The following is a 72,089-nucleotide window of genomic DNA, read 5'->3' on the forward strand; positions in this document are numbered from 1 at the left end:
ATTATGGATTTTAAATGTTAGTTCTTTTCTAATACATGCATTCAATGTCATAAATTTTATTTTCAGTACTGTTCTTCCTTCATCTCATATATTTGATAAGTTGTATTTTAAATTCAGTTTAGTTGAATGTATTTCAAATACTCTTTTGAAATTTCTTCTTCCAGCCATTTATTTAAGAGGTATGGTATTTGATTTCTACTTTTTTTCTAGGAAAATAAAATTAGCAATATTTACCTATCAAAAATAAAATACTTGGACAAAATTGAGCAAATTTATAAAGGACTCCACAAAGAATGTCAGGTCCAAATGAAGTAATCAGCTAAATCTTTGAAAACATCAAGAAACTGGGAAGTTTAATAATTTTGTTTCCAGAGCACAGAGTGAAAATCTTAAAAATTATAATTATGGGATAATTTTAACGTTAATATTTGAAGCAGAAAAAGATAAGAAAAATTGATAAAATTTCAAAAATAGTCATAAACCAAATTGTAATGTGACATTAGCATATTAAAAAGTAAAATGCCATCATCAAACTTGTTGCCTATTAAATTCTTTATTAGAATATCTATTATTGGAATTCATCAAATTACATAGGAAAAAGGGATAAAATAATATCATCAGCACTATGAATTACAAAATGGTACTTGAAAAAGACATCCATTCCTGACAAACCTCTTAATAAAAAGGAATAGATGCCCCCTTAACATTGTTAAGAAGAGAAAATGCACATTTCAAATAGTCAACATGGTACTTAAGAACATGATAAAACATGGAAGTTCTCATGTGTGTCTCCTAGACCAGAGCCATCAAAGTCACCTGGGAACTTCATAGAAATGCAAGTTCTTATGCCCACACCTGCATTAGTAAGACTAGGTGGGGCCAAGAAATCTGTGTTTTAACAAGCCCTCCATCTGAAATACTACATGAAAAAGTCAAAAGAAAATTTATGCGAGCTAATGGGATTAAAATCAGAAACACAACAAAGTAACCTTTAGGATTAATACTATTTAACAGCATAATAAAAGCATTAGACAATTTTGCTGAAGAGCAGAATGAAATATGAGTGTTCAGCTGGAAAATAAGGAGCATTGCCATTTTTAAAGATTATATATCTCTGCTAGGCTTGGATGAATGTCCCCAGTGGTCCATATGTAAAGGCTTTAGTCCCCAAAGTGGTGGGATTGGGAGGTGCAATGGACCTTTAAGAGGCGAGGTCTAGTGAGACAGCCTTAGGTCATTAGGGGTGGGCTCTCAAAAGGACTGTAGGACCCAATCCCCCTCTGGCTTACTATGGAAACAAATGATCCAACACAAGTTCCTGCATTGTGTGCCCAAACCAACAGAAGTCTGTTCTTGGATTTGAATTTATAGAACCATGAACCAAAATAAACTCTTTATAAGTAGCCTCTGTCAAGTATTTTATTATAATGGAATGAAACTAACTAACAAAATATCTGAAAACTGTTTTCAAATTAACTTTAAAAAGCTATAGACATCACAGTAAGACTAATTTGATGGCTTATTATGAAATTAATATATAAAATAAATAGCTATTTTATGTAGAAACTAAAAACATATTATTCATTATGCCTCTTATTTATTAGACAAAAACATCTTACTAAAAATAAAATATATACTTTTATAAAATCTCAATTAAAAAATCACTAGCATTTGTTTTGAAAAGGTGAGAGAAGCTAATACTATGTTTGTAGGAGAATAATTAGGAAAATTATAAAAATGGTTATATTGTAAATGGAACTCTCTCAATTGCTCACTAAAATATAAAGAGTTACAGCAGTTGAAAAACTGTGAAACTGCTACAAGAACAGATTGCTTGAGCAGAATACAGAGAATCATAAATATTTAAATATTTAGTTCAATAAATATTCAGTATAATAAAAATAATATTTTAAACCATGGAGTTAATTTAATAAACTATTTTGGGACCACAGAGCTTTTTATTTAGCAAATAAAGGCTTGACTCATGCAATTTAAAATAAAATAATTTTCTGAAGAATAAAAGATTTAAATGTAAAACATAGTTAGAAAAGCATGAACAATTTAAAAATATCCATATCACACAACTAGGATCCATAAAAAGACACATTTGAGTACATAAAATTTAGCAGCTTTTCAACAACAAAGTATTATAACAAAATTGTTCTATATAAGTCCAAAGCTGAGGGAAATAATTGTGATATAAATATATTGTCAAAGGGAATTCCTAAATGTATTTACTTTCTAAATGGTGAATAATGTCCAAAATAGCAGGTGGTTATGCCAAACAAGTTGTGAGATATGTCTGTCAATTCACAGATACAGAACAATTGTGTTGATGTCACATATCAATACTGCAAATGTGTACTGGCACAACTAGTATGGGAAGCAGAGTATCAATAGCTATAAAACATTCAAAAGACACTCCTCATTGAACTAGAAAGTCTAATTGCAAGAATTTTTTCAATATATTTTCTCATTCAAAGACACAGACACACACCGTGTATGTGAATGCATAATGTGTATATTTGAGTATGTTTATGTGAATAAATAATACATGTATGCGAACCTGTATGTATTTACACTCAAATATATACTCATTATATATAAGATCATATGCACATTGATTCATCTTGATAAAATTGATTGTGATTTAAAAAGGAAAGGAAAAACAACTAAGAATCTGATGATAAGTGACTGGTTACATTTGCATAAGACTGCTGTCAAAAAGAATGAGCTTCTCCTATATTTAGTGAAACACAAAACTGTCAAGACATATTAAGTAAGTGAGATAAGAGAAAGTTATAACCAGTTTCTATCAATATCCTCTAAATTGTCCTAGAAGGAGGAGAGGAAATATATGCATGCATGAGCATGAAAAAGTGTGAGACTGAGCCCAAGACACTGCAGATGGCCATGATCTCTGTAGGGTTAGGACTGTGGGCATCAGACAAGAATCTCCCCCTCATTGCATTCCTTATTATATTATTCTTGGATCATATACAAGACATAAAATAATTTTAAACTGATAAATCTCATAATATCTAATTATTAAAATACCCCTGTAAATTAAGTAAGCATGAAATATTCACAGCTAGTATTTTCTGAGGTTAATTGATACTATTCTAATGGTTTAGGTATAGTATTTCATTTAATTCTAAAAACAATCTCAAAAGTGCCTTTTTGAAATGAGCAGTTAAATGTTTCACTTTGGGTATAAGCAAAAAACAGAAAAGTTAAATAATGGCCAAGCCTAAATAGCTGGAGATTAAAAAATAAAGAATTTCAATCCAGAAAGGAAAATCCAACATAGAAGCCCTTCGCTCCTAAGTAAATCATCTAGCAAGTCCCCTGGCATATGTTACACTGTCAATAGATGTTTGTTTGTTTATTTGTTCTGTCTTTATTTTGTGATTGAATTGATTCAGGGATCAATGTCAATCCAGAAGGAGAAATCTATCAGCAAACCACAGTACCACCCAATTTAACATTTGTATCAACTACCTGCTCAAGAGCACAGAGGGCAAGGCAGTTAATTTACTGAACAATATTAAAGACATGAAATGAAAGTTCATTAAAATGATACAAAGATAAAATATTTCTAAGATAGTCAATGTTATGAATGGAATAGATCCAAAATTATGATAAGAAGGCTTAGGTTAAGTTTGAATGCATATTCAAGGTCTCTCAAAACAGATATTAAGTTTATTTACAAACCATTGTCAGAAGAATTAAACAAAAGCACAAAAGGGTAGGTAGTTAAGTCATCTGCACTAATTACTGTCTACATTATTCTTTTGAAGGAAATATTTTTCCAATTTTTGAAGATTTTATGTGATTCACAATATTGCATATGATATAGACTTAATTTCACTTCTATTGAACTATTTGACAAATTTAAATTGAATTAATATTATTAAATGATTCTGAATGAAAATTTTATGTAAAGAATAAGCAAATTTCATTTGAGAGAATTGACATAATTATTTCAGACATAATTAGAAAATGCTGATAATTTAAAGAAATCATCAAGTTCATGTTATTCTAACATTCTATCAATTTTTACCAAGTAAACTACTGGGGTCAGTTAGCAGTATGAAAAATCAGCTTAGTGTACAAAGTTGTAACTAAAAACAAAATCCTACATTCCTATGAATAATTTTTAAATAGTTAAATTTATGAGTGGTGCCTAGTTCTTTCCCATTGTGTATAACAGAAGTTAAAATTAATAATCTTACTATCCCTCTATAAAGGATATTTGAAAATAATAAAAAACTACAGGTTAATAATCCTGTATAGGGAAGGTCAGATGCCAGAAACTTTTTATAGCACCTTCTAAAAACAACCATATATTACATCAAAACACAGTCAATGAAGCAAGCCCATAAATTTGCAAGGTGCCTAGGTTCAACAGACCTAAAATCAATAAAGGCACTGAAATCAATACACCTTGCTCATGAATACAGTCTGTTAACTAATCAAGGTTTAAATGACCCTGCCTACTAGAATATGAATGTCTCACTGCTTAGGATGTGATATTTGGATCAAGTCATTATTCATTAACATGCCAGATTTGTTAGAAATAGCTTATTGATTCCATAATCAATGAAACCTATTCACAAATTCCTGAAAGCATTACTTACTAAAATTCTTTATTATAGATAAATTAAATGACATCTATTTGGGGAATGGATATACTGAAGATTTTTTTCATTTAAAGTCCCTATATATTGGAGAAATAAAATTTGTTACCAGGCTTTATGTGTCTTCATAATAAATGATAATTTTTTGGCACTAAATTTCATAATATTGACTGTAGATTTTTTTGAATAAGAGAATTCACTAAAAAAGATCAACTTTATGAACAATCCCATCATATTCCAAGTAAACAAACACATTTATATTCAAACACATATGTGTATATATGCATATATCATAAAAATAAACCAAAACAAGGACTTCTTTATTTTTCCGAATATTAAAACATAAGTCTATAATCTCAGCTGTAATTATTTCAGAATTTAAGGCTTCTTCACACTTAACTTTTTATTATGTAAATTTATTTAAAAGCATACAAAAAAGAAGGGTAGTATTGTCATCATTTTTGTTCACATTACTCAGTTCCAACAATTATAACTTTTTCCAGTATTTACTTATTTATCCCCACCCTTTCTATTTTTAGTAGTATATATTAAAGCAGACTCCAGCTTTCATATCACTTAACATATTTTTTTATGGAATCAGATTTTTATGTTGAATGTATTTTTCTATCAAAAGGAATACTTCCCTCCAATATTTGATCCCATGATATTTGCAGAGTATTTAAACTTGTGACTCATGTGATTTATTTAACCCTTCTCTTTTTGTCAAACATTTCTTTTGTTTATTTTTCACTATTCGAAATTAGGTTATTATCTACGTTCTTGTCCTTAGACCTTCTCATATATTCCTTTTGATTTCCTTAGAATAAATTCCTAGATGCTGAATTTCTGGTCACGGGGCACACTAATTCTAAGGGCTGTGTGTGTGTATGTGTGTGTGTATTTGACATCAGGCTATATTTAAAATGAAAAGGTTAATATTAATGGATTAAATGTTGAATTATTCATTAAAGAAAAATCTTGAGAGATAGCATTCAGATTTAATATCATTTGGTATCTGTCAAGGGCATGTGGGTTGTAGGAATGTTTGAGTTTCCTTTATGATGTGTATATTTATATGAAAAATGGTCAATTTAAATTGTCTTTATACATAGTAACTAATTAGTTTTCTCTATAAATCTATTAGCTGGGCAATATTATTACTACTCTCTCATCCTGAAGCTGTGTTAATGAAATGGCATGTTGATATCCTGGGGCCATGTCCTATTGATCCTTTAATGCAAATGATCAGGGTACAGAGATTGGCCACTTATGAATAAAGACTTCAGAACTGATTTTTAGATAGGCTTCACAGAAGAGAATAATGAAAGAATAGCCTGAGCAAGGAGTTGAATTAAAATTGGTTATCAGATGATGATGAATCAATAACTAATAAATACTCAACGTGACTAGATTCCTATCAAGCCACAAACCTTGAGAAAGCATAACAAATTTCTTGAGTCCTCTTAAAACATAAGTACATAAAAGTAAATAAAATAAAGCAAAGCAACATGACTTTGAACAGCATTAGGTTCTACTGTGTTTTTCTAGACAATTGGCAAATTAAAGTAATTTTCAATAAAAGTATTGCTGGTTTTTAATCCCCATAATTTATGTAAATGTAAAAGATAACCAGTAAATAATTTTCTTCTACAATTTGCCCACTTTTCAAGAAAACATTTTTTTTTGCTTAAAATTTTAGGTTTGCTTTTTTTTGGTATTTATTAGTCAGTATTTGGCAACATGTTTCAGAACAATAACAGAATGGTTTGTTCCATTCTCTGTTCTTTGCTAAACTTCTCCACAGATTTCTTGTAGTACTGCAAATATATCTCCCTAAAAAGTGATTTAAAACAAAACAAAACATTACAGAGACAGAATGTTCTTTGCAAATTTGGTGTAGGAGTCATAAGGAGCAGGTGGTTGATTCAAAGAGCCTTACTCTTGAGTAATAAACTGTGCAATACTGAAGTCAGAAATAAGCAAGGGGGAGCGGGACAGGGTAGAGTGTCTCCTAAAAGCCAAAGGATAGAATTTACAAGAGGTAGGTAAAGTTCTCTTAAGCAGGTAACTTTGAACATTTCTATTACTGCCTTCTCCTGCCCCCAGGAAAAGAATGCAGAACAGCCATTTATGAATAGTGATTATCATAATTTTTCAACCTTTCAGTGTGAAGAACTGAAAAATCAGACTCATCCATTTTCTATAGCCTCTCTGAGAAAAATGCAACAAGAGGGAAATACCTACCCAACTTGACAGGAGAGAGCCAGGGTTTGTACATAACTGATTCCTGGAAGGACACTAGTACTTAAGGACAATTTCTTATACAATGCCGATAGACCATTATAAGTACATTTCAGAAATGAATAAATTCTCATGAGAATATTTTAAAGGGGATGAAAGTACATTACTATATAGCACATTCAAATTATTTTGATCATACTTTTTGGCACATAGTATGGGTCTCCACAATAGAAAAGACTGACAGTTCTTATTTTGTTCAACAGAGATAGCTACAACCTCAAATAGATGTCTTTTAAGTACTTTTAGATATCAATCAGAAACACCAGCTTGAATTTTGGGTATGACATTGTAGGGCCTTAACTCCATTTGATTTGTATGGAATTAATGTAAGTGGGTCAAAAAGGTACAATAAATTATGAAATCTTAAACAACAAAATAGGATGGTAGTGAGTTTGCTGAATCCTCTATGTTATAACTGAGTTGTAAGCATCTCACAAATCTGTATTTTAAAGCTACTGATATATAGAGCTCTGCTAGAGTATTTATCATAGACCTAGCACAAGCTGGAGTTTCCATTACATCTTATAGAGACTATTCCAGTAGCTACTAATTTAGACTAAGCCCATTGTACATGTGTGTGAGAATGAACTTTTAAAACTGTAAATTTCTTTTATTTCATGTTAGGTACTTAACAAGGTTGTGGTTAGGATCAATTGGAATAATATATAATGACTGCTGAACAGGTGAATAGCACGTGAACATGGTCATGGTTATATTTTCATCCTCACCATCATTGCTACATCATCATCCTCATTACTAATATTCACTAGTTACTGATCATTTAAGGCTGACAGTCAGTACTCCAGTCTCAAGCACTGTGTAGGATCTAGCCGTTAGCCCTTGGTGTAAGCTAATAAATTAGACACACTAGGCTATAAGCACAAGACAAGAGAATTCTTGGCAAGAAACAAAAGACTATTAAACAGCAAAAGCAGCAGTCAGGGTTTTATTTTGTTCCTCACATTTTTTGCTCCAATTTATAGGAATATATCAAAGGGCCTGTATTAGTCAGATCTGGCTTCTATAACAAAATACCACAAACTGGAGTGACTTACACAACAGAAATTTGTTTTCTCACAGTTTGGGAGGAAAGGAAGACCAGAATCAAGGTGTCAACAGGATTGTTGGCTGAAGAGAGTTATCTACCTCTCTTACAGGTAACTGCCTTATTCACTATGACTTCACCCACTTGAGGAGAGAGAAGGAGAAATAGGCAGGGCTTAGGGAGAGATAGGTGAGGGGAGAGGTTCTGACCAGGGCCTCACCTTTTTTATGTAATGTACCTTCATTGAGATATAAAGACCATATGTCCTTAAGTCACATTGGGGGTAAGGGGTTCAACACAGGAATTTTGGATGTCACAGTTCTGTTCATAGCAAGACCGATAAAATATTCTTCTCATAGTAGGTTACATTATTAGAGAAAATTCATGATTATAGAGATTTGTTGATTTTATCATAAGAAGAAAGTCTGTTCTGTTCTTGAAGACAGTCATCCCATCTCACAAGGGTGCTTACTGCAAGCAAAACTCTGAGAAACTCCTATCCAGGTAAAGCATAGACAAGGTTTAACAGACCCAGTAAGAATAAGCAGGGGAAGTCAGGACCCATGGCCAATTGCCTCTTCTCATATCAAGGGAGAACTGAATTTTAGTACACACATTCTTATATACCTACAATTGTCTTTAGAGGCCTGGCTTCACCTGTAACCATTCTGTCAACAATGTACATCTTCACTGTTTTATGGAGGGAGGAGGAAGAACAGGATTCCCAAATCGCTAATACTGGTGCCAAGGTGTTAGCTGTGATTCAGGGAACAGGGGTGATTCAGACAGAACAAGGAACACTAGGAGAAAGAAGTGTACTCATTAGTCTCTGTCAGTTTGTCCTTAAACAGAGACTTCTTTTCAAAGTAAAACTGTTAAAAAGGAAAAGGAAAGATATGGAGCCTACAATGGTAATTTATTTGTTTATTAGATTATTTCTTTTTTGGTGTTTATGTGAACCATAATGTTCTGTTCTCAGAAACACAAGTGGTCATTCCAATCAAGAGCTGACATGATCTTGAAAGTAAAAATCACAGATACACCGAAACTAAACAGATTGATTGAAAGAACCAATTTCCTTTAGGATATTGCAGGTTTATTCTTAGCAATACATTAAAGAGCAATAAGCCTTACCACAGTTATACACCTAGTTTGAGTGCATTGGAAAACATTTTTAAAACTAAAAATCATTTTTAAAACAATTTTTAAGAAACACAAGGCCTTGGGTTCAATCCATAGTTCAACCAAAATTTTAAAATATATTTTCTAGATAAGAGCTAATTGGTATATCTTTAATAACTGTGTTTTGTTATTATTATCAAAATTGTATTATATCTGTAAAATTAATATAATAATTGTACTTAGATATTTAATCTTTCCTGTTATAATTACTTTTTTTGATTGAGTATTAGTGCTGTAGAATTCCTGGACTTAGTAATCATAAACAATCAATATTTAGCTTGGATACTTATTTGTCTACCCATAAATCACTGAAATGTTGCTTCTGTTAGACTGAAAACTCTGTGACCTTTCTATGTATTAGTGTAATATAATTATGTGTGAACCATAACATGGTTTTGTTTTTTAGCCAATATGTTCCTAAAATTATTGTTTTCTCTTTTTTTTTCCACAGGTATTTTTCTGTTTCTAGAATGGCTTTTGTAAGAAATAAAATTGATGTTCCTATTCCTCAGTAATTTAATCAAACTTGCTAAGAACCAGAGATATGTTGAAATATAGAAATAGTGCCAATCAAGTAAAAAGCATATTTATAGGTAAGGAATGAGCATGTGATAACAAAATCATTTAGTTATTTAAGTTAGAAGAATGTTGGGATTTTAAATATTATAAATAAAATGAGATAAATTGATTTCACAAAGTTTTGGTCAACTGAATTAAAGTACTTGAGACACAATATTTATGTCCATTTATATTTTATGCAGAAACTATGTTTAAAGTAGTAGTACTGATATTTAAAAATTACTTTTAAAGATTCTTTGGTACCAAAGTGTAATATTTGGTACCAAACCATAAATATTGTGTTTCAATTTATGATGTGTTTAACTATCGTAAGAGAAGTTTCAAATGACGTTTTTAATTGTGTTATATAAAAACTTTTCATAGAATAGTATACTTATTTTCTCTCTGCACATTACAATCTTACAAATTATGCTTTATATTATCCAGAACATGAACACACAAAACTACACATAGAGAAATATAGTCCAATGCTCAGCAAATTATTTAAATTTTGAAATCATGTAATTTAAAATAAGTCATGAAAATAAAAGAATATGAACAAAAACCAGTGAAGGACAAGCAGAAAACTAACAAAAGTGGTAGATATAAATCTAACAATATAAATAATTACACTAAATATAAATAGTGTAAATATAAATAGTTACACCTGGTTGAAAAACAAAAACACAAATCCAACAATATGCTCCCTAAAGAAACTCAGGAGAATCATAATGATGAACAAAGGCTTAAAATTTAAAGTAAAAAATATGTAAAGACCAAGTTTGATCCTAGCACTCCAAATAAGTAAATAAATAAATTAAATATACAGCCTGCAAACACAATTTAATTTTTTTAAGGTGAAGACAAAACATACTTCAGAAAAAAATCAATTGACTGGGAATAAAGAAAAATGTTACATAAGGATAAAAGATACATAATTTAAAAAAAAACACATAGCAATCCTATGTGTGTAGGCACCTAATGGAAGAGCCTCTAAACATGTTTTACATAAAAGGATTGAAGGAATAGAAACAGTTGGATTTATACTTAGAGACTTTAGTATAACATTCTCAGTAACTGGTAAAGGAAGTAGGAAGAAATCATAAGGATACAGGAAACTCAAATGATAGAACATTGTACCTAACAGCACAATATTTATGCTTTAAGGACATATGAACCATTTATTAAATTAGTCATAAAGCAAGAAGTTCTAACTTAAATAATTGTATTATTCAAAGTAAGTTTTGACTCTAAATAATCAAACTAGAAATCAAACCCATAGCAAAATTAAACAAAAAATCAATTCCCAAAATATATGAAAATTAAATTTCACATGATTGAATAATTTATAGGTAAAGATATCTGGGGAAGTTTGAAAATGTTTTTTCAGTAAATATTAAAATACAACATATCCAAATATAAAGGATCTAAGAATGTTACTGAGAGTTGCACCTGAAGAAGATCCTATAGGGAAATGTATAGCCCTAAATGTTTTTATTGAAAAGGAAAATCACCCATCAATAAGTAAAGTTACCACTTTAAGAACAGAGAAAGAAAAAAACATATAAAAACGAGAGTAAATTAACCCCAAATAAGCATAATAGAGAAAATAATTAATCCAAAAGTAACTTTTTAAAGATTAGTGAAATTGATAAACTTCTATTGATAAAAAATTACAAATTGACCACAAAATTTTAAAAATGTGATTTATCTATTAAAATAATAGAAAGAGGGGATAACAGTACTGACCCAAAGAACATTCAAAGGATAATAAGAGGATATTGATAATTCTTTCCATATAAATTGAACAAATTAGATGAAGATGACCAATTCACTGACATAAACAAAGCATCAAAGAACACGTTAAAAGAATCAGAGAAGATGGTAGGTAGATGGTAGATGGATAGATAGATAGATAGATAGATAGATAGACAGATAGATAGATAGATAGATGATAGATTAAAAAATAGAAACCACAGTTGAAAATCTCCCTAAAACAAAAACTGCAGACTTAGATTATGCTATTGGAAAATTGTGTCAAACATTTAGTTAGAAGCACCAATGTTAAATCTTTCCAGAAAGAAAAAGTAAAAGTTTTCTAACTAGTAAGACTAAAATTACCCTGATAAAAAAATCAGAAAATATAACCATGTAGACAAAACGTGTACAAAAAAATATTAGAAAATTAAACCCAGTAGTATATAAAAAGAAATAAGCATTATGAGTGACCAAGCTTTGTCCAAGTAATATAAAGCTAGTTCACCACTTGAAAAATGTAATTAAACCATACCAACAGACCAAATAAAGAACATTTCATAATGTTAATACATGCAGGGAATGCATTTGACAAAAATCAATATATATTTTAGATTAAAAAAAAGAAAATTTCCAATTTCAGAAAAAATATCTACAAATAACTTCAATCCAGTAAGACTTCTAGTTAAAGCCAAATAGGCATCAGATTAGGAACTATGCATAGATGTTTGATCTTGTGACTATAATGATCCTGACTCAATAATGTTCTGGAAGTTGTAAGTAGCTCCATAAGACAAGGAAATGAAAGACATTCCATTGAAACAACAGAAATAAAACCATCCTTATTGCTAGTGACATGTTTGTAGAAAATTCTAAAACATTTTCCAAAAATTTCTTAAAAGAATCAACTTAGTAATGAACTAGACATAGAATCAACATATAAATGCAGTCATGTTTTTTTTAACTAATATTGAATAACTGGAAACTTTTTCAATACTGAGTCTATAATACTTTCAAAAAGCAGAAATACTTACATGCTATTCTAAAACCATATGTTCAGGAACTGCATCTGAAAACTGTAGAACAAACACTGAAGGAAGAAATCAGCAATCTAAATAAACAGAGGAAGATAAACTATTTATGGACTGGAAAAACCTAATATAGTTAAAATGCCAGTTTTCCCCCAAATTGATCTACAGATTTTATATAAAGTAATCAAAATCATACCAGAGTAGTTTAAAGGTATAGAAAAGCTGTGTATAAAATTATCCATGAAGGCAAAGCAACTGGAACAAATAAAAAAAATTCAAAGAAAACCCACAAGGTTGGAAGACACCTAATGCCCTATTTAAAACATACCAGAAAGATGCATTACTCAAGATGGTGTAGTGTTAGTAAAGGAACAGACAATAAATGGATGAGACAGAATTGAGATTCCAGACAAACTACTCAAAAATATAGTTGATTGATTTTTTACAAAAGTACAAAGCAGTTCAAGTAAAAATCTTTTTCCAAAATGGTACTTGATCAACTGATATCCACAGGCCAAACACACACATAAATAATCAATAAGCAAGTAAATAAACAAAAAAAAATCAAAGCTGTAAAAAAGCCATTATGCTGTATATCATGTCTTATTTTTAAAAAAGCCACAAACCCAAAAGAATGGTACACCAATAGGTAAAATGTACAATTGAAACTGGTGGAAGACAACAGAATACCTTCATCACTATCTGATTTTAGTATGTGTCGTAGTGTTGATCTTTCTACTATTTCTTTTATTGTGCAGAAGCTTCTTAGCTTGATATAATCTCATTTGTCTATTGCTTTTGTTACCTGCAATTTTGGAGTCTTATCTGAATATTCTTATCTAAATATTCTATACCAATGTCTTGAAATGAATCCTTTATAGTTTCTTCTTGTAGCTCCATATATTAAGGTATTTTACTCACTTTGAGTTATTTTGAAAATGTGATAAAGGATTACAAATAGTCAAAGCAACTCTGGATCATCACAATACGAGAGTTCAAAATATATCATAAAGCTATAGCAACCTAAACAGCATGGTACAGGAACAAAAACTAAAATATAGACCAATGGAAAAGATTAGTGAACCCAGGAGTTTACCCATGTACTTACAGTCAACTGATTTTCAACAAGGCATCAAGAATGCAACTGAGGCCAATAGGAGAAGGGGACCAGGAACTAGGGAAAAGGTTAGATCAAAAAGAATTAACCTAGAAGGTAACACACATGCACAGGAAATCAATGTGAGTCAACTCCCTGTATAGCTATCCTTATCTCAACTAGCAAAAACCCCTGGTCCTTCCTATTATTGCTTATATTCTCTCTTCAACAAAATTAGAGATAAAGGCAAAATAGTATCTGCTGGGTATCGAGGGGGAGGGGGAGAGAGGGAGGGGGTGGGGTGGGTGGTAAGGGGGGGGCAAAGGGGAGAAATGACCCAAGCATTGTATACACATATGAATAATAAAAAAATAAAAAATAAAAAAAAAATACACATTGGAAAAAGGATAGTCTCTACAATTGTACAGGAAAACAATATACATGTGCAGAAGAATAATAATTCTCTTTTTTAAAAAGTATTTTCAATTATGAATTCAATTAAAAATATACACACCTCACCTTCACATCTTATGCTTTAGCTCATTCCTCAAATTTTGAAGAAGCAGAGGCCAAGAAAGAAGCTAAGAGCCAGCAGGGCATAGAAATAAGCCTGGAATATTCATCAAAACACAACCAAGGAAATTGACCCACATGGTGGGAAGAGACATTGTTAAGAATCAGTGAAAGAAAAGTAGCCATATTTGGAAGATTCTTTATACTAATGGTAATGGGGGTCATTGCACCAGTTTTGAGCAGAAAAGTGGCATGATAAAATACATCCTGAAAGAAGAAAATCTTCTAGTGTACAAACTGAAATATAAGGAGAGAATGCAGTGAGGAAAGAGGCTCAAAGAATTTGCCAGAGGTCCACACGCGTTAAAAGGGCATAGACTAAGGTAGAGGAAGCAGGAATAATAATGAAGGTTAGTATGTCCTGTGAGCTATCATCTTCTTGTCCCACTACAATTATTAAACTACCTTTGGTGGTTTTTCTGCTGAGTTCTTTACCTGGTTTTTCTTCTTAATCCTTGAATAATCATCTGAGGAAATCTGGGTGTACGGAGAAGTTGCATAACTTCCTTAAAGATACTCAGGCATTAAGTGGTGAAGCAGTGATTGGAATTAAATTCTGTCTACAAAATTGCTTCTCCAGGAATGATAATGCAGACATGTAAATGAGTAATTTATAACCAAAATTGTCAGGACTTTTGAATGACTACATAAGCTCAACAGGATGGAAAGGAGGTCAAATGACTTCAAATCAAATGAATGTAAATTTGTAAAGTTGTGAGTTTAAGGATGTTTTTCTTTTAAAAATAGGAACATTAGGAGGAAGGATTGTTATTGTTGGCAGAGACAAAGGAAATGAGTAGTTTACTTTTGGAGGTGGAATTTAAATTAAAACAAGATATGCAGATGAAAATGTGTAATACATAATTGTATGCAATTGGAGTTTTGAATCTGAAATTTAGTAAAAACCTGTATTACATGGTTTGAATCATGTAAGAGTTTCCATGGCAAAAAAACCAGATATACATTTTCTTTACCTTTGTATCCCCATTAACAGCTCTTAGCAGATGCTCAGTGAATATTTTTTGAAATAAATTACTAATTTTTTTTAAATTCTGTACAGAATTTGATCTCTGTAAATATTAAGAGATATTTCCTTTGCAAATAACCTAATTGGAGATTTTTAGCAGAAATTCTTCACATATTCAAGGGAAAAAGCAACTAGAGTAGTATTTGTATATTCTTGAAAATAAGTGTCTAAATTAGAATGTAAGAAGATATTTGCAAGAAGAGCTATCTTTATGCCCAACTATGACTATTAAAACTTTGGAAGATTAAATATATTTCCTAAACAAACACATTTAATTCATAAAATGTGTATACAATACACTTTCCTTATTTATTCTCAAAACTTCTGACTAATTCTTTATAACACCTGCTTACGAAAAAAATATTAATAATAGAGTAGGCATTTAACTTTTTATTTACACCACAGCATTTTTAATGTAGCATATTAACACTGACTGGTTTCCTTAAATTATATTGCAGAACAAGTACATATTATGCTGCATGATGTTTCTTAGTGCTTTTCTTTTCACGATATTGCACATTGTAAAAGGGTGCTTTATTTATTCAGCTTTCTTCTCTAAGTATGTTTATTGGTTTAAGCATTGTACCACATTATATTGAGAAGAAAATGTCTGCTGAGTTTATATCCTGGCATCACTTGGACATTAGGAGGATCCAGATCATTTTATGAAGGTTAACAATACCCAAAGGGCATGCAGGTAAATTCCCATCATGCTATATTTCTGAAGAGTTTCCAGAAACATCAGGAAACCGATCTTCCTTCCTCCACTTTTCTTCCCACATCCCCACAGAAGGGTCAATTAACTAACTAGTACCTGGAAAATTTCCAGTTTTTCTCTGTGTGACTATAGCCCTGCTTGTGTTGTAAATGGTGAGGTTATGCCAAATAAAGGTCTCATGTTCTGGGGACACATATGACCATACTTAAAGAATGTTTATGTCCCTTTACTTCATTTTCTTCTGTTTGTGGGAAACTGGTATTATTTTTTTATGAAAACCAAACTAATCCTCTACCCCCAACACCATGGCCCCCACCTAAAAAAATATGCTAGACTTGCCATATCCCAGAAGTTACCTAATGAAAAATTATTACAGATTCCTGTATCTGAATGTAACTTACAGTTTTGTGCTTGGAGGCTTGCTTGTGGTTTTGATCTAGGCTACAAATTTTTCTTTCCTATTTAAATTGACCTTCTCAAGATTACATTCCATGATGATATATTACATTGCACAGAAATATTTCTACTGACCTTAACTTGATGAAAAATAAACATGTTGATGTTTTTCTTCTGGCTTAAGTACTGCATATCTGTCAAATACGTTAGGTTATTGGCACATCTCTCTTTTGCATGACATTGAGCCACATCAAACTGAATTCCATCTTTTTATATGAGCAGATGAAAAGGATAAGTCACATTTTCGATGAATCCAAGCGATAAAAATAGCCAAGATAATTTTATTTTGTTTTATATGTAGGGTTTTATTTGCTGTTTTTTGTCAGCCTTTTATTTTTTTTTGATGGATAATTTTAAAGCACATAAAAAGTTATGCTTTCTTTGCTTACCAAATCATTTTTCCTAAGAGAATTCTGCTAGTTTTAGTTGTTCTGTTCTTTGCATATCATTAGTTACAATCTTTGGTTATATTTAAAATTATTCATGAATATCGAACTTTGATTTAAATAATCTTTTAATGGGATAACTGGAAATGAGTTACTCTAAAGTCAAGTACTATTAGGACATGTAAGCTGACTACTGGTTACTGATCAATATAAGTATTTAATCACAAATTCATCAACAGGCATATAAAAATGTTATTGTTTATGAATGCATACCAAGATCATGATAATAAATACAGTTCTTATTTCCCCAGGACAATTAAACAGAGTTCCAAAACCATGATGGGGGAAAAAAAAGGATAATAATCTAGCATTAGAAATGTGAGAACAGCACAAAAAATAACAGTAACTATTAGCCAATTCAGTTAGGGTTTCAACATAAGTTGGGATACGAAATACAAATAGAGGAGTAGGAGGAAAGGGTGAAGGAGAAAGGAGAAAAGGACTACAGAAAGAAAGAAAATACATCCAAGATGCTCACAAAAGATTCATCACCATATACACTGCACAAATAAAAAATAGTATTACCATTGCATTTCTTAATTTTTGCTGTCTCAGGGAGGAAGGTGGAAAAAGTGCTAAGGGCTTTACACCAATGTGTTTTCGGGGAAGCAAAACTGGCCATTATTCCTCATGTCGATGCACAGTTTATTTTGCTATATATATAGTGTGTATAAAGGACAGATGAGTCCTAATTTCCAACATCTAGTCTTTCTAGATGTTAAAGAGGTTGCCAGTGTACGACAAAGAAGGGTTAATAAACTAACACATTGAGTTCACATCAAATAGTATTAATAACAATACCATTATTATCTTCAATACTCATATATACAACCTATTTCTGTCTTCAAATCCCAGAATTAACTAACTGAAAATCTTGTTAGTTTCTTCCATCTTTAAAAAAATTTTCTCTTAGTTTATACTTTCATAATTTGTCATTGCATATTCAAGAGTGAATTCTTCTGCCCTTTTCTCTTCCATTTTAAGATGAACTCCATCCTGTCATCACAGGTTCCTCTCAAAAATATGCAATTGATCATTGTATTTCTCAAATCAAAATATGAAGACAAGCTACAATCACCCTGCTCACCATTTCCATTTTAAATCCTGAATTGTCTTTGTCTCATACACTTTTATACCAAACCACAGTGACTGTACCTCTCACTGGTATCCTTGACCATATTCTTCACTGGACAATTTTCTAGTTGTCCTTCAACACTGAATTCTCTTGTCAACCATTTGCTGAGCATCTTTATTGACTCATCTAGGAAAGTCAAATCCATTTATATCTCAAATTGCTTTGGTTATCCTATTATTGTATTTTTTCCCACCATTCATCAAGAGTAATTAAGTTGTTGAACAGTGTGAATGGGACATGGCTATAAACACAAAACACTTTTTCTCTATTGGCTTTCAATTGTTCCATGTCACATCTTACTTTACCTGTCTCTTCATAAGATTTCAGATGCATTAAATTCTTCATGTCATATGTGATTTTTGCAGCCATCTGCACCCCTATGTCCAGTGCTAACCAGACTTTGGCCAAGGGAACTGGAACAAATACAGAGCATTCTTTGTTCTTTCTACCTTGTCCTTTCCTTCCATGGGTTCTAGCTCTTTCATGCTTTAGAACTTGTCAGAGGGATAAGAGGAAAAGGCCACACTTCTATTTATTTGACAAAGGAAGGCAACTGCAGCATTTGTTGGCTCTTCCTGCTTCTCAGCTATAATAACTTTATCCTACTTTAGCAGACTTGACAGATGACATTCTCCCTTCTGACTCAATTTTGCATGTTTTTGCCTCTGAACCTATATTGAGTGGGGACATAGACAGCCTAGAGAAAGACTTTCTGTATGGAAATATGTCACATGATGGAGTGAAAGTGGAGACAGCTTTCTGTTTCTCTTCGAACCTGCCGCTCTTTCCTTCTCTCCAGTTTTCCTCCAGTTCTTTAAAAGGCTGTCGAGAATTAGAGAATTTTCATTCAGTCTGCTGAATGTCACATAGGGCCTAAAGCCCCAATGTGCATCTTTACAAATCACTCTCCTGCGTATTCATTATTGGTTTTTGCACAAAAGGCTAGAATCTCTCTTCAAAGTATTATTAACCCTGACTCCAGTTCAACAACTCAGGATTCTGATGCTGTCTTTTGGTCTTTATTCTCCTTAGTTTTCTAGGACAGGGAAGATCAAAGAGTAAGGGCGGGGGAAATAATGATTTAAAGATCAGATTAATTTTTTGGATAACGCCTTCTTGCTATGGAGAGTACTCTTTGCCTTTTGCTTCTACAAATTTAAGTATTATTTTCCATTTCTGGGGAAAAAAGAAATTTTCCACTCAAAAGCCTCATTGTAGCTAATAAATATTTGTCCTATGCATCAGTGAATGAATGATCAATCACCCTTCTGAGTTTCCATCCTTAGAATTTACGTTAGCAGGATGGACTGTATTATAGAGAATTAGATAACTCACTGAATTACTGGAATGACCAGGGAGATGGATTTGGAGGCTACATATCAGGAAAAAACAGCCATTAAATAAATACAACTTTCCTGGAATTGTTCTGATAGAAAACCCACTGTCAATCTGTAGTATTGACCACAGAACAAATCTCTGGTTACTCATTTCTCAAGCATACCCAACTTCCCATATTCAAAAGCAAAATAACAACTCTAAAAATACCATATTATCTTGTCTAATAAACTAACTTTCAACATATAAATGAAATACATTCACTTCTCAAAACAGATCTATATTTTCACCAGATACCACAAACATATCCAGGAGGTATATTTTTCTACTGTCCACAGTTCAGTCACAAACTTGGCTTGATAGCCTCTAAACTATGTATGAAATTATATTTAACCATTATCCACATGATTGGCATTAAATACCAAGAAAATTGGTTGAAAAATGCATACACTTAAATGCACACATCACTAAGGAAATAATGAAGAAATTATGGGTAGCTGTTATAGATTTCATGACTATAGTTGCTCACAAGGCTATGGTTTGTATTTTTACCTTCTGTCTTTTATGATTAAATCCATTCCACATTCCATTTGCTCCTTAGCAGCATCATAACTGGATGTAGATCTTTCATTGCTGAGAAAATGAAAAACTTCCAATTTAGGTATCCATTCAGTCCTGTCTTACCATTGACAGTGTTACAAGCATGCTTCTTCCTATCCTCATTGTTCAGCAGACATGCATATTACTTGATAACTAAGTCAAGATTCTCTCTCTGCCTGTTGGTCTCATCCAGTGCTGGAAAAGAAAAGAAAAAGCTCCTTCACTGTCTCAAATTCCTATCCAATGGCAATAATAAATTCATTGTTGGAAATATTGATTAGTTATCTTCTACAATTTCCAAACAGCATTGTGTAAAGTCACATGAATAGCAGACAAAATAAAGTGACATTTTCTCTTCCATCCCCTAGTTCCAAGGCCCATGCATGGGTTCTGGCTCTGGGGAAAACATCACTGAAGATTGTGTAATGGTTAAGAACCTATTCAAACTCTGTAGGAAAAGGCCATAACTCTTTGTCGAAAATTCCATCTGACCTTTTACTTAGATAAGCATTTTATTTTCTATGGACAAGTGGATACTTGGTGAGAGAATATATTTTTTGTAAGTTTATAAAATGAACTTAATGGTTTCTAAAATAATTTATTGGTCAGAAGCCATGTTTTGTTTTCATTGTTTTGATTTTGGTGACATATAATAAGAAAATCTTTATTTATAAATAATGTTCTTGGCAGAAATAAAGGAAAAGTCCATGTATGGAATTAGAATCAATTCCAATGAGGATAAATCATTGTCCTTTTGAAATGGAATGATCCAAAGTAACTGGCTTTTTCCCAAGTTCCTGGTTTTCCTCTCCAAAATGTATCAGGAGTTCTGTGTATTTGATTGCATTTGACAGGTGGGGTATTCAAGAATAGTATAGCATATCAAGAATACCCTTGAGGACTGAGCATGATGGTGCATACTATAATCGCAGCTACTTGAAGGATGATATAGAAGGACTGCAATCCGAGGCTGGTCCAGCAAAAGCACCAAACTCTCTCACAAAAACAAACTAAAAAAGGTCATGGAGAGAGGACTGGGTAGAGCACTTGCCCAGCCAATGATAGGACTTGAATTCAAACAATACCACCAAAAAGCAAACAAAACCACCAAAAAGCAAACAAAAGAAGAATACACTTGAGGAATGGAATTCTAAGTTAACAATCCTGTCTTATACTCTCCCCTGATCATCATGAGACTTTGTTCACCATCACATAAAACAAAAGCTGTAATGAGTTCGGAAAGGTATTGCCTGACACAAAAGGGGACTCTTTCAAGTAATTATTGAGCAATTCCACTCCAGACAGAACCATCACTGATCATTCACCTGGGACACAGATATTTCAAATGTGAGACACATTTACATAATTTTCCCTCAAATCTTGTCATTAATCTTCTAAACTTAACCTTCCAAATGCCTGATCGTCTGGTCCAAAACTAGCTATGGCTCATAAATTTAAATGAAGCCACACCCTTTCCTCCAGTCCTTCTAATCAAAGTGAAAAACTCACTTATACTTCTCAAAATCCTGCCTACTGGCAAGATTTCTTTATTGAGCTGTCATTCAGGACCAGCTGAATTGTATTCTTGGAGTTTTCTATTCCTGATTTGTGACAAATTCTTATACAGAGTTGTCCACAGCTTTGTTTGAAATTTATTATTCTTGGTCATCACACACAAGAAGTTCTGAAGCTGTAAGCATAAGATGAGGAACAGGTGGCAAAGTACAAGAGTTAAAAAGTAGACAAAGTTATCACTTCCTCATTTACCTTTGTCATTCCTTCATTGTCATACTGAGTTTATTCTCATTTGTGCCACTTCCATATTAGCCACAAATAAGAGAGAGGGAAAAGGAGAAAGCGAGGGAGGGGAGTGAGGGTGAGGGAAAGGGAAAAGGAGAAGAGAGGAGAGGAAGGGAGGGGAGGGGAAGGGAGGAAAGGGAAGAGGAAGGGAGGGGAGGAGAGTCTAACTGACAGACCATAACGGAAAGTTCAGTCTACACGATTACTTGGTATCCATGAATGGCCTTAGAGCATCTAACAGGTAAGAACTGTTTTTTCCAAAATAATATAGTATTTAGCAAGGGAAATGGTAGATTTCCAAACCTGTGGGTTGGTACTATGATTCTCTTATTGCATCTTGTTGTGGGTTCCATCCCACATCAAGTTAACTATCAACAAACCAGCCTAATCATTACCCATTCCCTGAATCTGCTAGTCCATAAGGATTAAGCACTGAACCTGCTTACTCTCCAGCCTGAATACACTAGAGGGTGAGGGCCTTCTTTTGTTTGGAGGCCTAATTAAAATCTGGTAACTTAATTATCCAATAAATACACTAGAATTGTATAAACACAAGCTTTCATATATGTTGCCTTCAAAATTCAAATTATTTATCCATTACTAGGAAAAGCTTAATATATAATGCTTTTACTTTGAAAACAACATTCCAATATGATCCAGACTATTGCATTCTAGAAAAATTTGCTATCCTTTTGGGACTCTCAATTGCCATAGAGTTTATCTCCTACCCTCTAGCATGTGTGTGTCTTATCAAAGAATCTAAGTAGCTGCTATTTCTTGTTCCCTAGATCCTATTCTCACATGTCATCATGATAAGGACTGTTGTGATATTCTGGGAGATATTCTCTGCAGACGAAATTATGGCCCAGAGATAGAGAAATGACTATATATCTAAATTTAGGCACTGAAAGTATAGTATTTTCCCAGCTAAGTGAAATAAATTCCATCTAGTGTTCTCAACTTACTGAAATAGAAAGTTGTCTAAATCAATAACTGTATATCAAATGCCATAGTATTATGGTGGTGCCTATTTGTTTCACTAAGAGAGTCATATAACCATAAGATATTAAATGCATTAGTTCTACAATACTCTACCATCATTTTCTAAGACAAGTATGCATTCTATATAGGCAAGTAGATAAATTAGGAGGGATAGATCGAAATTCCTGTATCTTTCAAGCCTCTCCTCCACTTTACTGCCTGATACTAACTAGCTTTCCTTGACTAAGGGAAAAATAATTTTTACAGTACCATATAATTAAAAATGACCCAGTGCTCATTGCCCAATAATCCAAAGTCAATGTGATTATATACTATTTCCACTGCACAATTACTTTGGTAATGGTCACAGGATTTTTTGAGCAAGGTAAGGAAGAAATTTTATTCTATATACTTGTGATGTTTCAAATATCTTCTTCCAATAGTCTTGGCTTTGAATCTTTTAAATAATGCTGAGTCTCTAAACTTATTCCAGTCTGGCAATTAAGGAGGTAATAAAATCAGTCATTTTTGGTTCAGTTTAAATCTTCCATTTTCTAGACTTAAAATTCATTCTTGTTTTCCTTTCCTTTACTTTTTTGTTCTTTCTTTTTTATTTTCTTATATTGAAATGAGAGTGGTACTCATAGAAATCAGGAAGAACCTTAGCTTTACCATTTATTTTGGTAACAAATACCCAATGATAATTTTGAGATCAGCAAAGATCTAGGTGAAGTGAAATATTTTGATTATTTTTTTCTCTTCTTTCCATCATTATAACCATTCATATGTGGTATTAAAATACTCAAATTTAACTTCTTCAACTATGAAGCAAAAAGCTGATAGCAACATATCTTACCTTCATTCCATGCTACACAGAACAACTATCATTCTACCCTTCAAAGTAGTGTCCCTGGGAATCTTCAAGGACTGTATTAAAGAGTTGTAATAAATTCTGTACAATATTCCTACCTTTCTAAGTCATCACATTCCTTCCTCTGCATTCTTCCATGAGAAGATTTTGTTATCTAATATCATTTAAGACAAGTCTCTTCTGAGAGATATCAATTACATAATAAAGCAAGCAGAACCATTCTCTACTATTTTTTCTTAACACTGGATCCAGACTTTTTGGTAGTTTCCCTACATAAATAAAATTCAACAATAATTATGTTTCCACTGACAGTAGAAATGCTTATCATAAAAAGCTGTAAAAAAACTGATCCCCCAGGTGTAATGGGAAGCCTATATGTCAATTTGGCTGGACTCTAACATCCAGTTGCTTGATCAAGCAATAATCTAGATGTTTCTGTTGAGGTATATTTTTGAATGTACAGTCATAATCAGCTAACTTTGAGAAAAGTGGATTACCCCCTATGATGTAGGTAAATCTTGTCCTAAGGCTAATGACTAAGGTTTCCCAAAGAAGGAAAAAGTCAGCTGCAACTCTGCAATATAGAAATTATATATGAATTTCCAGCTTATTGACTCAAACTTCAACTCTTACCTAAATTTCCAACCTGTTAGCACATTTGTTGGGTTTCACACTTACCTGCCCCATAATTTTGTAAACCAATTGCTCAATAGTATCACATATGTGTAGATATCTATACACATAATGTGCAAGCTGTAGCTGCCATCTCACACTGCTCACCTCTTGCTTCTAAGTCTCTTGTGCATCTGCCTACTGAAAACATCCTAGATTACATGTGCAAATTTAGCTGCAAGGGAATCTAGAAAATGTACTATCCTCTGTAGAAGAAATGATGCAGAATGGGATTAAAAATAGTATGTAGTAGGTCAATATGTATAATCTGAAATGGAGCTATAAATTTATTTCCAAATTAGCCTTCCATGATAATCAGTTAACACCTTCCAGCCACCAAATCTGACCATACATGTTTTGTTGTCATTGATTTGTTTTGGGGGGTTTTTTGCAGTAGTAGAAATTAAACACAGTACTTCACATGGTAGGCAGTGCTTCAACTGCTAGACAGGAGCTCTCCCCCTTGAGCTACATAATCCCCCATCCCATTTTGGTTGTTTTTGAGATAGGGTCTCACATTTTGCCCAAACCAACCAGGACCCAGACCCTCCTATTTCTGTTTCCAGCATGCACCACCATGTTCAGCTATTTGTTGAGATGGATTTTAGCAAGCTTTTTTTCAGTTCTTCTTTTTATAGTTCTTTTTTATTGTTATACTGGGTAGGGGCACATTGAAGCATTTACAAAGGTTCTTACAATGTATATCAAACACATCATACTTAAATTCACTCTCTCCATCGCTCTCCCCCATACCCTCTCCCCTGATGCCTGGAACAGTTTCAACAGGGATCATTTTTGCATTTACATACATGTGTATACATTATTTGCACCATATTCATCCTCCTACCCCTTTCCCCACCACCTCCTTCCGCCTCCTACCAGTGCCAATCTCCACCCCTGGGCAGAAACTGTTCCACCCTACTGTTCTCCAACTTTGTAGAAGAAAAAAATATAAAAAATAAAAAGAGAAACAGGACATTTTTGTCTAGCAAGCTTTTTAATGACTGGACTGGGGTTAAACCATGATCTTCCCCATCTCAGCCTCCCAAGTAGCTAGGATTATAGGTGTGATCCTGGCCAGGTCACACACTTTTTAGTATATAAATGATGCACAATATTTGCCCTCTTGATTTATCATTTACAAAGAACTTAAAGTATATATTTTTTATTTTTGTTTATATGCTTGATTTATTAAATATATTTGTATGGAAAAGGAAATAAGCATAAGAAATAGAATCTACAATTTGAAGCCACTGAGGCCCTGAAGATGAATGATATATTCTAAATCAATGTAATCTAAGGAAGTAACACAGCCTGGTATAGAATGCAAGTCTCGAGGTGTTCTTCATTAGTGTATTTTGCACTCCGCCATGCAGAAGTAAACACTATAATCCATGAGGACCTATTCACTTAACTACAGTCTGACTTGTTCATGTGTAAACAAACCAAAGCAAGAGGAAGAAATGTCCGGTGGAAACAGGAGATTGCAAATAGACAAAATGTCAAGCTTCATTGTTTTATAAAGGAATGAAATACATACAGCATATTCTTTTCTTTGAATGTTTAATTTGTTATTCATTTGCATAAAGAAATTAGAAAACATTCCAAAATCCTAGCAGCAGTCTGTGCTCTTTCACTGAATTGAAATAGCCCACTTTCATTGAACATTTTACTAAGCTTAGATAAATCAGTGAGATTATCCCAAAGCATTTGGCTCATTGTAAAAAACACCAGAGAGACCTTTAAAAGGATTGTAAAGACTCTCAATCAAACCAGTTCTCACAGACAATGTGTAAAAGGACATAGGACACAGTTAAGAAGCTGAAAGCTGGATCCATTTCTCCAGCTCCCATTAAAGCCAGGCCTTTGTCACTTTCATCTAGAATTCTTTAACAGCCCTCTAAATTGTCTCTGTTTTCTTGTTGTTCCTTTTCAATACTACCTGGAAACAGTGTTTCCAGATTTTCCTCCAGAAATTATCATGTCATCTTATTCTTTAGGCAAACCAAAAAACTAAAATCCAGTAATACTTGGCCTAAGTTCAGGTCCTACCACTTAAACTCCAATCTTGGGCAAAATACATTATAACTTTTCTTCTCTCTCTCTCTCTCTCTCTCTCTCTGTCTCTCTCTCTCTCTCTCTGTCTCTCTCTGCTTCTCTCTTCCCCCTCTTTCTTATCATCTCTCATCAATAAAACTATTGAATAATTGCTTCTATTGAGCATGGTTCTTATAACAATCATGATAAAATTAATTTAAAAATACTGAACAATTATAATTACAAAATAGAAAAGAGCAAAATAATTTGAATCTATTACCCTAACAATGCAAGTTTGTCAATGTACAAAATTAATTTACTAACTTTTAAGTAACACATAATTTATTAATTCAAAATCAAATTCCTTAGATTTTTAATCTATTAGCCCCACTATGCTAAAAATCTCTACCTGTAGGATAGCTCAGATATAATTTAGCACTCCTATTTTTGCTTTTATTTTATCCTCCCAAATAAATATAGGTATATATGTGTACACATATGTGCTCTCTCTCTCCCCCTCTTTCACACACATACACACACACAAACACACACACTCATACACTCAGTTTGCTAGTCATGGAATATTTTATTGAATATACAATAAAACTATCTAATTATTTTAAATAAATAGAGCTATTTTCAAAGGTCATGTTTAAAAGAGAACTATTAGATAGCATAATATTTAAACAGTCCCAAAAATTTCAAAGGCTGTAAATGATGATATTGTCCTAGAATACCATGAATCAGAGTAGCATTCTCCAATGAAATAAGGTTATTTTTAATGCCATTTTACTTACAGTTTTCCTATCTTGTTACTGTTATTTGAGGAATGTAAGCCACATCAACATATTCCATAATTAGGAATGCCACTTTAGGCACTGAGTGAACTGGTTATCTATTGTTACATAAATCAGAGACAGAAGTATAATTACTTAAATTCTATCCAACCCCACATAGTACAAGTACAGGTTGAGGAAAATATGGAGCTAAGATTAGCATTCTTAGACTCTTATATCAAATGGCTTTAAAATAATAATAGCTCAAGTTACTGACAGAAATAATGTGCCCTTTTGTAATACACTATTTCTAGCTTTTCAACCTTTTCTTTAAATAAGATTGTATTTAAAATACAAAATAATTTTGATATGAAATATGAAATGCATAAAATGCTGAATAAGTATCTGTGTGAATACATATATGCAGTTATACCTTATTATGATGTCAATGCAATATACACTTACCCTATCAAAACACAGTCTCAGACACTGAATTTTATATTTCCTGAGAATTTCATTAACAGCATTGCCGTTCTCCTCAGATATAATCACGACTCAAAATTTTATATTAAACATATCTTTGCTTGGACTTATAATTTTATAACTTATGGAATTCTTAAAAAGAATCTGCTGTGCTAACATATTTTAAAATATGTCTATGTAGATTTATTCTGTATTAGACTCATGCTGTTATTCTGCTGCTGACCCTTTTCAGTCAGTTAAATGTATAAATAAATCTGTTTATCAGTTGAATTAATAGAGCAGAATATAGCATTGCTGTATAATACTTTCCTCCTGTGAATATACTGCAATAGCCTAGTGATCTATTGATTGACAATTGAAACATTTTAAGTTGACCTTTGTGAATTTGCTACTATGAATATTTTGGTAGGAATTTTATGGTACAAATATAGAAATGTTAGGGTAAACATCCAGGTATAGAATTGCTGGGTCAACTGCATAGATATGCCATCATATTTTATTCTTAAAATTTTCCATGTTCATCTCAGTTCAAGTTATATGGGCTATGGCAGAATCTTTTGGGGTATAAAATCTTTTGATATGTGCTAACCCTGTACTTACAAGACTTTTTTTATTTGATACTGCTGATTTTGGGAATCCATTTTTTTTTTAAGATATTTATTTGGCCAGTATGTTACATGCTTCACTTGAAGTTTTTCTCACTTATGTATTTAGTTTATCTTTTCTTGTTAAAAATTAAGCTGTAGTTATAGTCTAGACATGGTCCTTTGATTTAACTATCTTCTATCATTGTTTGAATTTTATTTTCTACTCTTATTTTTATTATTTAAAAAAATCACCCATTTTCTATAAGCTTCCATAAAACTCGTTATTACCTTTTTATTGTTTCATGGCTTACATTAATGTATTTTAGGCAAAGTGCACTTTTCCTATTCATCTTTCTTCATTCTAAAGAACAACTATCATAGATTTTGTCCTAATAATTGGCAGAAGAGCAGTCATTTAGAACAATTCAGTATGGTATCAGTCAGTGTCCAAACAGGAGATAGAAATCACACAATGATTTAATGGGGAGAGTTAAATATGGAGAATTAACTATTACACAGCTCTAGCACAATGTGGTGCTGCAATACAGCTCCCAAGGAAGAGTTCCCTCACTTGTAACTGAGCTCCAGAACCTGTTGAAAAGGACATCGCTGTGCTACCTGAATAGCACAGAAAAATCTAACACTGGAGAGAACTCCTATAAACCGTGATCTGGACATTCCTACTTCTATAGAGTCAGGAAAAGCTGTTTTCAGGGACATGTCTTGCTGGTAACATTCAGTACTATATCCTTCTGTGCACTGAGTTCCAACAACAACCACCTGAGTTTGCAAGAGGACTCTTAATTCAAGAAGGAAATGTAAGCTAGCCAACAGAAAGACTACAGCCTCATGGCACGTTGGGCAGCTGGCCAAGTTAAGCTGGACTCAAACTCCTGAATCAAACCTTAAGATAATGTGCGTGTGTGTGTGTGTGTGTGTGTGTGTGTGTGTGTGTGTGTGTGTGCATATATATAATTGATTTATTATACATTATTTATACAAATATATATATTTTTATATAATTTGCTATATTTTATATAAAGTTTAAGCTGCTAAATTTATATGCAGCAATAATTGTTATGAGAAGCATTTTGATCATGTATACTGACATTATCCCTAAGGCCTTTGCTAATTTTGAATGTAGCTAGTGAACAAGAATCCAGGTTTTGCCAAAGTGAAGATGCTACTACAGCAAAAAAAGTTGAAGATATGAGGGCTTCAAACACATGGCCACTTTTCGCCACAAAGCATTTGCTTAATAATGAAGTTAGATAAACAGAAGCCACTACCTTCTAAAATACTGAGTTTAAGTGACAGTGATCTTTTGGTATTAAGAAACAAAATATCACTGAGGGTGTGGCTCCAGTGATAGAGTCCTTACCTAGCAAGGACGAGGCCCTAAATTCAAACCCTAGCACTGAAAAACAGAAGAAAAGAAAGAAAGAAAAAAAGAAAAAGAAAACAAAAGAAAAGGTGATGTGAGGAGAAGGGAGGAGAGGGGAGGGATGGAAGGGAAGAAAAAAAGAGAGGAGAGGAGAGGTGAGGAGAGGAGAAGAGAGGAGAGGAGAGGAAAGCAGGGGCCTAGTATTCACAATGTTCTTTAACTTAAAAGCCCAAACCAAGAGTTATAACCTAGAAATTGAGACAAAAAAAGTAGGTTAACCAATACCAAAAATGGTGACCTAGCCATAGCTCAGTCTAATAACTGATTAGGTTGAGATGGGCAGTCTGCCACTCTTTCAAACAACAACAAAAAAACCATATGATCTTCCTGTTGTGGTATCACATGAAGATCATAACATCTGTATGTTTTTATATGCACTATCTCGAATCTCATTTAGAAAATTTCTGTCAAAAATAAGTATAGCGTTACAAAAAAATGTACAGGTAGTCAACATTTGGAAGGCAAAAATATAACACTGATTATTATGTTCAAAATAATACAAGAAAATGGATTAAACAGAGCAAAATATCATGATTTCATGTGAAAATTAAAACCTATAAAATAAAAATTAATAGTATAAATATATGAGATTAAAATTGAATGGATACTTTTTAAAACATAATTAAATATAAGAGAAAAGGTTAGTAAACTGGGAGACAGGCCAAAAGAAAATACAAATTGATACACACAAGAGAGGAAAATTCAAAGGAAACATGGAAAACACTAGTAGAATATAAAGAAGCAAAACTTCTTGTAGGAGAAGAGACAAATAATTGGGCAGAAGAAGCAAATTTTAAAAATACTAACACAGGTAGATATCAAATCACAATAATCTCTGTAAATACCAAGTAGACTATACATCAATGAAATTGTACCAAATAATACACTTCATCACATCTTGTTCAACACTCTGGAAACTAAAGAAAGAAAGAGAGCATTTTAAAAGTATCCAGAAGAAAAATATACTTAACTTTCAAAAGGGTTACAATGTGAATAAGAGCTGAACTCTTTTAAAAACTAAGGAGTCATAAGAAAATGAAAGAAGCTACAACTGTAACTGTGAAACACAAAGACAAATTAAAGATATTTTCCAGCAAATTAAAATGAGAGAAAATTTTACTTGCAAATCTAAATTTCAAAAATGCTAAAGGAATAGCTTAGAGTGAAAATGTTACCTGAAGAAAAAAAATGTATAAGAAATAAAATTAGGATTATATAAAACAAGTCTATGTCTAACTATATCCATGGAAATAACAACATAATCATGATGATGAAGATAAATGGAATTGGTAAAACCAATCATTTGTAGTAGATTATAATAACTGAAGTCTACATAATATTTAGAGTTAAAAATATTTACTGTAACTTAAATCAGCAGATTGAAATAATAGTATGGATTTTCTATTAATAATTTAAGAGAGAAACCTAAATTGATATTAGTAATACTTGATGAGTCCAAACAAAGTCAAAAAACAAAGAATAAAGGAATATAATATGATTAACGCACTTTGCATACATTTATGAAATAGACCAATGAAATATTTTGCAAGGGAGGATAGAAAGGGGGAAATGGTGGGGACAAATCTAACTGCTCTACAGTGTAAGCATATCCATCAATGCCACAGTGAATCTCCCTGTACAACTAATGAATGCTAAAACGAACAAAACTCAGGATCAATAAGTTAAATACAAGTGATAAAATGTATATCCACTTTGGACTTACATTGATACAAAGGAATCAACCACTCACTTTTGCAACCATGTTGAAAACCTGTTTGACAGCATTTATTAATGCTAAATATAACACCTTTTGACCTAGTGATTCTAGAATTAATAAACATGCAACAGAAATCATTGCTTATATTCACGAAGACCTATGTGCAAAATGGTCATATGAGTAAGACTGTCTGTGTTAGATGACCTGTGTTGAGTTTGCTAATGAATATCTGAAAGATGTTTAGAAAGAAGGTCATCAAAATCTTAAAATCACATACAAGTGATTTTTAATGTACTAACATAGTCTTCGCTATGTTATTTAAATATCTGCAATGAATAAACTTTAATAATTCAAACAGAAAATATTTTCATATACATTGACCCTCTAGACCATACCTTCACCTCTGGCATTAAATTAATGCCATGACCACTTAGAAAAATTACACCAGTCTCGTTTTCTCTCATAACACATTTAAATTCCTAAAAAATCAATCATTTCCCCCAAGGAATCAAGTAAAATTAAATAAAACTGATTGACACATAAACAAGTATATTATATTTTCATTTTTAAAGATGCAAAATTATCTCAGGCTCAGAAAGCTTTAATTGCAGCTAAGTTAGTGACAGAATTTGGTTAAAAATTACATATATTTCTCTTTCTTAGTGTAAACTTAAGTACTGCATAACATGATAAAAAATAGCTTTCTTATAAATGAGAATGAGGTAATGCACAATGAAACCTATAGTCTAAAGCTTGCAAGTATTTCAAACTGAAGTAGGACTTCCTCTCTATAATCCTTTAGTGATAGGTTTATATAGAAGTTTATTAGATTTATCAATCTTCTTTAACACACTTACATGCTATAAAACATCTGGTAAGGAAAACAGAACACTCTTTGGCTTAATGCTAGTGTAGTCAGGATATTTCTTATTATATTAGTAACAGGCACAATTCTGCAATACAATAAGTAAAAGTGTTTTCTCTTAAAGGCAAAGTACTCCCTTCTTGGAAATAAATTATCCTTGGTAGGGCCATCATGGAGCTCCTGAGAATAGGTAATTCACTTCAAAGGAATGGACTTTCCCTGAAAGGGAAAGTGCTACAATGAGTGAATTGTAAATTGCCATGAGTTTCTGCCTCACTTTCCTTATTTAAAGAGTGGGATAATACAAAATTCCTTATTTTAAAAAAATGAGTTAAATATAAGTATATTTGCTGGAAGACTATGAATATATTGCAAAAGATATAAATTTCTTTAAAGGGTAAATCTGATACAAGTGCAAAATATTGAATGTTCCAGGATTAAATTTATCCCTCATCTGTTTGTATTTAATCTGACTTCTCAACTTCATCTGAAATGTTGCTACACACTGAGTTAAAAGGCTCCCATTTTCACCACTGGAGCAACATCATAAGATGAGTCTTCTAGGTGAATATGAAATATTCCTGGATGATGGGGGTCTCCCCTACTACAAAAAGACTGTCATTGTTGAGGCCTCTGGATTAAAATGAGCAATATTAATGTCTTTTTAATTTTGAAGTACTTATAAAATGTTCCATTTTATATTCATCTGAATTCTTTGTTTATTCACTTTTGAGTGAACTGTTGTGCACTAGAGTTTTATCATTTACTTGGTTTTCTCACTCTAGTAAAAAAGATTTGTATGAACACCTCCTACACAGTATTTGAAAAATATACACTTTATTGACCTACTATTGGGTGTTTTTATGATTCCTTTGACACTATTTTATGTTATTTGATCTTGAATTCTGGCTTGAATTCAGAGAAAGGGAAATGCTGATGGCTGGTGAGTATGCACAGTGAGTAAGCAGGGAAAATGAGCACTTCTCCCCAGCCCCATCCAGCCACTCAGCTCTAACCTAACAGCTCTCTTTTCCTCAGATTCCTTTGCAAAGAAAGGCAGTTTTTTTTTATATATCAGATTTGAATATGTGGAGGTTCCTGATGCATTCCATTTATTTCTCTTCTCACTTAGCTCCATTTCTTGAATCTAAACAGGCTTTCTTTCCTACCCAACCCATTATCAACAAAACAGGGGACCTCATTTGCTTTAGAGATTTTTCATGGGTCCATTACTGTTCTAGACAAATTTCTTTAGCAGAAAAGCCTATCTATAAATTTTCTCTTAGCTATATTCTTCCTTCCTTCTCTATCCCCTCTTTAATGTGAGCATTCTCTCTCCTTTCTTCTTTCTTCTCCCCATCCTCTTCCTTCCCTTCCTCCTTCTCCTCCTCTTCTTCAATCCTACCTTTTCTTCCTCCCTCACTTATGTTGCATAATAAATAATACAGTTGTATATTGATGGCACTCTCTGTGCAAAAAGGAAGTGGAGGGAGAAACTACCAGTGATTAAGTTATTAATATATGACATTTTATCAAAAGGCTAAAGTTGCTAGGAAGAGATTCAGTAATGTGTGGCATTACTGAGTAGGATGAAACTGAGTTGAATCCTGTCTATCCTACTTATTCATTGTATGACCTCACAAATTTATATAAAATCCACATGACAGCCTCAGTTTCTTATTAGTGAAATGGAGATAGTACACTATGCATTGAATAACTGCTTTCTCTGAAATACCTTCCTTTACACAACTTTTTGACTTTGATATTCCTCAGACAAGACCTCTTATCTTTCTGACATATATTCCTTCATACTGCAGGATATTATCCACATGTGGCTTCAACTCCATTTCTATGCTATTGGTCTCATAATTCCCCAACCACTCCTCACCCTACTTCATATATCGTGAAATTACCTTACTTGTGTATCACACTTAGAATTCTAAAACCAAATTACTGATCTCCCACATGGCTTGAAAGTAATGTTCTTCCGCTGCTCTGTCAGCAAAGAAGAAATATATGAAATTGCTTTATCCAAAAGCACTGGAGTTATTTTTGACATCACCAATGTTCTTTCTTTTAAATGCTTCTCAAAATCTGACCAGGTGTGGATTCTTTTTCCTAGTCTCATGATTGGAATCCAAAATTGTCATTCTGTGACTCCCTAGGATAACAATAGATGTTTAACTGCCTTTTTAAACCAAAGTTAAGTACTGGATTCAGTAGGTAAAAACCTTTTAAATTGTAAATCTGATTACATTAAATATGATGTAAATCTTGTAGGTCTTACTGTAAGGATTATATAGATATCATCTCATTATATACATATTAGCATTATTACTACTATTATTAATTTAGTTTCTCAGAATACTATAAAAAAGAGGCTAAGAACATCTAAATCCAGAGTTCCATATTCCTAGCAGGATTTTGTACTGCTTTCCAATAGCTTTTGTTCACTCTTTGAGAAAAGACAAAAACATTTTGAAGACCATCTATACATCTACAATGTTCCTGTTATGCTTCATGTGGTATTATATTCAGTGGTATGTGTGAGCTGGTTTGTACCAGATTGTACAACCAATGTTTAAATTTTTAGGAATATTGCAAATGTATTGTTTAAAAACACTCATTATTGAAAATTACTAATTATAAACTTACAATTCAGTTTAAAACCAAGGTAATGATTACTCAAAGCTTAATACTCTTAATGTTACGTTCTTGAGTTATTTACATTTATTGTATCACCATGATGAAAACAACGGTGACCTTCCACACATCTTTTTCCAATCTTGTGTTCAGTAATGCCAAATTGGTAACATGAAATCGCTCATAGCAGTAGGATAAATCTCAAAATTCTACAAATCGGCTCAATTTCTCATTTTTACACACTAGACTTAAGAAAGTGATGGTGAAAAATGGTTAAAAGAGAATAAACTTAGTGGTGATTATTGGCATTATATTGTAACTACCACAACAAATTTAATGAAATATACTTTTCAGTATTTAAAATTTATAATCTACTCCAATAAACTGTCTCTCAAACCAGTGCTGAGTGAGCAAAGAAATGAAATTTGTTTGTTTCACTTTCACACTACTATTTGATGTAAATTAGAAACTAACATTTCTAACATTCCTGTTGGAATCATATCTTTTCCTGAGTTGCTACCATAGATTGCCTACAGATATAATAGACTGATAAAAATCAACAAAAATCTTCTGGGAGAATCAATTAAATGGATTTAAATTAATATTGTATTTAATTGTGTGCTATAATATATATGAGTTGATAATTTTATTTCATTCTTAAAAATTCTAAAATATTATCCTAAATAATTTAGTAAGGAAATAATCTCCTTTTTAACAAGTTTGGTCAAATTGGTAAAATTTTCATAAACTCCAGAAATCATGCATGTCTTAAATCATGGTAAATCTTCTTTTTCTTTTTTTCTTTTTCCACAAGTTTTTATGGAATTTTTGGACTTGCTAACTATTTTATATGTTCCAAGTTTCTCTGTAATCCTTATAAAGTATATACTTGTCTGACATATATCCCAGGCAGAAAACTGGGAAGACAAAGAGAGTAGAAAAAAATGATGAAAATCACCACAAGACAAGATTCACTCAATTCAAGTAATGGTAGACAAACTATATTCACTTTCTGAAAAAGTGACTAACTGGATTGTTAAATTGTCAAAATTCAAAAGACACACAATAAAATCTTTTTAATAAATCATTTGACAGATTTAAGATAGAAACAAAGTGTTGAAATATGGATCAAATGGTATACCAATGAGTATAAGTATGTGAGAAAGATACGAGCTAAATAGTGAGAGCATTCATTTAATTAGACTTGTACAAGAAATAGAAGTGTAAGGAGTTATCTATCTCTGAGATCTGTATTCAATGTGGAGGGGGTTATCTACTCCCAGCTGTGCAGTTAACAAACCAACTAATGTATAATTGAATGGTCCAGAAGATCCAATGAGGTTTCCCTACAATTCTTTTCTGCAGGCTTCTAATAATCTTGAATTGGCTTCAAATGTCTGCATAAATTTTGAGATAATCATCTCTACAGGAGAGTATTTTAAAATGTCCTGTGAAAACATGATGATAGCTAAAGATACATAAGCCAGTTGTAGCATTTTGACAATGTTAATCGGTCATTATTTTTTAAATGCTATGCAATGTACTTAGAATCTCAAAAATATCCCAAATGACCTAGTATAGTATTCTCAAAAGTTAAGTGGGAATTAGATCAAATATTACTGTCTTCATATAAAAATAGACTTATTTTATCCTCAAAGAAGGGCCTTTGACTTTTTTTTTAAACTATGCTTCTGTTTTGTTTGAAGTACTTTCAAAACTTTGATTTGATAATCCAGGAGTATGGCATTTCTAAAATATTTTGCTCTTGGAAATGCTCATATCAAGTCAATAACTTGGGATTGCTAGCCATTTGTCATAAACTGCACACAGTAAGAGAAGTAAATGTGGAAGAAATTGAAAATAAATAACAAATGGTATTGAACAAAGCTTGTCAATAGAGAAAGTACTTGTATTAAATTGTAAATGCAGAAAATTATCCATTATAATGGATAATAATGGAATAATATAATGGAAAGTTTCACAAACTTTCATTAAGTGAAAAAGAAAAGTAATAAAAATAAATGCATGACACTGAGGCATGAATGAGGCACAAACATCACATCCATCACATGCACACTAAAATATTTAAAGGCTAAAATAAAACCAAGGCTTAGTGTCAATTAGGAAAAACATTTCATAGCTCTTATACTTCATCTGATCCAAAAGCATGGATGATTCTAAACTTTGATTAGCTGGAGCGAATTTAGCTTCAAGCAATAGGAAACTGTAGCAACCATGCTTACACTTACAGAGATAGAGTTTTCCCATAACAGGATGTCCACAGGAAAGCATTTGTTTGTCTTGCTTCCTTCCACTACTCAGTATTGCCCCCGGAAGCTTATCCTCTCCTCTGCATCCTCACTGTGTTGATTTCTCATTCTCATGGATGTTTTAATCACAACCGCAGCACCCACAAACCTCTGTCCTCTGGCTGTCTGTTAAAAAAAAAAAATGACAGAGTATCTAATAATTCCAGAGCAAGCAGGAATTTAGAATTTCCTTTTAGTAGTGATAGTAATAATATCTCTAGTATCTGTGAAAGTACGATTTATAGAAAATGGAAGAATAAATGAGTATTTTCAAGTTGATTGCAGTTGGTTTAAACTGCACAGTAGTTCTAGTAAATCACCATTCTCAGCTATGGAATCAATATGTTTTAGCTCAGGCATGGATCTTTTGGGTCATGACCCAGCCCTCTTACTTTACAAATAAAAAAACTGGGATCCAGAGACCTTAAATTATTTTCTCAAGATCATGTGTACAAGAAAGTCGTGGGTTAACAGCAGATGCAGATTCCTAGCAAGAACATATTTTTTAGGTCCCCATAGAGATCTGTACACAGACACATAAAAAAACTCACAGTCTAATGACTGGATTGGAAAAAATCCAACTTATTGTAATGGTGCTGAGATCTGTGTGGGAAACATATTCAGAATTTCTTTTCATCCTCTTCTAATATTAGATTTAAATGTTCTATATTAAATAATTGATTTCCAGTCTCAGCAGGTGGAATTAAATACAGCAACACAAAATAATCGGGAAATATTAGCATTTAATAGCATCACCATTATTTGCCTTTCAAATATTTTTCATTTGGGCTGATCAGGGCTTTTAAATTTTGTGTGGAAAGGCTGTCTGCAAAGAACCAGAAAAACAGGCAGCTATATTTAAGTGATGTATTTTTCCAGGAATTTATGTGTAATTGTGCCACCCCAGCAGGGGATATTTAGAGTAACATCAACAGATGATATTTAAAAATAGACATCGGATCCATAATAAATGTAAAAGTATGTAGACTTGTTGGCAACAAATTGCCTTAGGTTGTAGTGAATGTTTGGTACAGATCAAAGGGATCAATTCTGCTTAGAAAATACAATCACCCTATAAGCAACCCCAAAGAAAAGCAACATAACAGATATATATATGTGTGAACCTTGAAATACTAAGCAGTATTTTCAAACAAATTAAGTGATCATTATATATAGATTTTAGCACTCTCACTATATTACAATTGACAGCTATAAAATAAGGGAGGCAAGTCCTAAAACCAGAATGACCTAAGAACACATTGACAGCCTTGGTTACCTTCCATATAAAATGGGAACAATGAAATTATTTACCACATTGTGTTGTTGTGGGAACTAAATGAGACAAGGCAAAGCAAAAGCACCTGACCAGTGCTGGCAGATTGTAAACACTCAGTAACTGTTAAAGATCACTATTGTTAACAAGTCACATCCTACCTTTTCCAGTAAATCAACCACAGATCCTGGTGGCCAGCTGCTGTTGACTCACAGAAAGAGAAGAGACATACATTGAATCTCAGCACCTTTGGCTTACATAAAGATTTGTCATATATCTTTAACAACACTGCTTTGTTTCCAAAGCAGTTTTAGGGGCAGTTACATTTAAATAACATCAACAAAATCATATTCCTGTTGTTTTATTAGCTGTCTTCAGATCAAACAAATTAATGAATGATAGAGAAGATTATTACCTTATTAACACATAAGTCACATTTACAGTTTGAACATTGCTGACTGTTCTTTATTCTCATTTCATTCCATTGCAGAGGTTTCCCCATTACTCCAGATACATTAAGTATTGGTAAGAATAGCATTCAATTTAATTTAACCATCATTGCCATTAGAAATAGTCATTCTCCAAATATAGCTCTGCTTTGATTTTTGGCATCACAATTAGTAAACAAGGATCTGTGCTACTTAGGGTGAGTTGTGGGGAGAGAGGAGAAAGATTTGAAAGGAGAATCCATATATTCTCTTCTTATCCTAAGATGATTGGTGATATGAAATATGTAAATGCCAAATATGTAAAATGTGAAATATGTAAAATGTGAAATAAAATGTTCAACTTTGTCACATAGAACAAACTGTTAGATAAGCAATACAGTTTCTTTTGCCTGGTGATACTAATATTAGTATATTATTACATATGTCTCCTTCCCTCCATCACTCAGATTTTAGCATTCTTGCTCAAATATAACACTCTTGGTTTGATCTATGTGTGTGCTAAGAAATAGCAAGTTGCCCAACTGCGCATTAGTAGTCCTGAGCTAAACTTCATCTCTTCCAATAAATCACTCTTTCTTGATGGGACCTTATCTTACTCATCTTTGCATCTGAAGACTTTGATGTAGTGTTGCTGGTTCATAGTAGACACTAAACGGGTCATCATTATATTGAATTGAATCATACCACTTAATATTGTCATTAGGCAACTTTGCTATAACTACCCCTTCTGTTTTTCTAATTGAACTCAGATAATGTGCAGTGAAATTTCAGCTATTGGAGATGGTGTCATTTTTTATTTTTAGTTACCAGTGACCTATTCTTCTCTATCCATGTTAACTATGAACTCTTAATGTCAAGCATATCATTGATCTAGAAGCCAAATGCAATCTCTTCCATTTGGGTAAAAGACTGTTCCTATATCATTTTGGATGACATTATCACATAGGAGCCTTCAACACAGTCCTCATGATGACAAAACTTCATGGTCTGGCAATTCTAGCATCACTTCTATCATAGAGGAAGGAGAGAAATGTCATCCTAAGTGTTAATATTTCCATCTTGTCAACATTGAATTCAGGCATGACTTCAGGAACAGGACTTTGGGAAAGTTTGATTAGTTTTCAAACATTAATTTTCTAGTGAAATTTATAAAAATTCAACTAATTCTAATATTCATCATCATTGTAGTAATCTCTTAAGAATAAATAGGAGCAAGTGCAAAATCTGGGGACTACTTATCTCATTTGTTAAACTATTAGCAAGTAATGTTCTATTTGACTGTTTTTTCTTTTTGTTAAAGATTCATCCCTAGATGATCCAAGATGGTGGTTAGGGTAGGGAATCAGAAACCCTCAGCTCCGTGACTCAAGAAACCAACTTGAGATGTCAGAGCTACACTTGGGTAATTCTGATTGCTTCTAGACAATATAATAACCTGCCAACACATTAGGTGCACATAAAATTCAAGAACTGACCTTTAAATCAGCTTTTAATTGCACCTAACGGCTGCAAAAATCCCTCACAGTATGGCCAGCAAGACATGTCCCACCCTGGGAAAAAGGCCACCTGTTTCTCCATTTTCTTTTTCTTTATCTACTATCAATAAGCAGAAGACAGAGCATCAAACAGAATCAAACAATGTGACATCCTGAACCCTTAACCCATGGAAAACCTCCCTATGCCATGATGCACTGAGAAGAGCAACTCCATTTCTCCCCACTGGTTGGCTCCAAAGCTGCTTGTGTGAATCTGCAGAATAAACAGGTGAGCATCACTTCCCTACCCACCTAAGGAGCATAATCCAGCACAACCCCTGGGCAGACTGAATTCCCCCCAACAAATCTGAAAAGCATAAACAGAGAACAGTAATCTAATGCTGACAGAGGAGGTGGGGGTGGAACCCTGAATCTGCCCCAGAGAATGGGGATGGGGCAAGGAGCTGAACTCTCAGTGAACAAACATGGAAAAAGCAACAAAGGCTGAGAGTGGTGGTGGGACAACAAGCCAACCTCCCAGAGTTGCTGAGATACACCAAGCAGAAGTCAGGAGAGGCACAAAGGCTGAGAGTGGAGGTGGGGCAACAAGCCAAACTCCCAAAGTGGGGCAGTTGGTGGATCCTGGAGCTGGTCTTGTGGAACAGAAGGTAGTATTTAAAACTGAATTGCCCCACCTTCCTGGAGGAGGAATTGACCAAACAGAGTTGCAGCTGTAGGGCAATGCAGCTGCCACCTGGGGAACACAACACCAGCTCTGACCACCCTGCACAAGCTGGCAGATTTACCTCACCTCCCAACTGCAACCTGTCCTGTGAACAGAAGGAACCAGGTCACAAGCCAGTCACTTGATGAGACCACATCAGAACTCCCACTTATATGTCAATACCAGGATTGGATGCCCAAGGAACAACTCCACATCTTTTACCAAACAGACTGAACTTTTTGTTGTTGCTGTACCTGGTGGGGTTTTTTTTCTATATTATTAACTTCACCATCACTATTTTCTTATCACTATTCTTACCCCCTTCACTTTCCCTCCTTTTCCCATGCTACTACCCATTGTTCTCCCTTCCAGCTACTCTTTCTGCCCTTTCTCATCCACTCTATCCCTGTCTTCACCTCCTCCTCATATCCTTCCCCAACCTGTCACCACATTACCCCTCCCTCCTACACACTTACCACCCACTGACTAGCCTACTGTACCAACTGTACACAATCCCACCTTCCTGCTATCCCCGACACAGCACCCTCCACTACAGCAACAGAAATATCCCCAAACATGCACAAGGGCCATAAAACACAGCAGCCCCCATACCGCTTCACCCACCCACCCCTCCCTTTCCCACAGCCCCTTTTAGTGCCACCTTTACCAATTACCCCAGTTTCTGTATGTAGCCTAATAGCTATTAACCCCCACCCCCCAAACTCCCACTGTTTACAGATACTACCACCAAGTGGTTTTTCATATAATATGTAAACAACCAGTAGGGTATTGAACCTGTGAATTTGTTACTGCTAAATTATACCTCCAGGCCAGGGACAGAAAGAGCCTATCAACCTAGATAACAACCAAGTCAGTCACAACACAAAAATTAAATCAAAGGAAAGAAAACAGGCAATTATAACCACCAACTAGCCTATCAGAACATAGTTGCACAACACCAAGTGGAGCAATGGGTAGAAGAGGAAGGGATGGAAACCACTCTCCTCAAAGAAATAATTCAATAGAAGATTCAGAGGAAATGAAGAAAATGAATACCCACTTCCTGACTCCAACAAAAACAAAGATAAACATCACTAAGGAGCCCAGTGACACCAACAAAAAAAAAAAAAACTTTGAAAGAGGAAATCTTGGAAGAAATCATGGAGAAACTCATGGAAAAGATACTGGACATGGTTAAACAAAATGTACAAGATGCACCCAAGAAATTTAAAGACACAAAAAATAAAAAAACATGAGAAGACACAGAAACAAATAAAGGAACTCAGAAAGGACTTCAACAAAAACCAAAGTGAAGCAAAGGACACTATAAAAACAGAGAAATATGAATTAAAGAAGACAACATAAAATATAAAAAAAGGAGTTGAACAAAGATATGGAAAACCTCAGAAAAAAGAATCAAACAAAATCCTGGAAAAAAAAAAATCCCTTTAGACAAACAAAAAACACTGGAAAGCCACTCCAGCAGACTACAACAAGAAGAAGATAGAATCTCAGCATTCCAAGATAAAATAGAAATTAAAGAAAAAACAGAAGAAATCTTAGTAAAACAACTAAAGAGCTGTGAAAGGAATATGCAAGAACTCAGAGACTCCATCACAAGACTAACCCTGAAATTCATGGGCATTGAAGAAGAAGAGGTACAAGTCAAAGGGATATGTAATATATTCAATAAAATAATAACATAAAATTTCCCAAATCTTGAGAAAGTTTTGCCCATTCAGGTACAGGAAGACTCCAGAACACCAAACAGGCTTGACCAAAATAGAACATCCCCATGGCATATTATCATTAAAACAGCAAGCAAAGAGAACAGAGAAAGAATATTGAAGGCTGTAAGAGAGAAAAAAAATAGTGTATGTAGGTAAACCCCTCAAAATAACAGCAGATTTCTCAACAGAAACCTTAAAAGCAAGAAGGGCACAGAGTGAAGTATTTCAGGCACTGAATGAAAATAATTTCAGTCCTAGGATACTCTACTCAGCAAAACTATCATTCATAATTGACAGAGCAATAAAAATCTTCCACAATAAACAGAAATTAAAACAATATATGACCACCAAGCCTACCCTACAGAAGATTCTGCAAGGAATCCTGCACACAATGAAAGCAAACTAAACCAGGAGAGGACAGGGAGTATTACACCACAGGAGAAGAAAGACAAGCAATCAGAGTAGCCTTGATTTGGCTGCACACAATCAAATCCTTAAACAATAAAAACAACTAAATGGCAGGAATCACCACTTATCTATCAATATTAACACTGAATGTCAATGGACTCAACTACTCCATCAAAAGACACTGATGGAAAAATGGATCAAAAAGGACAATCCAACAATCCATTGTTTATAAGAGACCCATCTTATTGACAGAAATAAACAGGGTGAAAAGCTGGAAGAAGCTAATAGCCCCAGAAAACAGGGAGGAGAAGCAATACTTATATCACACCAAGTAGATTTCAAACTTACAATGGTCAAACAAGACAAAGAAGGACACTTAATACTAATAAAAGGAGCAATATAGTAAAAGGAAATAAAAATCATCAACCTATATGCACCCAATGTCAGTGTACCCAATTTCATCAAACATACACTGAAGAGCTTAAAAGCACATATAGACTCCAACACAGTGATAATGGGAGACATTAATATCCCTCTACCACCAATAGATAGGTCATCCAAAAACAAATCAACAAGAAATCCTAGAACTAAATGACATCAAAGATCAAATGGACCTAACTGATGTCTACAGAATACTTCATGCAACAACAGCACAATATACATTCTTCTCAGCAGCCCATGGAACTTTCTCCAAAATAGATTACATCTTAGGGCACAAATAAACAAGATTGACAAGCCCATGGCAAACTGACTAAACGGGAGGGGAAAGACCCAAATTAGTAAAATCAGAAACAAAGAAGAGGAGATAACAATAAACACCACAGAAATCCAGGAAATCATCAGACTACTTTGAGAAACTATATTCTAATAAATTTGAAAATCTTGAAGAAGTAGACAGATTTTTAGATACTTATGACCATGCAAAACTGAACCAAGAGGATATTAATCACCTGAATAGATCTATAACACAAAATGAAATTGAAGCAACAATAGAGTCTTCCAAAAAAGGAAAGTCCAGGATCTGATGCATTCTGTACTGAATTCTAACAGATCTTTAAAGAACTAATACCAACATTCCTTAAACTTTTCCATGAAATAGAAAGGGAAGGAACACTCATTCTATGAAGCCAGTATTACACTCACCCCAAAACCAGACAAGCACACATCCAAAAAGGAGAACTATAGACCAATCTCCTTAATGAACATTGATGCAAAAATCCTCAATAAAATGATGGCAGACTGAATTCAATAACATATCAGAAAGATCATTAACCATGACCAATTCAGCATCATTCCAGGGATGCAAAATATGCAAATCAGTAAATGTAATGCAACATGTTAATAGAAGCAAAGAAAAAAACCACTTGATCATCTCAATAGATGCAGAAAAAGCCTTTGATAAGATTCAACACCATGATAAAAGATTTATGATAAAAGCTCTAAGAAAATAAGGAATAGAAGAAATGTACCTCAACATTATGAAGGTTATAAATGACAAACCTATAACCAACATCTTACTTAATGTAAGAAACTGAAACCATTTTCCCAAAAGTCAGGAATGAGACAAGGATACCCACTCTCCCCACTCCTATTCAAAAAGTCCTGGAATTCCTAGCCGCAGCAATAAAGCAAGAAGAAGAAATAAAAGGAATACAAATAGGTAAAGAAATATTCCAATTTGCTGACAACATGGTCCTATAACTTAAAGACCCAAAAAACTCTACCCCAAAACTCCTAGACACCATAAACAGCTTTGGCAATGTAGCAGGATACAAAATCAACTTTCAAAAATCAGTAGTCTTTCTATACACCAGCAATGAACAAACTGAGAAAGAATATAGGGAAACAATTTCATTTAAAATAGTCTCAAAAAATTAAATGCCTAGTAATAAACTTAACAAAGGATGTAAATGGCCTCTACAAGGAGAACTACAAACCACTGAATAAAGAAATTAAGGAAGACTACAGAAGGTGGAAAGATCTCCCATGCTCATGGATGGCAGAATCAACATAGTAAAAATGGCTATACTACCAAAAGCAATCTACATGTTCAATGCAATTCCAACCAAAATCACAATGACATTCATCACAGAGACTGAAAAATCTATCCTAAAGTTCATTTGGAAACACAAAAGACTGCAAATAGCCAAGTCAATACTGAGCAAAAAAGAACAATGCTAGAGGTATCACAATACCCAACTCCAAACTATACTACAGAGCCATAGCAATAAAAACAGCATGGTACTGGCACAAAAAAAGATATGAAGACCAGTGGAACAGAATAGAGACCTGGATATGAATCCACACAGCTATGTCCACTTTTTTTTTTTTTGACAAAGTCACCAAAAACATATGAAGGAGAAAAGACAGCTTCTTCAACAAATATTGCTGGGAAAAAGTGATTATCTGCCTGCAAGAAAACTGAAATTAGATCCATGCCTATCACTCTACACTGGTATTAACTCAAAGTGGATTAAGGACCTTAATATCAGACCCAAAACCTTGCAGTTAGTTCATGAAAGAGCAGGTAATACTCTGGAAGCAATAGACATAGGCAAGTACTTCCTCAATAGAACTCAAGTGGCCCAGTAACTCAGAGAAAGGATGGAAAAATGGGAATACATGAAATTAAAAAGCTTATGCACAACAAAAGAAATGGTCTCTAAATTGAAGAGACCACCCACCATATGGAGAAATTCTTTGCTAGCTATACATCAGACAAGGGACTGATAGCCAGAATACACAGGATGCTCAAAAAACTAGACTCCCCCAAAATCAATGAACCAATAAAGAAGAGGGCAACTGAACTAAACAGAACTTTTTAAAGGAAGAAGTCCAAAAAACATACGAAAAAATTCTCACTATTCCTGGCCATAAAGGAAATGCAAACAAAACCACAGTAAGATTGCCCCTCACTCCTATTAGAATAGTTATCATCAAGAATACTCCAAACAACAAATGTTGGTGAGTATGCAGAGAAAAAGGAACCCTCATACACTGCTGGTGGGAATGTATGCTGTTACAACCTCTTTGGAAAATAATATGGAGGCTTCTTTAAAAACTAACCATAGATCTGCTATATGATCCAGAAATACTACTCCTAGGGATATACCTGAAGAAATGTGTCTCAGGTTATTACAAAAGCACCTGCACACCCAGGTCTATTGCATCACTATTCACAATAACTAAGCTATGGAACAGCCAAGATGCCCCACTACCAAAGAATGTATTAAGAAAATATGGTATTTACATACAATGTAATTTTATTCAGCCACAAAGAAGAATGAAATTTTGTCATTCGCAAGTAAATGGATGGAACTGGAGAACATCATTTTAAGAGAAGTTAGCCAAGCTCAGAAATCCAAAAAATCATATGTTCTCCCTCATATGCAGATTATAGACCTAAAACAAATGCAGTAATATTATTGGACATGGGTCACACACTAAGGGGAGAACACGCACAGGAGATATAGAGAAAGGGAAGGAAACCTAAAACTTGAATGGTGTTGATGTGCCCACTGTAGAGGAGTGAATACAGTAATATTGAACTGGCTGAGGCCACTAAGGGAAGGGGACTAAGAAGTAGTGAAGAGGTCTGGTAGAGATGAACCAATGTGGGTTGTAACACATGTTAATGGAAGAAATGCTAGGAATCACTTTGTATAGCTAGCTTTATCACAAACTAGCAAAAACACTGTCTTTCTTATTATCTCTCATGTTTTCTCTTCAACAAAATCGGAAAACAAGAAGGGAGAACAGGTTCTGCCCAGAAGCAGAGGGTAGGAGAGTGGCAGAGGGGAAGTGCCCCAAATAATGTATACACATATGAGTAAATGTAAAAGCAATATTAAAAAATCCCCCTAAAAAACAATAAGGACAGGAAAGTGATTGTGGTCACTTTGAAGAGCCAAGTTTGCCACAGCAAGAGTTTGAAGAATGCTTGTAGCCAAAAGAGACTAGATAATAGTTTTCAATTAATTCATTGATGTCATATTTTAACAATATAAATGCCATTTTAGAATACAATCTCCAAACTATTCTGATTGTACATCCTTTATAAGTAAAACATTGTTTTAGTACACCTTTAATATGTTTATGTCTAGAAGTGATACACAGTAGTATATTATAGATACATTATATAGATGATAAAGTATACGCAAAACAATGTTTATGAAATAATGAAACAGTGTTGACAATTCTGAATTTTTTTTTTTTTTGCAGATTAGATAGCAGATCTGGTTGGATGACTGTTTTCTGACACAATGAGATGATTTAAGAATTTATAGTGAAGCTGGCCATGGTGGCACATGCCTGTAATCCTAGCTCTTGGGAGGAGGATCTTGAGTTCAAGTTGAAGACCAGCCTGAGCTACCTAGTCAGACCCTGTCTCAAAAAAAAAAAAAGACTTCTAGTGACATATAAAACATTTTAGTCTCATTGTTCTCTTGTTCACGTCAAGAAATGTGAGCATTTCAGCAAGCTTCCAATCTGCGCTCAGGACCCAGGCATCCTGCATGTGTTACATGACCAAGTAACCTACAAACTGACATTGCCACTGCTGATGGCTGAAACACATACTGGAGGTTTAATTTCTGCCTTATATTAATATTAGAAATGCTAATCAGAGCTGGGTGGGAGGCTCATGCCTGTAGTCCTAGCTACTTAGGAAGCAGAGATTAGGAGGATCATGGTTCAAAACCAGCCCAGGCAAAACAGTTCACAAGACCCCATCTCAACCAAAGTCTGGGCATGGTGTTGTGCACCTGTCATCCCAGCTGCACAGGGAAGCACACATAGGAGGATAGTGGTCCAGGGATAGTGTCTTGGGAATAAAGCAAGACACTATCTCGAAAATAACCAGTACAAAAAGGGCTTTATGATGTTCTGAGTTCAACCTCAGTACCACCAAAAAAAAAAAAAAAAGACTAATCAGAGATATACTATTTTATTCTTTTTTTTTTTTTCTTTTGGTAGCACTAGGGATTGAACTCAGGGCCTCATGCTTGCTAGGCAGGTGCTCTTAACCCCTTGAGCCATTCCACCAGCCCTACTAATTATTCTTAACCTGTGGTAGATGTACCTCCTTTGGAGACCCCACGTTGGATGACAAGCTACAACATGAAGAGACTTCAGGGTTTGGACAGGAGCCAAACACAGAATCCAACTACAGGGTTCTTATGTGTTGATCAAGAATTAGAGCATAGCTGGGTATGATGGTGCATGCCTGTAATCCCAGCACTCAGGAAGCTGAGTTCAAAAAAAGATGAGTGTCAGTTCAAGGCTTACCTGGGCTACATAGTGACACCCGATCTCGAAAAAGAAAAAAGAATTAGAACAAAAACCAATTGGGGAGAGGTTTTTTTTTTTTTTTGTCTTTTCTTTTTTGGTGCTGGGATCGAACCCAGGGCCTCACGCATGCTAGGCAAGCGCTGTACCACCGAGCTACATCCCAGCCCCAGAAACCAATTGGAACTGAGATAAATAACTGTTGCCTTATTCCAAACAGCAAAGTATATTTCATTTCAGCCACTTGTAAATTAACAAGACAAATTAAAATAATAATTATGATCTAAAAAGACCTCTTCTCACACATGAGCTTTATCTAGAATTATCTCAGGGAGACAACTTGGCAATTGATTCTAAGGCCTAAACCTTACAGAGGGTAAGATGGCTGACCTGGTATGGCTCTTTCTGGTGGCTCCATGAGGAGAACTGGGAACTGTTGTGCCCTTGCAAAAGGTTGGAAAAAAATGGCGCCCATGTGACATTGATTTATCCAGATCAGCGGTGCTCCAAGTGTGATTCTGAGGTCTCATACCGCCTTCAAGGACTATACGAGGTCAACACTATGATCATTACAATGCTAGGATATTACTTGTCTTTTTGACTCTCATTCTGCCTGAGTGTTCTCTGGAGTTTTCCAGAAACTACATGATGTGCCATATTTCAACACACTGAATACAGAAGTAGACAGAGTCCGGCTGCCTTCCATGAAGCCAGACATTAAGGAGATTTTCAGCAATGCGAGCTGGGGGTCAGGACAGGCTTACACTGTGCCTGCTTGTTGAAGGGATTTTAGTTACCGAATCAGGAAAGGCTGGCTCTGACAGAGAGAGTGACCAATGAACTCTTTTTGGAAGGCACACGATTAAGGAAAGGAAGGAGAAATAGCTGGGCGCTGGGTGTCTTATGCTTGTAATCCTAGCTACTCAGGAAGGAGAAATGGTAGTGTTTAAGGGGGCTAAGGAATTTAGGGTGTTTTGGATGTATAGTAGTGTAACTAGGTAGAAGCAGGTATTAGTATGTCAAGATGGAGCCAAGAAGGAGATTTTGAGAGAGCAAGGTCAGGGCAGCAAGGATAGACACAGGTACCTGGACCACTGATGTGTAACCACACATGTAACATATACCATGAAATGCAGCTGGCAACTGGAAACCCCCACATGTTCAAGGTGGCCTCCATGTTGATGCCTTCAGGGATTTGTTGGCTGACTTTAGGTGCAAGAGTTCTATCACTTTTGAGTTCTTAATTAGCATTTATTGGGTGCCTTCATGAGGACTGACCTTGGCCCCCAGAATCCACTGGTTTGATCAGGGAACCACAGCAGCTGAGATACTTCCCCTTCAGTGGGGCATCATGGGGCATCTTCTGGGAACCCCAACCCAGGCTCAGAGGGTGAAGACAGATTCCTTGAAATTCAGGATGCAAACTCAGTAGTGAGATGACACAGGAGAGAATGTGGAGCTGGTGCTGGGGGGAAGTCTGCGTGAGGGTGTAGGAGAAATGCATTGCATCTGTGAGACACAGGAGAGGAGGTTGGTGGGAGGGGACAAGGAGGGCTGTCACATAGAAGAGTTCATACACCTGATGTTTATATTGATCTCATATATGCAACATTTTGCTGTCGAATTTGCAATATGTTGGTTTCAAATATGCAATCGGAGAAAGGTCAAAAATAAAACCAAAATGGTGCAACAGCTACCAAGGTAAATTTGACCTGTGTTGTCTGAGTGTTGTTGTAACTTCCACCTTTCTGTTTCTTTGGACTTAACCAACAGCCTTTCTCTCTTTCTTTTTTTTTGTGGTACGTAGGTTTGAATTCAGGGCCTATACCTTGAGCCACTCCACCAGCCCCTTGTTGTGATGGGCACTTTGAGATAGGGTCTCACAGACTATTTGCCTAGGCTGGCTTTGAACCACCATCCTCCTGATCTCTGCCTTCTGAGTAGCTGAGATTACAAGTGTGAGCCACCGTCACCTGGCCAACCACCATTCTTTCAAATCAACTCAAAATCCAAGTTTCCCACGTGTAGCAAGAACTATGTCACCTGCTACTTGGATTTTTCACTTACCTTTCTTGCAGGAGTTTATAAATTTTATTGACTGCATTAAAGATGGTATACAAACTCAAAGGAAGCTTATCCCTTAAGTAGTACCATGTGCCATGTTAAGAAGAGGTCTTCAGCATAATGATTGGAAAACTACAGCCCTGTTCTTTGTTTCGACTGTGAAGATGTTATATCAGCAGTTCGGTGGAATCTTTCCAGTCACAATTCGTGAATTCTGCCTTCCAGACAAATCTTAAAGTGTGTCTTTTTATAGTGAAATATAATGGTGGCCTCTCTTTAGCTGACTACATGTGAAAGGTGAAACAGGAGAGAGCTAGCAGGTACATAAAGGAAGGCCCACCAAATATAATGACACCTTTACAGCAGACCCCAGTGGTGTGAGTTGAGTGCCCTTCAATTGGCACACTGACATTTTTCTTTCTCTCACCTCCTCCTCCACCTCCTTCTCTACCTCCTCCTCATCAACCTTCTTCTTCCTCTTTGTCAATACTGGGGTTTGAACTCAGGACTTCATGCTTGCTAAACAGTGCTCTACCACTTGAGCCACAGCTCTAGCCTGGCAGCCTTCTAACATCTATTGTGGGAGTATTTCACACTCTCCCAGGGCTCTCAGTACAGGAGCTTCACTGGTCTTTGGTGGTGCAGGATGCCTCAGTGAACCTTCGAAAATACATAGTTCTACAAGAAAAAGATGGAGAGTGAATAATATTGAAACACATCACATCGTGTAGGAAAAAGACACAACAAAATGCACTAGAAACTTTTGAACAACACAGGGTAAGGGGAAAAGGATGAGGAAAAGTAATGGGGAGTCGACTGACTAGAGTACAATATAGTAACAGATGAAATACTACAGCAAAAACCCACTGAGTAATGAATAAACAGACACATAAACTAGGAAGGGCAGGAATGTATAACCAGTCATGTTAAGGTAAGGGTACTAGCAGGAGGAGGCGGGTAAACAAAGACTGTAAAGGAGGGTGACCAGGACTGTGGTACTTTCTATATGTGTGTGAATATGGAACATCGAAACCAGCTGAAGTTACTTTAAAAAGTGGAATAGAGTAAGAGGGAGAATAATAGAGGAGATGAATCAAACTGAGGTACATTGTACATGCATATGTGGAAATGTCACAACAAAACCTTTTGTACAGTGATTACATACCCACAAAAATGTTAAAAAATAAAAGCAACTTAGTTAAAAAAAGAAAAACAATCCATCCCTAGTATGTACTATAAAAACCATTCTTGCTATAATGAACATCTAAGAACATTATAGTATAACTTGTGGCCTTAAAATTGAAAGTTTAGGGAATTGGTAATGATCACTTTTTTAGATTTTATAACTCAGACTTTAGAAATAAATTGTTCTAATTCCTTCTTTTTAAATAAGGAAACCAAATTTTCATGTGCACTAATGATTGTTCAAATATAGCTCACTGGTGAGATGACTCAAACTTGAAAGCAGACTTTCTCATTTTGAGTCTCACCATTTTACTCACAAATCTTGTGACCTTTTTTTTTAAATTTTATTATTCATATGTGCATACAAGGCTTGGGTCATTTCTCCCCCCTGCCCCCACCCCCTCCCTTACCACCCACTCCGCCCCCTCCCTCTCCCCCACACCCCCTCAATACCCAGCAGAAATTATTTTGCCCTTATTTCTAATTTTGTTGTAGAGAGAGTATAAGCAATAATAGGAAGGAACAAGGGTTTTTGCTGGTTGAGATAAGGATAGCTATACAGGGCATTGACTCACATTGATTTCCTGTGTGTGGGTGTTACCTTCTAGGTTAATTCTTTTTGATCTAACCTTTTCTCTAGTTCCTGGTCCCCTTTTCCTATTGGCCTCAGTTGCTTTTAAGGTATCTGCTTTAGTTTCTCTGCATTAAGGGCAACAAATGCTAGCTAGTTTTTTAGGTGTCTTACCTATCCTCACCCCTCCCTTGTGTGCTCTCACTTTTATCAAGTGCTCAAAGTCCAATCCCATTGTTGTGTTTGCCCTTGATCTAATGTCCACATATGAGGGAGAACATACGATTTTTGGTCTTTTGGGCCAGGCTAACCTCTCTTGTGACCTTCTTGACTCAGTTGTTTGGATAATAATTTATCAGCAAATATGTATGGTACCATGTACACACATTTAGGGCTATATTGCTGATTGTTGACACTATTCAAATAATCATGTATCTCTACAGTGCCAATTCAGACACTTTGTCGCAATACAGACTCAATGTCCTGTCTCATAAGGTAACTAAATATTAAGAAATATAAAGCCTGTATCCTCAATTAAAACCATACTAAATGACACTAAAGTATGGAAAAGAAATAGTTTGAAAATTGCTTGAATTTTACTACTAGAGACAAAAATTCAATGTATAGAATATATTATTATTTATAATTGATTTCATAATACTACTACTTAATGACAATAATAATAGTTACCACTTTTGAGATCCTACTAAGGGCCAAGTTTTGCTGCATCATTCAAGAGGTTTACAGCAACTCTGTAAGGTAGATATAATTATCTTCATTTTATAAAAATAATACTGAGTGCAAAAAGACTGAATTACTAAGTGAGAGAAATAAATTAAAACCCAGGTATAGTTAACAAACACTACAACCATTCCAAATAAATAAATAACTATTGCTTTTTGCCATCATATTATTCTTTCTCCTTTTGTCAGCTTGGATATTCTGGAAAAATGATGCCATCACAGAGATTGGGGTTCAAAAGATGTATTTTATGTAATGTGTATGAAAGATAATGGTAGAGGAAGTAAAAGTGGTCAGGAAGAGACTTCAGGCTGTAGTTCAAGTCTGATATCTGTGATAGAAGTAGAGGAACCTTGGGAAGAAAGAGACTCAGATCATTGTGTTAATCTGAGAAAGTCTGAAACTTAAAGGAGAGCTCTGGAGCAAAGATTGCCAGGAAAGGATTCCTGCTTTGACCAAATTCTATTATTTTATGTGTTTGGATATTGGCTGAAACTGTCCAAGGGGAGCATGTCCTCAGCCAAATTGCTGCAAGTGTTTTAAAGGCACTGCAGCTGGAAATGATCAGCTGATTGCTTTCCTCATAGCAGGATCTATGCCATCTTCTACCACAAGTTCTTAATCAGCTCTGATCTTAATTCTCCTAATTTAAGATTGGGATGTTGTAACTCATTTAAGGTATTAGCATTTATATTGCACACATTGGTTACTAACAGCATTAAGGAATTTGCCTGGTATATAATATGTACAATAAAAACACTATTTATATAGGACTTTATTTAAATAATACAATTTTCAGCCTTTGAGATACTCTTGTCATAAGCTGTTTGCCACATTTTGCTATATACATAAGTAAATTGTTTTTCAGAATGCATCTTCTAAGTTTGCCAGCCTCAACCCTGGGTTTGCATAGCTTGCCGGAGCCCACCTAGCTGCATCTTCCATGAAACATCCATGTACTGTATTAAGTGAGTCATTAGCACTGTGAAAGAAATGTCATTCTCAAGGGTAATATTCTTTTTACAATTTCACATTATCACAGTCGATTAAAAAATTCTAAACCAAAGTTCATTGCAAAAGGATTGCTCAACTCCCAAGTGAATTTAAGACTGCTAACTAGTAGGTCTCTATCTGGATAATTCAGGCAAAAATAAAAGCAATGAGGAAAGGCTAAAAGATTGTTTATTTTAGATCTGAGGAGATTATGAGATGATTAAACTAAAATTTATGTGCAAAGAGAGATATTATGAAATATATAGTGACCATGTTTTCTGAATCTTCACTAACAACTCAACACAGGAAAATTAACTCTTACCATAAAAAATCTAGTGTATAAAATTATCCTATATTCTGGATTTTCAAAAGAAGTCACTCAGGCAGGCAGTAAAATCTCTTTATATGGATACTGATTGATTTATTGATTCATTCATGCATTCATTTCAAATTATAGTTCAATATTTACCACATGTACAATTCTGGACTTTATAGTGGAAAACCATCAAAAGTAGTATAAAAGTCCAGACTACAATAAATGTCCATTCTCACTATAAAATAGTATTAAAAAGTAATTTAGAGTGACATCAGAAAATGTTACAGACAAGGTAATTCCAAAACTCTGTCATACTGCTAAAACAAGAAATACATATGTAAATCTGTCACAATCATCCTTTCTGAATTTCTGGAATGAAGCCAAGCACAATAACCAGGGGAGTATTTAATGAAGAAAAAACATGAATATTGGTAAACTTACCCAGTTTATATTCCTCACAATCCAGTTCAACAGCAGTCTTGATGATGACATTCTCACTCCTGGTGCAGTTTATTGATATCATAGGGAACAATACAGACTGTAATCTTAAAGAGACAAGACTGTATATTTTGATCTGTCTGCTGGATCCCTGAAGGATCATCTCAAGGGCATCTTTCACAACACTGAAGTGGCTTCACAGGTAGTATTTGTTGAAAGCAATTAAAGCAAAAGTAGTAGCCATGACTGGTGGAGCAATGTAAATTTGTTATAAACAATAGACTAAGAAGCCTGGGAATGAAGAAGATGGGCTGAAGAAACTTGGGAACTCCTTTTTTTTTTAGAAAAAAATGCCACATTGTCTGCAGTATATAGAAGATCATACAAATACCAAGCTCAGGATATATAATCACCAGACAAGATTTTCTAAACTCACTTCTGGATGGACTTTAGTCTCTGGGCAAGCAGGAAGTGAATGCTAAAGCAGAGTTATAGATTGTCTATCATTGACAATTTGCCAATGAGAAAGGTAAGAGGAACCCAACTCTACTCTCCTTATGAGTATTTGGGAGGGTTAAGTGAAGTTAAACATTGTAACAAGGAAGTTCTGCTAAGCATTGTTGGGAATGTCAATTTCATGTTAATTCCTCAATGTGTATACTCCTTGATCATTTTTCCTTTGAACAATTTGAACTATGGGAAACAAGTCACTTAATTGCTTAAGGCATAGCTGCTAGATCCCCTCGCAAATCTGGCTGCCTCAAGTGAGAAGCTACCAGTCAAATAACCCCTTTCTGCATTGCCCCCAAGATGGCCCAGCTTAGAAGGTTTTAAACCCTCCACTACCACTCTGAGGAATACTTTACTCCAGTTGCAAGGGACATTGCAACCATGGCTATTGAAAACATGACTTTAGCTACAGGAGGTCTTGTTCCAATCACAGCCTGTGCTAGTGTAGGAAATCACTACAGGCAGGACAAATCATGATGAATTTTAGAAAGTCTCACCTGCAGCTACTTTAGAGAGTCACCCCTCTGGCTGTTTGGGATCTTGCAGAAGCTATCTTCAATCAGCTCCTAAGGAGGACCATTCCCCTTAGTGACTCAGCAAAAAAACTGATTGACAAATGGGAGGGTTGTATCTATACTTGGCTCTAATTGATCCTGATGAGTCACATTCATCAAATTTGCATACCACACCATGCCCCATCCCTTGGCTATATAACTAGGTGGTTTGGCTCACTTTTTGAGTCAGCCAGAAAAACTCTTCTGTGCTGATGCCTAGTGTGTCAACATTAGGCCAATAAAAGGCTTCCTCTGAGTAGACTTCTCTTGTCTACTTGTCATCTTTATCATGATATATAGTAAGTGGAACTGATAACAGGAGGAGACAGTGGGAGCAACAGTGGAGGCAGCATAGGAAGTAGGAATGGTAACAGTCATTGCTTCATCAGTGGCAGGGGCAACAAATGATGGCAATGCTAGCAGCTGTGGCAGCAGCAGCAGCCAGGTGCCAGATGAAGAAGTCTGGATATCAACCAGGAACAAAAGCTACAGAAAGCCAAGAATGGAGAACTCAAGAAGCTGTGAAAAGCCCAAGACAAGAAACTGTGCTCTCCAGTCACTGGAGAAGTTCCAGACAGCTGTCAAGCCTTAAGGACTGAGGATCTTGGCACATGAGGCTTAAGAGTGGTGACATTTGTCAGCGCTGACTGCTACTGCTATCAATAGCCGAGAACTGCACTAACTGCTGAGTGCCAGGTCACAGGCAATCAAAACGCAGAACCATAAGCCCCTAACCTGAGAACCTAAAGTTTGGAGCCATAAGTTTCTAGTTCCCAAGGACTGGAGCTTCTGTGTCTGTTAGCACCCATCACTACTAAAAGAGGACTTACATCTAAGTAGAGAAAAAAAATCACCAGTCAGCTGATTGATAATACAAACAGAGAGACAATCTGCAAAGAATGAGGTACTTTCCTTTTTTTCTTTTCTTTTTCTTCTAAATTCTGGATTTTAAAGAACATCTCTCAAATCTCTAGCTGGTCACTAAACTGAAGGCCCAGAGACTTCTGTGGCCAACAAAAGAAAGAATGCAGGCATAATAAAATTAGTTCAGAAAAGAAACTAAATGAACAATTACCACAAAAAATACCACCACATTCTGGGGGAAAGGAATGAATGAGTTCTACAGTTTGCACCTTGTAATGTTCAGTAAAAAATTAGGAGGCATGCAAAGTAACAAAATGTTTCATACTGTTCACAGGAAAAATTTAAATTAATAGTAAATTTCATGAAAGGATCCTGAACTTGGACTTAATAGCAGAAACTTTAAAGCATTTCTTTTAAATATGCAAATAACACAGCTGTCATGGGAAAGAACTAAAGGAAATTTGGAAAATTGTGTCTCACCAAATATATAACATCAACAAATAGACAAGAAACTTTTTAAAGAGTCAAATGGAAATTTTAAGAAAGGGCTAAATTCTAAAGATAAGAGTATAATAACTGAAATAAATTTTACTAGAGGACAAAGCAGTTTTGGGTATGCCTCAGAATCAGCAAACTTGAATATAGGTCATTTGACATTACCAAGTGTATGGAAAAGAAAGATTGAAGAAGAAAGAACAAGACTTAAGAGACTTTTGGCATGCTATCAAGCATATCAACATTTTTACAAAAGGAATCCTAGAAGGCATGGAAAGAGAGAGCAACCAATACAATATTTGAAGAAATCATCACCAAAATTGATAAATTACATGAATCTTTATATCCAAGAAACTCCACAGAACTCCAATAGGGTAAAATTAGAAAGTTCTACACCAAGATACTATGAAATTCAATACCTGAAATATAAGAACAAAAGGAGAATTTTGAAAACAATAAGAGAGACGTGCATTGCATCATACAAGGGATCCTCCTTCTCAAAAAGAAGATCCCCTTCATCAACTGTGGAGGCCAGAGGGCAGTAGTCCATTTAACATGCAGAAAACACAAAAGAAAGGCTTGTCAGCCAAAATTTTTTGTCTTGCAAAATCAAAGAGAACTTGACAAACACACACACACACACACACACACACACCCCAAGCCATATGTGGTTTTTGTCTAGTAGAGTAGTCTTATATAAACTGCTAAGGGAAGTCCTTTAAGCTAATGTAAAAGGACCCAAGTAAGCAACCTAACTCCATACCAGTACATAAATACAGTAAGAAAGGCCACAATGTAGGGAAACAGAAAAACTGGCATTGTATTTTGGGATTTTAACTCTTTTTTGTATATGACTTAAAAGATAAAAGCATACAAAGTAATTATAAATGTATGTCAATGATGTAATTTTTAGCAACAGTAACAGGGCGTAGAATGATATAGGAGTAAATCTTAAATCTCTATACTATTGAAAGTAAATTGGTATTCATTTAAACTAGACTGTTATAAATTAAAAGCACTTATACTTCCTGAAGTAACCAATAAAAACAACTTAAAATATAAACAATTAAAGAAAAGATATACTGAAAACAGAGAAAATGTCAAAAGTCCTACTTATCAGAAATTAAGTATATTTGGTTAAACTTGCCAATTAAAAAGCAGAGATTGGCAACATGAATTTAAAAAACTCAATGATTTGCTGTATAAAGAGACTAACTTTGAATCCAAAGACAGTGGTAAACTGAACATGAACAGAAAATAATTTTCCTTGCAGCTTGAGACCAAATAAGATTTCACTGACTCTACCCCATCAGACAAAATAGATTTTCAAACAAAAATTGACCCAAAAGAAAAAGAAGGGATATAAATTATATGTTACATATTGAAAAGAACTATCATTTCTTTAAGTATGCATAATAATTACAAGCATGCACATCTACCAATAAAGCCCCAAATATATGAAGCAAAAATTGGTGAAACTAAAAGATGGAAAAAAAAGACATCTCTACAATGCTTAAAACAATTAAATAGAAGAACAACAAGGAAATAGAGTATTTGAATAACTCTGCAGCCCAATTCAAACTAACAGATATATCTAAAATAAGCCATGGTGACAAGGAACTTGGCTCAAGTGGTAGAGCACTTGCCTAGTATTCCGGAGGCCCAAGGTTCAATCCTTAGTACCAGAGGGGGAAAAAGTTCACTTCACAATAAAAGAATACATATTTTTCCTGGAACATCCTCCAGTGTAGGCCATATTCTAGACCATTAAATAAGTCTTCATAAATTTCAAAATACTGATTTTTTTTGGTACTAATGAGCTTTAAACACAAGAGTTTGAGCTTTTTAGGCAGCAGGCGCTCTACTACTGGAGCATCCCAAAACACTGAAATTATTAAGTAACTTCTACCACCCCAAGCAAATAAAATGAAATCAATAACAAAAATAAATCTTTAAATTCACAAGTAAGTGCAAATTGAGAAACACACTCTTAAAAGCAAATAAGAGAAAGAAGACATCACAGGGGAAAATAGTTTACACTTTAAAAAAAATGAAGACAATCTAGGAGAGGCAGCTAAAGTTGTGGAAGAAAAAAAATTTTATCTGTAAATCTCACATTAAAAAGGAACGGCTGTCTTGAGTCAATAACTTTACTTATCAATGTATTATAAAAAGAGCAAACTTAGTCCAAAGTTAGCAGCAGATGAAAATGATAAAGATAATAATATTGATTTAAATAATGCAGATGAGAATAATAATAAAGAGAATCAATGAAGCCAAAATTGTTTATTTAAAAAGATCAACAATTAGGTAGACTGACTAGAATCAGTAAGTTAAAGGAGCTATTACTCTCTCAGGTAAAAAACGATTAGCAGAAATTGGTGAACAACTAAATGCCAACAAATTAGTTAACTTAGGAGACATAGACAATTTCTTAGGAAAAAAAATTATAAAAACAGATTCAAGGAAGACCAATAAGTAAAGAAATTGAACCGGTAATCCAAAACTTTTCAAAAATGAAAGCCTAGGTCAGATAAATTTGGTGACTTCTACCAAATACTTAAAGAATTAATACAACCTTATCAAAGTCTTCAAAAAAATAGAAAATAAGAAACTCTTAAGTTATTCTATGAGGCCAGAATTACCATGATACCACAGGCAGAAAAAGGCATCACAGAAAAGTACAGATCAGAAAATAGCATTCCCAAAATAAAACAAGAGTATCTGGAGTCATTTTAACCAAGGTGATAAAAGACTTATACAATATAAACTACAAAAGACTATTGAAATACATTAAAGATTTCCTTAATAAATGAAAGATACCCATAAACTGGAATATTTAACATTGGTAAGTTAGTAATAACTAACAAAGCAACATACAGAATCAACACTATTCCATATTAGAATACTGTATTTTTCCCAGAAATAGAAAAGCTGATCCCAAAATTATTGAATGAAAAATAAAGTTGAAAGAGGCATGCTTCTGAGCTTCAACACTCAGCACAATGATATGCTATTTAAAAGCTTATGATGTTAATATAAGGACGGATAATGGAGTACAAGAAATGCTATCCCAAAATATGGCACCTTGGCATCATGAGTATTTTAAGTTGAAGGAAACTGAGAAAACCACAGGAGCCAGGTGATCTCTTAGACCTGGCCCTCTCTCTTCTTAAGCAAGCCACAGAAACTGAAATTTCAATTTTATTTTCTCCCATAAAGCAGGCCATAAAACCCACTTCACTCTCAAAAGTTGTTCCTCCCTCCTTCCTTGAAGACTACGTAAAAAGTGTTTTGGCCTACATTGTAGGAAAGGAATGACACACAGACACCAGGAAGGATCTGGCCTTACTAAAGTCCCTCTAGTTAATGAGCATGAGCTCATACCTCTGTCCTCCCATCACAGTTCCGAGTGACTGTCCACACAGTTTTTCATATTCTACAGATCTTCATGTCTGACAGACCCCATGTCACATAAAACTTACATCAAATAAATGCATATACTTTTCTTTTGTTAATTTGTCTTTTGTTAAAGGGGTCTCGGAAATAAACTTTGCTGTTATGTGAGAAAAAGTTAACACTTTTTCTCCCCTACACAGACATGTAGGTCAGTTAGAATAGAATTGAAGGGTCCATAAATAAACTCATATATTTATGGTCCTTTCATATTGATAGTGGTGTCAATGCCATTCTATAGGAAAAGATTAATCTCTTCAGCAAATCTTTCTGAAAAAACTGGATATCTACACATAAAATAATGAAGTTTAATTCTTATACTACCCCACATACCAAAATTGACTAAAATTAATCAATGATCTAAAGGTAAGAACTAAGACTATAAAAGTCTTAGTATAAAACATAAGGCAAAATCTTTAGAACTTTGAATTTGGCAATGGTTTAATGTAATCCTCAAAAGTACAAACAATAAAATAAATTGAACCTTATCAAAACTAAAAACTATCATGTATCAAAGAACACTATCAAGAAAGTAAAAAGATTTGGGAGTAGTCAGTAATAGATAAGATATTTAACATCTGAAAGGCACTGTATTCAATCACTAGCACAGAACAAAACAAACAAAAGAAAACAAAAGTAAGAAAGAAAAGCAATTAAAAAGACAGTCCATATCATGGTAGAACTTAATTTCAGATCTTATTTCTGATAAGGATCAATCCAGAAGACATAAGGAACACTTATAATTAAACAACAAAATGATAAATGACTCATTTGAAACATTGGAAAAAGTCTTTTTTGTAGTTTACATTTATAGGACATTTTATTAAATAGCAGCAGAATAACATATTTTTTAAGTGCATGTGAAAGATACAACATATTAAAGTACATAAAAAAACTCTAAGCACAAATAAAAAGACTGAAGTGATACAGCATATGTTTCTAGCCACAAAAATTAATAAAAAAAAAATCTCCATTCCTTTGTGCAAATCCATACCTCTGCTTGCTATCATTTTTTTTTCTGCCTGAAAGATATGCTTAAACACTTTTTGTACTGAGGGTTTGTTAGTAATGGTTTCCTTTAACATTTGTATGTCAGAAAGGTAATTTTGTCTTGGTTTTTTGGAAATGTGCAAAAATCTTCAAAAGACATTTTTGTAAAAAAGAAATATACATGTCCAGTAAGCATGTGAGAAAGTGCTCAACACTGTTAGTCATCAGAGAATGCAAATTAAAACTACAGGGAGATCTTGCTTCAACAAGATGGCTATAACAAAAATATGAAAAAGAAAAAATAACCAGTGTTGGTGAGCATATGGAGAAATTGGAAATCTTATACATTGCTGATCAGAACGTTAATGGTGCAACCACTGTGAAAAAAGTGTTGGCAACTCTTTAAAAAGTTAAAAAAAATACCCTATGATTCAGCAATACTATTCCTACTTGATTCTTCCAGCCAAATTAAAAATTAGTGTTCCAACACAAGCTCGTACACAAATGTTCAAGGTAGCACTATTCAAAAGAGACAAAAGATGCAAACAACCCAAATATCCACCAGCTGATAAATGGGAAAAAAATGTCATATATTCATGCAACGAACCATTAGTTATCCATAAAAAGAAAGGAAACAATAATATATGCTATAATATGGATGACCTCAGAAAAATTTTCAGTTAAGCTGAGTGAAAGAAAACACAAAAGTCTGTATATTATGTGATTCCATTCATATGAAATACCCAGAAGACAGAAATCCACACAGACAGAAAGCGGATTGATGGTTGCCAGGGACTTGAGGAAGAGGTAAATTGGTAATGATTACGGAGGTTTCTTTTCATGTCTTAGAAGTCAGTACCACTGAAAATGCACAATATTATAAATCTTCTGACATCCACTGATTGTATACATTAAGACGATGAAGTGATGAATTTTACGTTACATGAATTTTACCTCAATGTAAAAGATGTAAGGATAAATTTGAATAGCACAAAATAATTTTACAGTGAATGTCTAACAGAGTATGTAATTCCTACTAAAAAGGTGTGACACAAAATCATTCTGAAGAAACACAAAAGCAAAGACAGTACTATATGTTTCAGAGTGAGGAAGATTACTGAAAGAATGAAAACTTCCCCTGAAATTTCAAAGTTCAGGGAATTTGAGTGGGCCTCAAGGAAGGGGGCAGATGATTTTCCTTGGTATGGGTGGTTCAGTTCTACTAAAGAGAAAGGACCAGGACCTGGTTTAATCTTCAGATTCACAATTAAAAAGAAAACAAAAAAACTGAAACCCAAATATATTCCATAGATGAAAATTTTTAGTTACCCAATTATTTAAAAATGAAATAAATAACCCCCAGACCTGGATTTCAAACTTTTCTTAAAGTACATATTTTAACAATGGCCCTTATTTTTACACATTACAAATTGAGGAGAGATAAGTAACTATTAGCCCTGAGCTAGAGAACACCCAGTTGCACTATCTGCCTTCTAAGTATTTTGATTTAAAATGTTTAGAAAACAATTTAGAAGTGCATATCTCAATTTCTCTTTTGCTTAGATAATACTGTAATTCTAAAAACAAATTCACGCATAATAACTTTTCTGTGAACCTTAAGGATCTAGATAATAACTTCAAATATTTGAGTCATTGTACATTCCACAGAACCTAAGGTACCCTGTGCTATAGACATTCAGCTTTAATTTAACAATCTAGTCATCCATCCCGGCTGCATGAGATGAGCAGATATTTCATTCATAATTCCATTTCAGAAGTTTACAGACCAAATGGGACTCATGTCCTAAGAAGCGCTAATGTGGAAAATGTTTGTTTAGAAATTTGAATTTTCTCTGCTGAAAAAAGCAAAATTTAAAGGAATTATATCTTTTTTTCCAGTTGGTTTTATAATAGAACCCTAGCATATTTTCCCACCTTCAAAATATCCCAATTCTGTATATTTGTAGCTGAATATATTTTTGTTCTGTCACAGCTGGGAAAAACCCTCAATTTAGCAATTTAGATTTATCAAACAATTTGTGCATAATATGGACCATTTGCTTTTGGTGTTATTTCATCATGATTTTAGAGCCAGAAATACTGCAATAGAGAAAAATCAGCAATTGAGTATGTGCACTGATTCTGATGATTTTCAATGGTGATTTGTTTAAAAAATTATCCAGCCTGCTTAGAATGTATAATTTCAAAAATGTCATGACTTAAAAGGTAAGAAAGATGCCCCTCACTGTGTCTAATTTCCATTACAAATCAAGAGGACACAAGCTGTGATATCACTCATAGCCTATGTGAGAGAAACTTAACCCTCTGACCCATCTCATTCTCTTCCATCCTTTAGAACACTGAATCAAGGCTATGCCTATTAAATTTATGACTTAATTTGTTTGGCCATTATACATCTAAGTTTTTCAAGTGTCTCAAATGGGAAACAAATTATACCCTACCTTCCAAGACTCCCGTCGTTTGAAAGGAAGAAAAAGCAAGAATCAAGTGCACTAAAACTAATCAGTGTGAGTTGTTTCAGGATTCTCCAAGTGCGGCAAGAGGGCTACACTGAAGCCACATTTTCAAGTTGGGTTTAGAACTCACAGAGAATATAAATACACACACACAACTTAGTGAGAAATGAGTGAGTACAGTGATCTCTGTATCAAGATTTCCTGCCTTGAGCTCTCAGTGAGTATTTGCAAGCTAGTAACCACCTAAACTTACAGCACTTGTTTTCTTATGCTTAGGCTAAGTGTTTTCCTGGGAGCTCCCTGTTTGCAAACCTGCCTCATTTACTAAAGAAGCTGTGTTTGCTTGAACCTCATTCCCTCTTTGTGGAAAAAAATCATTCCTCTCACTCATCCATCTATCTGGCCATTATGGAGAACAGTGGAGAGATTCCTAAGATAACTGAAAATAGATATACTGTGTGATCCAGTCACCCCACTTCTGGGTATATATCCAAAGGGAATGAACTCAGAATACCAAAGAGATAACTGCATTGTCCATGGTTTGCAGTGCCACTATTAATAATAGCTAAGGCTTGATAATGGTTTTAAATGGCAAGTAGCTCTGCTTTCACTAGGGCATTGGTGATTTTGATAAATATTTCTGACAAAGCAATTAACTTATGAGCATCATGCATTTTATTTCTACCAAGTTCAGTTGGAAATACCAAATATCCACATTGCCTATTAAGGAATGAATATTGAAGAATGAAAGAAATATGTTAATTATGGACCTTAATTTATCCAAAAAGAATTCTAGTACATGTTACAGCAGAGTTCTACTGCAGGTATAGCACACTGAGGTTAACACAGTGAGCCACAAAGACTCAGTATACAGAACAGCAATTCACACATGTGTTGTTTTCCCTTCTTGCTGTGAACATTACCTTAACATTATTTCCCATGCTTTACCAATAATATGAATCCACTGGAGTTTGATTTTTAAATTCATGTTCCCAGGTTCCTCTGTTTGAAAGGCATACACTATTATCTGGAATTAACAGGAAACTGTTTTGTAATGAGGTTTTTATGATCAGACATGTTTAGAAAATAACTAGCAGGTTTTCTTTACTAGTAATTTCTATAGAAACATAATGTATCAAAATTAAATGTTTTTTTAATTTTAAAAACAGATTACATATATTGAGATTATGGTGTATGTTGGAGAGAAGCATTATAACAAAAATAATTTATTTAGTATACCATCGAAAAGGCCAGATTTAAATTAGCTATTTCACAACTACATCGAGTCATTTTATGGCCTTGAGTCACCCCTGAATTAATTAACCAAAAAATCCTGATAACTAGTTTTCTTCTCATATTTTCTTTTTAAAAGAATATGAATGAGCATCAAAAGAAATTATAATTTTATCCTTTTATAAATTCCAAAGATTAATTTTTATGTCCAATGTAATTTGTATGATAGTGACTTTCTGTCAACCTTAATTTTTTACACTGAATTTTCAGTCAGATATAGTATATGTAGTCACATTTTTCTTTGTACTTTGCTAGGAATTCTTAAAATAGCTGACATTTTAATCCAGAGGTGATGGAGAAAATATATGTGTGATATAAGCTGTGTGATACGTTCATATAGCTCCCAAAGTACCTTGCAATTCATCTCCATGACAGCTGTTATTGAAGCTTAAGATCATTAGCACAGGAAACTTGGCAAGGACATGGGATTGAGTTATAAATATTGGCTTCAGATGTCATTTCAGGACAGAGTTAAATTCTCTCAGGATGTAGTAGCTTGGATTATATGAGAAACCCCAGGTGGATCCAAAGTTACTTGTGAGATTAATGAATCAGAAGAAAGGAAAAGCATAAAATAAAAATTTGAATTCACATTGCTTTTAATTTTGAAAAAGTTTTTGTAACTTACATGTAGTCTGATATGTGGCAATTCATTCCAACACTCATTTTCTCCTGAATCAAGTTTGATTAGATTTTTCTTGGTGCAATTCTTGGCACACTAAGTTATTCTCCTTTATCTTCCTTTTTATCATTTTCTTCACTATCCTTCATCTTTCTTCTTAAGCTACTCTACTAGTAGTTTTGTTTATATACCCAGTAACATATTCCCTTTCCTCTGCTTTCTAAAGATTTTTCAGTTGTTTGAACCCCCTTTTAAAAGTTACATTTTAGTTACTTAGAATAGCTATATGTGCAACAAAAAATGTGTAGGTCAAATTACTTTCCCAGTGATGTGCATTTTTAATAATAAATACTATTTATTCAAATAATCCTAGCTACTCAAGAGGCAGAAATCAGGAGGATGGCAGTTCAGAGCCAGCCCAGGAAATAGGTCCTGAGACCCTATCCTGAAAAAAACCCATCAAGAAGAAAGGTAGGGGGGCTGGTGCAGTGGCTCAAGGTGTAGGCCCCTGAGTTCAAACCTCAGCACTATAAAAAAACAAACTGTCAGTCAGATATCTATTCCAGAAATGATTCATTGCATGCATTCTGATAGGCTGAAAAATAAGTGATGAAGTAAGGAGAAAAAGAATGGGATGAAGTCAGGCAAAAGTTAATACACCAATGAATGTCACAAAATCTGCCTTTGTTTTCCCTTACATCAATGTATCTGATGATAATAATGATAATGGAACTAAATAGAATAAAAAGAGAAAATAAGTGAAAAATATGTCTCATGAATTACAGAAAAAAAATCTAGCTTTGCACTAACACAGGAAAGCACAGGAAATGGGCATGAGATGGTTTCTACTTTGATGTTTAGTTTAAAGCACATATTGAACAACTTATTCTTACTTATGTCACCCTAATAATTTAATCTTCATTTTAAGAAATACATATATCCTTATAGGTATGCAAAATTCATAAACTCTTATGTCATAAAATACCAATTAAAATATATCAGTATACCTGGGCTTAACACAGTTACCATTTTATTAACAAAGATGGCAATCTATCATAGAAAGCGCTAGAGACTGAAGTGAGGAGCTCTATGTTTTAGCCCCCAGACCTAACTAACTTTCAGTGAAACCACCATCCTCCCTGGTTAAGTTTTTTTCTGTGTGAGATTAGGAACAGATAAGTTCAAAATCCTCTTCCATCTACGAACTCCAATGAGTTCTCTGTAACATTTAAACAGCCATATTTTATGCATTTTCAAAATTTATTTAGTGGCTGTCTTCATGTGTTCAGGCTGCTAATTTTTAAAGTACCACAAATCTGAAAGCTTATAAGTAACACATACTTATTTTTTTTATATCGTGCTGGAAGCTGGAAGTCCAAGATGAGTGCCTACAGATTCAGTGTCTGGCAAGGTCTCACTTCCTGGTTTATAGCTGGTCTTCCCCTATGCTGTTACATTGCAGAAGGGGTGAAGGATCTTTCTGGGTTCTCTTCTATAAAGGCACTAATCCCACAGGTGAGGACTCCACCTCCTAATATCCCCATTTTGATTATTTGAATTTCAACATATGATTATGGGAGACAAGAAAAACATTCTGTTCACTGCAGTTGCTAATACAACAACATGAAGACACTATGCCAGTTTCCATCCAAAATAAATGGAATTGTCTCTTAAAATAGGAATGATTCCTATCAAATAACCATTAAATAACAACCTAAAACAAATAGCTATAGATATATAAAAAACACTCATATAATCCCCATTTAGGGATATAAAAACTAATGATGAGAAGGTTTAAGTAAATTTCAGAAGTAATATGTATAGGAAGATGAAATATGAGTTTTGACCTTTGACTTCAGAAATTGATTTTTTTCTTAATAAACCATGTTATTTGTAACAGGAATAGAGATAAGGGCAATTGTGAGTAGATAGATCAGACTGATGATACAGATGATATCATAGATAGATAGATAGATGACAGATATAAATGGATAGATAGATGATAGACAAATAAATAGAAATAGTAAATTCAGAAGACATTTTGAAGAACAAAACAGTACTTGCTGACAAATCTTTTCCAAACTATTCTACATAATGTGGAAAGAACTGCTGACAGGGTTCTAAATTTCTTTCTGCCATTGACCTGAAGTTGTCAGGTTACCTTCAGATAAGAGGGACAACAAGAAGAGTTTTTAGAGAAAAAGTTTGGTTATTTATAAAAGGAATACCAGACCAAAAGCTACATGTTTTGTCTTGTATATGGAATACAGACCTAATACAAATACAGCAATAGTATAAAAAACAGGTCATGCTAACTGGAGGTCACATATGACGAGAGGAGGGTAAAAGAAGGAAGTTAAGAAGATGATGTACTCTTCATACAAGAATGAATATAGAATCTTTAAACTGATTGAAACCACCATAAGAAAAGGACTAAGACAAAAAGAAGAAAAATAGAGATGAACCAAATCGGGCTATAAAACACATATATGTGCAAGTGCCACAAGGAAACTCCCTGTGTTGCTATCTTAAACAAGCTAAAATATCATTTTTTTATTTCACAAAATAAGAAAACAGGAGGGTGAAACAGATCCTACCTGGGAGGTTAATACCAGTAAGGAGGAAGGAGGGAGAAGGGTGTAGGAGGGTGAATATGGTGCAAATACTATGTACACATGTATATAAACAGAAAAATGATACCTGTTGAAACTATTCCAGGAATGGTGGAAGGGAGGGAAGTGTTAAAAGAGAATGGTGGGTGAGGTGAATTCAAGTATGATACATTTGATATATTGTAAGAACTTATGTAAATTCCACAATGTACCCCCACCCAGCAGAACAATAAAAAAAAACACAAGGAACACCAGTGAATATTGTCACTTATTCAGCAGACAATATCATAGCTCTTTGTCACTACAAAGGCATAATACTTCATATTTCTGCTTTCTCAAATGTAAAATGTAGAAATGGATAAAAACAGTTTTGCAGGTCCTTCTAGGTCAATAACAATTTAAGGATACTGTTTTCAAATTTAATTATGAAATAGATACAAAATGGAAAGGAGAAAGACCTAGTATGATTTTTCTCTTAATATATATAGTAAGACAAATAAATTTTTGAATCACAATATTTCTTTTCCAGGACTTTTCTCTCTTTCGGAAACACATTTTCAAAAAAGCATCCAATGGCCCAAATGTGAGGAAGGGAGATTTAACCTGCCTCACTCACTCTTTCTTATTATATCCCCTTCCCTAGAAACCAGCATAGTCCATTAATTTCCATTAGATGTTACAAAATAATATACTTGCAATTAAAGATGTGTACTCCACACTTTTGAAACTTATAAAGTTAGAGCTTACATGACCATTGAATTTCAAGTGCAAGATATGAGTGAAATGAACTGCTTTGTATTTCCAAGGATTTTATTCATTATGAAAACAGTCTAAATTCTAGGTAGTGCTAACCTGTTGCTTAACATGTTCAAAAACTGCCTGTGTCTTAATGTATTTCCATACTAAATTTTTGTACTTTCAAAATATTGTAGGATTAGCATGTGAATTCTGTGGTATTAACAGTGATTTTGAACTTAAAAAGTTTTTGTAAACACAGTAACATTCAAGATAACCAGCAACTAGAAAACTCTCATGTCACAGAATCTGCAGAAGGGAAACTGAAAATATTTCATGCCCATTAGATTCTGAACTACTGAACTTAAAAATCAGTACCATAAAGATTTAAGGACAAATAATGAAACTTAATGAACCAAATATCTTCACACATTTCCATCAAAGCCTTTTCCAGTAATAATTAACACCACTAACCAACATAATTCAGGGTTGGAGAAAATGACCCACAGTAAAACACATTTGGGATGTTGGGGTTGGAACATAACCATTATTCCTGACATGAATGCAAAAAGGACGATTACAATGACTTGCTTTTGACACACACAATCATTTCTGTGATTCAAATCTCAAAATATTTCAAGACGACCAATTTATGGAATATTTGTGTAATTAAAAAGAGTCAAACTATTCAGTTATTTACATTTTTACAATCACGTTTTTAACTAGGGTTGGGAATAGAATGCAAAACTTTAAACTGGACCTCCAGACGTCACTGCTAACCACAGACTTACATTCTTTCGCTATTTATACCATTTGTTTACTTTTTGCATTTCCTTAGCTTGGACAGGGACTTTCTGCTTCTAGTCAATTTCACTCTTATTTTTGGCACAAAAGTAAATTTTCCAGTACTTCTGGAAAATGTTACGTCTAACAAATTCTTTGCAAAGAAATGATGGAAACATTCCTACTGGGACTTAATAAATTAGGTGATGATAGTTGTCACTATTGACCCAAGAGATGTCCATGGTATTGGAAAATATGTCTCAACCTTCTTAAAATGACAGCAGTAATAAATGGTGCTTCTTCTCCTTTGTCCCCATCCAACATGACCATCCAGTTTTACTGGTCCATTCCTTAAAGCTTAAATGATCTTCATGATTTGCCTAGCAGCAGGTCATATGTACTCCAGATCCTTCTGAGTTTTCTGATTAAGTCACTGAGAATTTCTGTCAATATTGTAGCCTGGAGAACTTAACGGTGGTACCCCATGAATGCAATTAACTCTAGTCTCCTGTCAATTACCAAATTCTTTTGTGTTTAATCATATCCATTTTACTTAAAATTAAACTTTAGAATGTTATAAACCTAAATTTATTTTTTAAAATTTCCAAAATGTAAAAGGATATTTTTAAACATGCTGGTTTAAAAGAGAATTCAGGAATTACATCCCAGATTAATACTCATCCAATACCTTCATTAATTATGCTTGCAAAAAAAGCTTCCTTATTCAGACTTCAGTGCTCACTGTTGTTATTTTAACTGGTGTCAGTTTGAAGTAAGTTTTTATTTGCAGTAAGACTCAGTCAAAAGAAAAATTTCCACATCAGTGTAGCCAAACTAAAAATGAATAGGAAGTTATAAATATAGCTGGAGGAGGAAGGAAGGGCCATTTCCTTTCAGCAATTCTCAATTTTGTGAGTGATCATAATACCCTAATCTATAGAAAAAGATCCTATATAAACTAGCATTTTCTCTGGCAGTACCAACAGACCTCCAGTACCTCCCAGAAACACCATGCATCCCAGAAGAATGGTTTTCTATCTCAGTAATTTCTAATCTAAGACAAAATCTTCAATCTTTAATTAAAAGGTCAAAATGACCATTTATAGCACAAACATTATGATTAACCAGAATTTTATACCATTACAACAGCAATGCCTGTGATCACTGGGGTGTCTACAAGTTTTAATGTCCTTTGTTCAATCAGGAAGTAACTCATCAACTGTTGCTAAAATTTCCAAATGTTTCAGGAAATGGAAGACTAGTAAAATTGTATCTTACGCTTTGAAAGAAATTCAAAGTATTTCTTAACTAATAATTTTAGTTAAAACAGTGTAATTATAAGTAAAAGTTAAGTATCTCTTATCTGAAATATTAGGGGACAAGAGAAATGCTCTTGACTTCTTTTTTTTAATTTTAGAAATTTTTCATGCATACATACAATGAATTATCTTGGAGATGGGACCAAAGCCTACACAAAAAATTCACTTATATTTTTCTATACACCTTATGCACATAGTCTAAAAATAATTTAATACCCAGGCATAGTGTGCCTGAGTTTTGACTGTACCATATCTGTGAGGTCAGGGGTGGAATTTTCCACATTTGGTATTGTGTTAGTGCTCAAAAAGTTTTGAATTTTAGAGCATTTCAGATTTCAGGTTTTGCTCAAAGTATACTTTCTTGCATATCTGCATTGTCAAATCAACCCAAATTGAAGAGTAAATAAAAGCAATTTTATATTTAAAAATATCAGGTTTGTGGTTAAATTGAGGTGTAAGGCTTGGTGAACATATCTGTGACTTGACAACAAAAGCACTATCCACAAAAAAAAAAATTTATAAATTTGATTTCACCAAAATTAAAAATATTTGCCCTCCAAAAATAAATAAGTTGGACTTCGTCAAAATTTGAAATATCCTATAAAGAAGATGAGGACACAAGCTATAGATGAAAATATCTACA

At 34.1% G+C, this 72,089-nt stretch overlaps 1 long non-coding RNA gene across 1 annotated transcript; it reads right to left on the minus strand.

Annotated features, from left to right (window-relative positions):
- Positions 1-19,868: 19,868 nt before the first annotated feature.
- On the minus strand, positions 19,869-38,560 carry LOC141420675 (uncharacterized). Its single transcript, XR_012445199.1, has 3 exons — positions 38,518-38,560; positions 37,024-37,209; positions 19,869-20,093 (listed from the first exon to the last, which is right to left on the minus strand). It is a non-coding gene; the product is annotated as an uncharacterized lncRNA (long non-coding RNA).
- Positions 38,561-72,089: the final 33,529 nt, after the last annotated feature.

The sequence above is a fragment of the Castor canadensis genome, chromosome 1 (genome assembly GCF_047511655.1).
Source record: "Castor canadensis chromosome 1, mCasCan1.hap1v2, whole genome shotgun sequence".
NCBI classification, from domain to species: domain Eukaryota; kingdom Metazoa; phylum Chordata; class Mammalia; order Rodentia; family Castoridae; genus Castor; species Castor canadensis.